The following is a 60,948-nucleotide window of genomic DNA, read 5'->3' as shown; positions in this document are numbered from 1 at the left end:
ACTTACTCTCATAGATTGCATGCATGTGTTTGTGTGCGTGTTTGTGTGTGTGTCATATTGTTTACTTAGGCAGTCACATACCAAAAATAGGAGTACAAATATGTACCCCTAGTGGTACATATGCTTGTCCCTATACAAGGAACCCTAGAAGTACTCATCTGTACCCCATACAGGGGTACTTATATGTACCCCATACAGAGGAACATATAAGTACCACCTAAGGGAACATATAAGTACCTATGATGATACAAATGAGTACCCTTAAACGTACAAATAAGTACTCCATAGGGTACATATCTGTACCCCAGGTAGTGGTACTTATATGTACCCCTGTATAGGGTACATATAAGTGCCGCTAGGGTTCCTTGTATAGGGACAAGCATCTGTACCTCTAGGGGTACATATTTGCTCTCCTATTTTTTAGTGTGTTGCATTGACATGAAATGGAGGTACAAACAACATTGAAATGTGGCGTTCAGAGAACATTTTTTTTTTAGGTATGTCAGCACGGCATGTGCATTTATAACAGTAATAGATTTTTTACAAATTACTTTCAATAATTTCTGCGGCGTGTAGGATTTGAACAGGAAGCATGCTTTGCTATAATTTCGCGTGTGGTTTATTTACCAAAGCTCGTAGAGAATACAAAGTTGTATGACAAAATTAACGCAGTTCAGTTGACATTGTGCTTAAAACGTATGCAGAGTTGCACTGTCGTGGTTTAGGGATTACCTATCACATAGACAACATTATGTTGTACATAATAGTAGAGGCTACTATGTAATCCCGTGAGATTTTTGTGCCAAAATTGATTTTTTTTTTCAGCTAACTTTGTCAATTTGGGGGTGCTGAATCCAAAAATCTTTAGTTCCATTTTTTTCGACCACATTTTCAGCCGCCATTTTGAATTTCAAAATGGCCGCCATAGTAAACTGTTTTTTTATCCATATCTCATTAAAGTGCGTCTGCACTGGCAAGAAAATGTCTAGCGCCATCATAAGGCTCATTTTTCTCTGTGGTGCCCAGCATTTCCCCCATAATGCCAAGCGGCGTGCAGCAATTAACCCCTTCCACACTGAATTCTGAAATCCCCATAGACTTAACACACAGACCACCAGGTTCCCGTAGGGGATGGCCTCTCAGCGCAGCGGCTTGCTTCGATCCCGCATTATGCGCAGTCCAGTGCATAGTATGTATACCATGATCGATGGTACATCCCATGGTTATGCGTACGTTGTCACGTAAATCACTTCGCGATCTGTTCGGTGCTTTCAAACACTGTCTTCAACACTCAGATCGTTTATTCTGATCTTTGTGTCGAACTTCAATCTGCGTGCCATTATGTCGCGGATACGACTTGGTAAATGCTGGATCCAGTGGGAGGAGGTGCGAGCTGTTTATCGGCAAGAAATGAACAAGATAAACGTTGCCCTTCACGGCCCATCAAGCCATTCAACACAGGATGACTTTGCTGGTCATCTGCTGGATGTCCACCACTCGCACTGGGCATCAGCACTGTGTGCCAGGATTGCGGGATCAACCCGTTGTGAAAGTTTCTACATGCACTCAGACTGAGTCAGAAGCTTCTGATAAGCCAAGGTGGGTGAAACTCAACTTGTATGATATATAATTGTACCTATTTTTTATTCAGTTGCAAATGACATTCACTGAACGCTGAATTTATAACCTTCCAAATCCATGTAACGATAACGTTACCGTTACTTGAATTACCGGTACAGTTGTACCGCAGCGTTGATCATGCAACTAATGAACTATCGCGATGAACGATGACACAATTTAAAACAGCCTTATTCACATTTTTTTTAAATGATTATCACAATAAATACTGACGTCCAACTTACGACAAAAAGTAGTATGATGACTCAATGACTAGACCTAGGCCTGATTAAGTCAATTAGTGAACGTGTACGGTCACAGTAGTAGACCCAGCCATACATGTAAATTATCACTAGCCGTACATATATATGAACGTTTTCATTTTTAGCTTATTGTTCCTCACTAACCCAGCCTCAACAAATTGTCAAAATTTCTAGGAAGGGAAATCATGATCAATTCAAGATATGTTATCTGTTTTCCAATTGCAATCTCGAGATTGGTGTCATTTCTCACATGTGTGGTAATATTCAGGGGGACAGCACATCAGCTGTACATATACTTGTAGGCCTAGATCTACAGTAGGACTAGGATTTAGTAGGAACCGCGTGTACATTTGCTCTGGTACTACTAGTCACTACTAGACTACTAGTGCTGACTGTAGTACTAACGTTAGATCTGTAACTCTTACCGTCTAGTTATCTTAGTACTAGCAAAGATTTATGTGCGAGAGATAACGCATCTGGAGCTTTCATCACTCATTGTGTTGGACTTCATGAAAACTCAATAAAGAGCATGAAATTTGAAGGAATATTTTTCTGCACATCGTGTAGTATATCTAAATCAGCTATTGAAAATAATTTTTGGTCGTACAAAACCTTATGGTAATAAAATGCTTGACTACATGTACAGTTGTAGCGACAGTCTTATACAGGGCAGCTTGCATGCAACGTTGCAGACAACTGGGTGCAATTGAACTCACATGGTGACCGGCAATAGATTGCGCAGACCTGCAGCCTGTGCCTCCATGGGATATGGGTTACCACTTATCGCACAATCCTGCAGGCAACACCTCCACTGGTTACAAAAATAAGATTTGGTATTCAAACCCTTGGACTGAGTGGAGGCCCTGGCTGCAGGATTGCACAATCTATCGTTGGTCAGATTTTGTGAGCTCACTTGCACCTAGTTGCCAGCGCCGTTGCATTGCGAGCTGGACTGTATGAAAGACGTAGACATAATTCATTATGCCTTTCATACATGTACGTACCTGTACTGTACTTTTTCGAGTATGGTTACAGTTGTAGTTCCCTGTTTCGGTAGGTTGTATAATATAACAACTAAGGACAGTTGGGGCTCAGTAACTGGACACCAATTTTACTAAGATTTAAAATGAGAAAATTTGGGTGTTTTTTACGTCAAATGGCCAAGGTCAAAGAGAGCATATCAGAATAAATTGATTTGATTTGTGGGCATTATTGGAAATACAAGGCCAGAACAAAAGGAAGGTACTGGCACATTTGTACAATGTATAATTGTCACACATGCAAAACTGCTATTTCATACAGACCCTACACGCCAATGTACACTCCCATCAAATTCAGCACCTTTTCTTTGCCATCATACAATGTAATATCAATATACAGTGTAGAAGAAATACTGATTTCTTGATGTCAAGATAGCTTTGTAGCGGAGTAATTGGCTGTCCTTGAGTGGTATACCTGATCAATTATGTGAAGCCAGATGAATATTGCACGATGGACGAGTGTAATATTCGTCAAGCTGAATGCAAATTGTCTGGTATACCATGAAAGGGTAGCCAATATTATGATTATTATGTAGATCTGCCCCCAAAGATGCGTGAACAGTGGTTTGGAATTCATGGAAATCGCTTAAATTGAAATTGCATTTTACACTAGTTTATGAAATGAAAGAATTCCATGTCTCATCCACCTTTACTGGTACGAAAGCACAGTCGCACGCTACTCTAGCGCACTGTCATACCATCTCAGTAGGCTACCGGGCCATGCAGTATGGTGTATTGTTTCACAGAAATCTTTTACAGTAACCTATTGGGATTTTCATCTTTCTTCAACATGGTCATTGCTGCATGATTGGTAATAAAGGGGACAGACTACATGTTTTTAGTGTGCTGCTGAAACCTCTCATATAATATTCACTAATGTGATATGAAAAGTCTGGGGTACAGTACATTTGTATGCATGGTATCCAACTAACATTATGTTTTATGCTGTACTGCTCTTACCTTGATTTACCTTGATGTTGGGCATAAAGTATACACGATGTATAAACTTATTTGCCCCTGTGCATCTTCTTTGTGTTAGTTCTCGGTCATCAGAATAATCTGACTTACTTGTAGCCTCTGCAGCTGATAGCACAACATCACAGACAGAAACCATCTCCACCTCTGCAGTTGCTGACAAACATTGTACAGCATTGTCTTCTTTGAGGTTGTGCTCCTCTGAAATATGTAGTGCATTGTCAATCACCTCAGAATCCATAATGTCCACTAGACGATTTTGATTGCATGGAAACCTTACTCTTTGCATGCTCTGCAGGTTGATTAAAAAGGTATTTTACACACAGAGGTCAGCTACAGTGTCTAACAGAGCCCTAAGGCGATGTCAATGTTTCAAGGCACTCTTGGAATTTTGTGCCAATGGAAATACATTGTGTGGAATAACAATGAGATTTAATTTTTCTTCAAAGTTAGATGTCTTTGGTTATATTGTGTAGTACAAGCTGTCAGTTCATATGTTTTTCAGAGCAACTACTGCTGAAGATCTACCTGCAGGAAGCTCTGTCCAGATACGTCTCGAACTCCCAAGGACTCAAGAATTGGGCCAGCCGGTAGATACTTCAAGTGAGATTTCTTGAAGCGTACATTGTAGTATTGATAGGGTCCGAAATTTATTTTGTGATCATTGTTTGTTCTTACAGCATAATCCTGTCGGGATGGATAACAAAAATATCCTATAAACCAGAGATGCCGACTATTCTGGAATATTCATTAAGCCTGTCAATAGCCCTCCCCCATACCGTTTGTTTTTCCTGAGTGGCTAATAGTAGATGGTTGCCTCTGAAGACACAGTACATGAATAGCGTAATCATACACAAACCTCCTTATCATCTGTTCGGTGATACGAAAAAAAAAAAAAAAAAAGGTGACTTACAGTTACTAAGTAAGTTCAAACTCAAGACCTTTATTGGTCAACTAAAGCAGTCATGACATTGGGATGAGTTATTTTGATTTGGATAGATATGCTGATATCTAACACCAAACATGGAAAATAGCTCATGATTGGCCAATTTCTGGATACCTTGTAATGAACAGTGCTGGGAATTCATCTGACTTCTTGAGTCTTTTGCTGATTTTACCCATAAAATAGCATGCAGTATTTAGGATGTATCCTGCTGGAAACATCAAGTTATATACCGGTACTCATTGTTCCTGTTATTTCTTTCCAGAAATGTTCTGCTGAAGTGGAAGTTTACCATCAGCAAAATTAGTGTTATTTTAAGTTCTGCAGCCCAAGATATCTTCGGCCTCGTATCTCAGAGGAAAAATGCCAGCTGAAATAACTTGTGCATTGGAAGCAATGTTCTGAATAAGGAATGAAAGAATGCAAATGGCCATCCAACTGATCCAAATGTTCCTCTCAGAGAAAACATAAAAAAAAATGTTTTCTTTGGTCAGAATACTGCCTTTAGTATACCAGACGATGTTTAGTTTGTGAGTTATTCAGAAAAAATGTTTTTATTTCGTATACCGGTATACAAATCAATTGATTTTATTAAAACTCTTAAAACCATTGCTTTGATAAGAGTGTGATCCCTCAGCTACATTGTAAAGGAACAATACATGTGTACTCTATACTCTACACAGTGTGTCCTACAGTGTATACCCATTGACCAATTACCATTCAATTTTAGGAGTTTGTTGTGAAAGAATGTTTGTAACCTTTACTTTTTGAGAAGTACACTGTATAATACTCAAGATCATTGCTGCTGTTTGCCACACATCATACTTTTCATGGTAAATGCACTGTACAACGAGATATGAAACTCGTCAGACTGACGAGTTAGGTGATACGCTTGGGGTTATCAGATGTCGGTCATCTGTGATCGACAAAGAAAAGAATGTGATATAGACACCTTGAAGTTATAATTGAGTTTGCATGCAAAACCGTTTCCCTAACCTCTCGGCCACGGGACATCCACGGAAATGGTAAGGCAAAAAAGAAATGTATAGATATTACAGGGAGAAAAGTCAATGCCCACTCAACCAACGTGGCCGCGTGAACATGTATTGCATTGCTAGACGGAAATGCGGCCTTGTAACTACTGATGTCGCTATGCCATTTCTGGCAACTTGGGAAAAATACGTGCCGTAAACATAAAACCTATAATCGGCTGGTTTTGATACCTTGCCTTTAATCACAATTTTCAGTGTGATGACGTCATCAAAGTACAAAACAATGATGTGGTCTTGAAAGACAATTGTTCAAAGTACAACACCTTCGTCGTCGTCATTACATATTATGATCAGTTTGACAAAGTCAGCCTGCAAAATTTTGCAGCAGTCGAAGCAATATGGTCTCCAACACAAAAAAGAAGGATATGGTGTGTGTGTGTGTCTGTGTGTGTGTATAGGTGCGTTTATATACGAATGTGATTTCTACATGGACGATATATGTAATACAAAATTGAAGAAAAAAAAAGTAAAATAGCTAAGTAATTTGTTTCGTGATCTTGTGGGGTTCGAACCCGCACGTGTGCAACCTCACGTCTCTGAGACGTCGCCTTTAACCACTCGGCCATACGTCTCGGCGAGAAAAAAAAGAGGAACGTAAACTTATGTATGTGAAAGATGAATCAGGAATCGTTTTGTCCACATTCCATTCTCATTTTCAGTTTTAAACTGCAAAATTGTCAAACTAATAAGTAGATTTCAAAGAATAACATGCATGATTACTGCAGCTTATTGTCTCAGTTACCACACACTTAAGTTACAGAGGAAATGGAGCAAAATCATCTGAGATAAAGGTGCTTAAACGTTGTCAAGTTAATGCACATAAAAAAAAAAAATCACCTCCCATAGAGATAACACGTAAACTTGTCTGATTTTGAGTCTTTACCTTTAATAACAATTTGAAGTATGATGGTAAGTCTTCTTGAACCAAGAGTGTGGAACGCAAGCTTCTACGTGAAAGATGAATCATGACGATCACCCGTGACCGACACATCTTCAAAGGGATCAGTTATTAGAAGTGGAAGCCCTCGTGCCAAGCATATTGTCTCAGCAATTCCAAAGCAATGATACCCTTACATTTATGCATACCATAATTTCCCTCTGAAATCAATGGTAGGTATATTCATGTACAATTGCTTGCCTTGTCCATAAACTTTGCTTTACAAACTTTCAGTGAAACGTGTCATAACATAATTCTGTAACTCCATTAGCAGGGATTGACTTCATAAAGAAAGATATATCAAATTGAACGCTTAGCGCGTATAACTAAGGGGGATTTTAGCCTGATGCTCTGTTCTTCACTGCTCAGATACCAACAACACTGATTACCTACGGCTACGTATAGAGAAACAGCCATGACGAAAATAAGGTATTCCTTTTCTTTGTCAGATAGACACACAACCCCTTTAAACCACACTATAATTGACATGGAGGGACATGAAAAAGTTCATTACTACTACTGAACAGTGATGCCTTCTACTCATGTGGCACAAGATACCTCTATAGCAACATAAAACCTGTCTACAACTCCGTTATTGCGTCAAACAATAACATCCTGGAATTTCAAAGAGATGAGCGAGACGCCATACACCTGGCCTAGAGTTAATTCATTCAGTTGCCATTCCTGCTCCAGTTGAGTTATGCAAATTATTTTCCGACCTGTCTTGTGACAATATAACAGGAACAAACGTAGAGAAAAGGAAAGGGAAAAGGAAAGGTGGCAAGCGGGGCACTGTACCAAGGGCAATTTAAACAATACGTATGATAAATGAAGCAAATCCAACCTAGAGCCTCCGACAAAAAAAAAAAGAGGAACTTGAGCGACTGTGTGTCGTGGGGTAGTATAATTGATAAGATAATACGATAAATGACATCGATCGGAATAAAGCTGAACTGCCAAAAGAAACACAAAGAAAGAGAGAGAAAAAAATGATAGCGTCCTGCGGGTCTCGAACATCTCGTCCTAAGGTAGTGCATAATGACCATGCAGCGCGCTAAGTGACTATAAAGCCACACGGCTGTACCGAAGATTGGATGTGAAATTTATCTTTAATCTTTTTTTATTATATATATATATATATATATATATATATATATATATATCCTTTCTCATATCTCACATATATATATATATATATATTTATCTTAAATATTTATACCATATACAACATGAAAAAGTTCATTACTACTACTAAACAGTGATGCTTTCCATTCATGTGGCACAAGATACCTCTATAACAACATATAACCTGTCTACAACTTCGTTATTGGGTCAAACAATAACAACCTGGAATTTCAAAGAGATGAGCGAGACGCCATACACCTGGACTAGAGTTAATCAATTCAGCTCCCATTCCTGCAAGTTATTTAAACATACATGTTCCTACCTATCCTGTTACAGTATAACAATAACCAATGAAGAGAAAAGGAAAGAGCAAACGAAAGGTGGCAAGCGGGACACTGTAACAAGGGGCAATTTACAACATTAAGTGTGACAAAATTAATGAAGCAAACCCAATCTCCAAACTCCAATACAAAACAAGGGAAATAGAGCAGCCGTGTTCACGGGTTACGTACACTTGATAAAGTAATACGATAAATGACATCGGAGTAAAGCTGAACTGCCGAAAAAAAAAGAGAAAAAAAAAAAGAAAGAACGGATAAAAGTCCTGCGGGAGTCGAACCTCTCGCCTTCCGGTATGGCGTTATGAACAACCAGCGCGCTAACCGATTATGCCACATGGCTGTCCTGAAGATCGAGTGCGAAACTTAAATCTAAATACTATCGTGACAGTGTTGACTTGTGATGGCGCTATTCAACTTCCCACAAGTGGCAGCGTGGATTCGATCAATATACAGTTGCAAAGAAAAATTGGGAATCGTTCCGTACAGATTGCATTCTCATTTTCAGTTTTAAATTGCAAAATTGTCAACCTGATGAGGAGATTTGAAAACATAAAATGCATGATTACTAAAGCTTGTTGTCTCAGCTACAACATATTTATGTTTCAGAGGAAATGGAGTAAAATCAGATGAGGTAAAGGTGCTTAAACGTTGTCAAGTCAATGCATGGTTTAAAAAAAAATCACCTCCCATAGACATAACACGTAAACTTGTCTGATTTTGAGTCTTTACCTTTAATCACAATTTCTAGTATGATGACGTCATCATATTTCAAAACCATCACATGGCCTTGAAAGGCAAATGTTCAAAGTGCAACATATCTGAATTTGGGGTAATATTGAGCTTAAACAACAGAGATACGAGCAAATGAATGTCAGAAACAGTACCTCAAAAAAATCAATTCCACTTTTTTGATTTAAAATGACGATATGATGACGTCATCGCGTATTCCTGGCAATACTGATACTTGGAATGTTACTTACAATTCATATACTTTTGTAATATGCAATAGAAATATAGGGTCAACGGACGATTTAAAGAGCTATGGCGAAATAAAGACATGTTTTTTCACTATATTTGCAGAAAGACGCGCACGCGGAATTTCAACTTTGACGCCAGTGCATTCCTTTGTTATAGGTCGTAATCGATCGGAAATCAATGGATATTATTACTCAAAGTATCAGGAATCCAAATCAGTCAAAAAAATTGCATTTTCATGTTGCTTACGGGCTCTGCGCGCGAAATTGCGCGGACGGACGCGCACGCGAGAAAATGTTTGAAACGCTTAAAATTGTCTGAAACTTCGAGATTTCCCATTGGGAAGTCGTTTTGAGCCTTTTAAAATTTTGACGCGCGCTTACGCGCGCGTAATGATGACCTGTGTAACTAGCGTTAAAAAGTAAGATAGAGCGTGACCTGAACTTCATGTCCACCGAAAATGATACAGAAATGACATCTAGTTATGAAGTTATGATCGATCATGTGACAAGGTCCGAAAATCACAAAATGGCGCCTAGATGACGTCATAGATATGTAACTGTCATGAAAACCTTATTGTGGCTAGATTTTGTCATGAGACATGTTGACTGAAAATGTCATGTTATTTCGTAATGTCATTCTTGAGATATTGACGACACAAAATTGTCCAGAAAGAAAGAAGAATAAAAAACGAGATATGAAACTCGTCAGGCTGACGAGTTAGGTGATACGCTTGGGGTCATCAGATGTCGGTCATCTGTGATCGACAAAGAAAAGAATGTGATATAGGCACATTGAAGTTATATTGAGCGTGCATGCAAAACCGTTTCTCTAACCTCTCGGCCACGGGACATCCACGGAAATGGTAAGGCAAAAAAGAAATGTATAGATATTACAGGGAGAAAATCAATGCCCACTCAACCAACGTGGCCGCGTGAACATTGCATTGCATTGCTAGACGGAAATGCGGCCTTGTAACTACTGATGTCGCTATGCCATTTCTGGCAACTTGGGAAAAATACGTGCCGTAAACATAAAACCTATAATCGGCTGGTTTTGATACCTTGCCTTTAATCACAATTTTCAGTGTGATGACGTCATCAAAGTACAAAACAATGACATGGTCTTGAAAGACAATTGTTCAAAGTACAACACCTCCGTCGTCGTCATTACATACTATGATCGGTTTGACAAAGTCAGCCTGCAAAATTTTGCAGCGGTCGAAGCAATTTGGTCTCCAACACAAAGAGGGATATGGTGTGTGTGTGTGTGTGTGTGTGTGTGTTTGTCTGTGTGTGTGTATAGGTGCGTTTATATACGAATGTGATTTCTACATGGACGAATATGTAATACAAAATTGAAGAAAAAAAAAGTAAAATAGCTAAGTATTTTGTTTCGTGATCTTGTGGGGTTCGAGCCCGCACGTGTGCAACCTCACGTCTCTGAGACGTCGCCTTTAACCACTCGGCCATACGTCTCGACGAGAAAATATGAGGAACGTAAACTTATGTATGTGAAAAATGAATCAGGAATCGTTTTGTCCACATTCCATTCTCATTTTCAGTTTTAAACTGCAAAATTGTCAAACTGATGAGGAGATTTCAAAAAAATAAAATGCATGATTACTGCAGCTTATTGTCTCAGTTACCACATACTTAAGTTACAGAGGAAATGGAGCAAAATCAGCTGAGATAAAGGTGCTTAAACGTTGTCAAGTCAATGCACATAAAAAAAAAAAAATCACCTCCCATAGACATAACACGTAAACTTGTCTGATTTTGAGTCTTTACCATTAATAACAATTTGAAGTAAGATGGTAAGTCTTCTCGAACCAAGATTGTGGAACGTAAGCTTCTACGTGAAAGATGAATCATGACGATCACCCGTGACCGACACATCTTCAAAGGGATCAGTTATTAGAAGTGGAAGCCCTCGTGCCAAGCATATTGTCTCAGCAATTCCAAAGCAATGATACCCTTACATTTAGGCATACCATAATTTCCCTCTGAAATCAATGGTAGGTATTATTCATGTACAATTGCTTGCCTTGTCCATAAACTTTGCTTTACAAACTTCTTACAGTGAAACGTGTCATAACATAATTCTGTAACTCCATTAGCAGGAATTGACTACATAAAGAAAGATATATCAAATTGAACGCTTAGCGCGTATAACTAAGGGGAATTTTAGCCTGATGCTCTGTTCTTCACTGCTCAGATACCAACAACACTCATTACCTACGGCTACGTATAGAGAAACAGCCATGACGAAAATAAGTTATTTCTTTTCTTTGGCAGATAGACACACAACCCCTTTAAACCACACTATAATTGACATGGAGGGACATGAAAAAGTTCATTACTACTACTAAACAGTGATGCCTTCTACTCATGTGGCACAAGATACCTCTATAGCAACATAAAACCTGTCTACAACTCCGTTATTGCGTCAAACAATAACATCCTGGAATTTCAAAGAGATGAGCGAGACGCCATACACCTGGCCTAGAGTTAATTCATTCAGTTGCCATTCCTGCTCCAGTTGAGTTATGCAAATTATTTTCCGACCTGTCTTGTGACAATATAACAGGAACAAACGTAGAGAAAAGGAAAGGGAAAAGGAAAGGTGGCAAGCGGGGCACTGTACCAAGGGCAATTTAAACAATACGTATGATAAATGAAGCAAATCCAACCTCCAGCCTCCGACAAAAAAAAAAGGAATTTGAGCGACTGTGTGTCGTGGGGTAGTATAATTGATAAGATAATACGATAAATGACATCGATCGGAATAAAGCTGAACTGCCAAAAGAAACACAAAGAAAGAGAGAGAAGAAAAAAATGATAGCGTCCTGCGGGTCTCGAACATCTCGTCCTAAGGTAGTGCATAATGACCATGCAGCGCGCTAAGTGACTATAAAGCCACACGGCTGTACCGAAGATCGGATGTGAAATTTATCTTTAATCTTTATATATATATATATATATATATATGTATATTTATCTTAAATATTTATACCATATACAACATGAAAAAGTTCATTACTACTACTAAACAGTGATGCTTTCCATTCATGTGGCACAAGATACCTCTATAGCAACATATAACCTGTCTACAACTCCGTTATTGGGTCAAACAATAACAACCTGGAATTTCAAAGAGATGAGCGAGACGCCATACACCTGGACTAGAGTTAATCAATTCAGCTCCCATTCCTGCAAGTTATTTAAACGTACATGTTCCTACCTATCCTGTTACAGTATAACAATAACCAATGAAGAGAAAAGGAAAGAGCAAACGAAAGGTGGCAAGCGGGACACTGTAACAAGGGGCAATTTACAACATTAAGTGTGACAAAATTAATGAAGCAAACCCAATCTCCAAACTCCAATACAAAACAAGGGAAATAGAGCAGCCGTGTTCACGGGTTACGTACACTTGATAAAATAATACGATGAATGACATCGGAGTAAAGCTGAACTGCCGAAAAAAAAAGAGAAAAAAAGAAAGAACGGATAAAAGTCCTGCGGGAGTCGAACCTCTCGCCTTCCGGTATGGCGTTATGAACAACCAGCGCGCTAACCGATTATGCCACATGGCTGTCCTGAAGATCGAGTGCGACACTTAAATCTAAATACTATCGTGACAGTGTTGACTTGTGATGGCGCTATTCAACTTTCCACAAGTGGCAGCGTGGATTCGATCAATATACAGTTGCAAAGAAAAATTGGGAATCGTTCCGTACAGATTGCATTCTCATTTTCAGTTTTAAATTGCAAAATTGTCAACCTGATGAGGAGATTTGAAAACATAAAATGCATGATTACTAAAGCTTATTGTCTCAGCTACAACATATTTATGTTTCAGAGGAAATGGAGTAAAATCAGATGAGGTAAAGGTGCTTAAACGTTGTCAAGTCAATGCATGGTTTTAAAAAAAATCACCTCCCATAGACATAACACGTAAACTTGTCTGATTTTGAGTCTTTACCTTTAATCACAATTTCTAGTATGATGACGTCATCATATTTCAAAACCATTACATGGACTTGAAAGGCAAATGTTCAAAGTGCAACATATCTGAATTTGGGGTAATATTGAGCTTAAACAACAGAGATACGAGCAAATGAATGTCAGAAACAGTACCTCAAAAAAATCAATTCCACTTTTTTGATTTAAAATGACGATATGATGACGTCATCGCGTTTGCCTGGCAATACTGATACTTGGAATGTTATTTACAATTCATATACTTTTGTAATATGCAATATAAATATAGGGTCAACGGACGATTGAAAGAGCTATGGCGAAATAAACAAAGACATGTTTTTTCACTATATTTGCAGAAAGACGCGCACGCGGAATTTCAACTTTGACGCCAGTGCATTCCTTTGTTATAGGTCGAAATCGATCGGAAATCAATGGATATTATTACTCAAAGTATCAGGAATCCAAATCAGTCAAAAAAATTGCATTTTCATGTTGCTTACGGGCTCTGCGCGCGAAATTGCGCGGACGGACGCGCACGCGAGAAAATGTTTGAAACGCTTAAAATTGTCTGAAACTTCGAGATTTCCCATTGGGAAGTCGTTTTGAGCCTTTTAAAATTTTGACGCGCGCTTACGCGCGCGTAATGATGACCTGTGTAACTAGCGTTAAAAAGTAAGATAGAGCGTGACCTGAACTTCATGTCCACCGAAAATGATACAGAAATGACATCTAGTTATGAAGTTATGATCGATCATGTGACAAGGTCCGAAAATCACAAAATGGCGCCTAGATGACGTCATAGATATGTTACTGTCATGAAAACCTTATTGTGGCTAGATTTTGTCATGAGACATGTCGACTGAAAATGTCATGTTATTTCGTAATGTCATTCTTGAGATATTGACGACACAAAATTGTCCAGAAAGAAAGAAGAATAAAAAAAAACGAGACATGAAACTCGTCACTTTAAAGACGAGTTAGGTGATACGCTTGGGGTCATCAGATATCGGTCACCAGTGATTGACAACGAAACAATGAAATATAGCGACTTTAAGTTATATTTCTGCAATAATATTTTAGCAAAGTCGATTTTTTTTTGGACCTTTATTATTCAGATCATATTGTTAGTAACAATGCAAACCACATGGAAAGTCCTGTACGTGTGTCTGCGTGTGCAAGTAGGCCCAAGTAGATTAACAGGTTTTCTTAGTACAGTGTATCTCTACGATGACGAACAAATATAAACACGAACAAATTGAAACACGTCAATACAGTGTTTTAAAGATCGTCTTGACTTCAATAGTGGTCTTTTAAAAATATGAACTCTAGCCCTTATTTCCATAACCAAAACTGCTATATCGAATCTTGTCATTAATATGATCAGTTTGGAGAGCTCTTAAAGCTACAAGCCTGTAAAATTTTCCAGCAATTAAGCAATGAATCATCCAATCCAAAACAAAGGAAAATATAGCGAGTGCGTGTCTTTACAGAATGGGATTTATACCCGGACGAAATATGGTGCTATATTGTACTAGTAACTACTTGCTGACTTATTTTAAGGGCTCTGCTGGTTGAGTATCCATGTTTAGCTAAATGAATTGTAATTTGGCGATAAACAAAAATTCCCACGAGCAACAGAAACACTCTAACCTCCGATATAAAATAAGGGAAATTGCGTGTTTGTGTTCGTGGGGATGTGTATACTTGAGGAAATAGTGAAACAAATGACATAGGAGTGAAGCTGAACTGCCTAAGAAAAAAAGGAAAAATAAAGAAAGCCCTTGCAGCTACAAGCCTGTGAAATTTTCCGGCAGTAAAAGCAGTGAAACGTCCAAAAACAAAACAGAGGCAAATAGAGAGAGTGTGTGTTTGTTTACATGACAATATGATTTGTACCTAGACGAAAGCGGCATTACCTCAACTAAAATAAAGAAAGAGACATAGCTTCTAACCACGTAACTAAATGGTAAGTCTTTTCGAACCAAGAGTGTGGAACGTAAGATGAATCATGACGATCACCCGTGACCGACACATCTTCAAAGGGAACAGTTAGAAGTGGAAGGAGTGTCAAGCATATTGTCTCAACAAAGCAATGAGACAATGACATTTAGGCATTCCATAATTTCGCTCTAAAATCAATGGTATTAATCATGTAGGCCTACCATTGCTTGCATAGTCCATAAACTTTGCTTTACAAACTTTCAGTGAAACGTGTCATAACATAACTATGTAACTCCATTAGCAGTGACTACTAGATAAGCAAAGATATATCAAAATGAACGCTTAGCACATATAACTCAGGGGATTATAACCTCATACTCCGCTCTTCACTGCTCAGATGGCAACAACACTCATCACCTACGGCTGCGTATAGAGAAACAGCCATTACTTAAATAACAGTTTTGCCTTTTATTTGGCAGATCGACACACAACCCCCTTTAAACACACTGTAATTGGCACGGAGGGACATGAAAGAACTCTTCACTAATACTAAACAGCATATGCATTCCACTCATGTGGCGCAAGATACCTCTAAAGCAACATAAAGCCTGTCTACAACTCCGTTATTGGGTCAAACAATACTTTACAGTATGAAATATCACAGAGATGAGCGAGACGGTATACACCTGGCTTAGAGTAAATCAATTCAGTTCTTTTTCCCACTCAAGTTGAAGTATTTATATAAATGCATAAATCCCCACCTTCAGTATAACAAAACAAACGTAGCGAAAAGGGAAGAGAAGACGAGACCTGGCAAAAATATACTGCACCACTGCAATTTATAACCTTTTGTGTGACAAGTGAAGCAAAATGTATTAGATGTTATAGCAGTTGTTTTTTTTTTAGCATAAACAGACAAATAGAGGACATGAGACACATTCGTGAAGTCCTATTCTTTATACAGTCCCACATAATTCAGATGAAATTGTTTCTGTCATGCAACCATGTGAACATTTCATGCGTGTGTCGGCGTGGGCAAGTAAGTCGATCAGACAGGATATGTAAGTGAATATTTACCAATAGGTCTTTATACTGTTAAAAAAACAGAAATCAAACCTGGCGATAAGGTCTTTTAAGGGTCACCTTCACATTTACATTTGTATTTTCAGGTCGAAATTTCCAGTCGAAGCGCTTTGGTTTCCAACACAAAACAAAGGGATATTGTGTGTGTGTGCGTATAGGTGCGGTTACATGCAAACGTGATTTCTGTATAGGTGAAGGTGTAGTACTCCATTGAAGAAAAAAAGTAAAAAAAAAAAATATGTATTTTGTGTCGTGCTCTTGTGGGGTTCGAACCCGCAACCTCACGTCTCTGAGACGTCGCCTTTAACCACTCGGCCATACGTCTCGACGAGAAAATATGAGGAACGTAAAGTTATGTATGTGAAAGATGATTCAGTAATCGTCTGGTCCACATTCCATTCTCATTTTCAGTTTTAAACTGCAAAATTATCAACCTGATGAGATTTGCAAAAATAAAATGCATGATTTTCTGCAGCTTATTGTCTCAGCTACAACATACTATAGATTCCGAGGAAATAAAGCAAAATCAGCTGAGATAGAGGTGCTTAAACGTTGTCAAGGCAATGCATGGTTAAAAAAAAAAAATCACCTCCCATTGACATAACACGTAAACTTGTCCGATTTTGCGTCTTTACCTTTAATCACAATTTGAAGTGTGATGGTAAGTCTTCTCGAACTAAGAGTGTGCAACGGAAGCTTCTACGTGAAAGATGAATCATGACGATCACCCGTGACCGACAAATCTTCAAAGGGATCAGCTATTAGAAGTGGAAGCCCTCGTGCCAAGCATATTGTCTCACCAATTCCAAAGCAGTGATACTCTTACATTTAGGTATAACATAATTTCCCTCTGAAATCAATGGTATTATTCATGTACAATTGCTTGCCTTGTCCATAAACTTTGCTTTACAAACTTTCAGTGAAACGTGTCATAACATAATTCTGTAACTCCATTAGCAGTGATTGACTACATAAATAAAGATATATCACATTGAACGCTTAGCGCGTATAACTAAGGGGGATTTTAGCCTGATGCTCTGTTCTTCACTGCTCAGATACCAACAACACTCACCACCTACGGCTACGTATAGAGAAACAGCCATGGCGAAAATAAGGTGTTCCTTTTCTTTGGCAGATAGACGTACAACCCCTTTAAACACACTATAATTGACATGGAGGGACATGAAAAAGTTCATTACTACTACTGAGCAGTGATGCCTTCTACTCATGTGGCACAAGATACCTCTATAGCAACATAAAACCTGTCTACAATTCCGTTATTGGGTCAAACAATAACAACCTGGAATTTCAAAGAGATGAGCGAGACGCCGTTATACACCTGGCCTAGAGTTAATTCATTCAGTTGCCATTCCTGCTACAGTTGAGTTATGTAAATTATTTTCTGACCTGTCTTGTGCAGTGTAACAGGAACAAACGTAGAGAAAAGGAAAGAGAAACGAAAGGTGGCAAGCGGGGCACTGTATACCAAGGGCAATTTACAACATTACGTATGATAAATGAGGCAAATACAACCTCCAGCCTCCGACAAAAAAAAAAAATGGAACTTGAGTGACTGTGTCTCGTGGGGTAGTATACTTGATAAGATAATACGATAAATGACATCGGAATAAAGCAGAACTGCCAAAAGAAAAACAAAGAAAGAGAGAGAGAAAAAAAAATAATAGCGTCCTGCGGGTCTCGAACATCTCGTCCTAAGGTAGTGCATAATGACAATGCAGCGGGCTAAGCGACTATAAAGCCACACGGCTGTCCCGAAGATTGGATGTGAAATTCATAACTTAATATCATTTACAAGATGAAAAAGTTCATTACTACTACTACTAAACAGTGATGCCTTCCACTCATGTGGCACAAGATACCTCTATAGAAACATAAAACCTGTCTACAACTCCGTTATTGGGTCAAACAATAACAACCTGGAATTTCAAAGAGATGAGCGAGGCGCCATACACCTGGACTAGAGTTAATCAATTCAGCTCCCATTCCTGCCAGTTATCTAAGCGTACATGTTCCTACCTATCCTGTTACAATATAACAAGAACCAATGAAGAGAAAAGGAAAGAGCAAACGAAAGGTGGCAAGCGGGACACTGTAACAAGGGGCAATTTACAACATTAAGTGTGACAAAATTAATGAAGCAAACCCAATCTCCAAACTCCGATACAAAACAATTAAGGGAAATAGAGCAGCCGTGTTCACGGCTTACGTATACTTGATAAAATAATACGATAAATGACATCGAGTATAGCTGAACAGCCGAAAAAAAAAGAAAGAAAAAAAGGTAAAAGTCCTGCGGGAGTCGAACTTCTCGCCTTCCTGTATGGCGTTATGAACACCCAGCGCGCTAAGCGATTACACCACACGGCTGTCCTGAAGATCGTTTGCGAAACTTAAATTTTTAATTATACAATCGTGACTGTTGACGGAGATGGCGCTATTCAACTTCCCACAAGTGGCCGCGTGGATTCGACCAATATACAGTTGCAAACAACAATCGCCAATCGTTCCGTACAGATTGCATTCTCATTTTCAGTTTTTAACTACAAAATTGTCGACCTCATGAGGAGATTTTAAAATATAAAATGCATGATGACTGCAGTTTATTGTCTGAGCTACAACATACTTAAGTTTCAGAGGAAATGGAGTAAAATCAGCTGAGATAAAGGTGCTTAAACGTTGTCAAGTCAATGCATGGTCTAAAAAAAAAATCACCTCCCATAGACAATACACGTAAACTTGTCCGATTTTGCGTCTTTACCTTTAATCACAATTTAAGGTATGATGATGTCATCAAATTTCAAAACCATGACATGGACTTGAAAGGCAAATGTTCAAAGTAAAACATATCTGAATTTGGGATAATATTGAGCTTAAACAAAAGAGATACGAGCAAATGAATGTCAGAAACAGTACCTCAAAAAAATTAATTCCACTTTTTTGATTTCAGATAATGATATGATGACGTCAAAATGTATTTCGGGAAATGTTGATGCTTGAAATGTTATTTCCAATTCATATGCTTTTGTAATATGCAATAAAAACATAGGGTCACCTCGCGTTTTAAAGAGCTATGGCGAAATAAACAAAGACATGTTTTTCGCTATATTTCCACATAGACGCGCACACGAAATTTCAAGTTTGACCCCAGCGCATTCCTTTGTTATAAGTCAAAATTGATCGGAAATCATTGCATATTGTTACTTAATTTATCAGGAATCCAAATCTGTCAAAACAATTGCATTTTCATGTTGCTTACGCGCACTGCGCGCGAAAATGCGCAGACGGACGCCTACGCGCGAAACGCTTAAAATTGTCTGAAACTTCGAGATTTCCCATTGGAAAGTTGTTTTGAGCCTTTTAAAAGTTTGACGCGCGCGTACGCGCGCGTAATGATGTCCTAGGTAATTAGCATTAAAAAGTAAGATAGAGCGTGACCTGAACTTAATGTCCACCGAAAATGATACAGAAATGACCTTTAGTTATGAAGTTATGATCGATCATGTAACATGGTCCGAAAATCACAAAATGGCGCCTAGATGACGTCATAGATATGTTACTGTCATGAAAACCTTATTGTGGCTAGATTTTGTCATGAGACATGTTCCCTGAAAATGTCATGTTATTCCGTAATGTCATTCTTGAGATATTGATGACACAAAATTGTCCAGAAAGAAAGAAGAATAAAAAGAAACGAGATATGAAACTCGTCACACTAAGGACGAGTTAGGTGATACGCTTGGGGTCATCAGATGTCGGTCATCCGTGATCGACAAAGAAAAGAATGTGATATAGGCACCTTGAAATTATTCAGCGTGCATGCAAATCCGTTTCTCTAACCACTCGGCCACGGGACATCCACGGAAATGGTTAGGCAAAAAAAAAAAAAATGTATAGATATTACAGGGGGAAAAAGTCAATGCCCACTCAACAAACGGGGCCGCGTGAACATGTATTGCATTGCTAGACGGAAATGCGGCCTTGTAACGACTGATGTCGCTATGCCATTTCTGGCGACTTGGGAAAAATACGTGCCGTAGACATAAAACCTATAATCGGCTGGTTTTGATACCTTGCCTTTAATCACAATTTTCAGTGTGATAACGTCATCAAAGTACGAAACAATAAGCCAGTTCGGGGTTCCACTTTGAGCATGAGCAGAAAAAGGTCATCTGTACCAGCAGAGCATGGTGGTTTTTAAATTCACTGAGATAAGCATCTGTAATGTAATGAATGAAAATCTGAAATGTAATGTTCTCTCCTGTCTTTGTAAAAAAAAAAAAAAAAAAAAAGTTGAATGTATTCACAAGAATCCTTTTGAGTGGTTCACAATTTACAAGCATGCTTTTCAGTGAACCCCTCAGTTCTTTCTTTTTTTTTTATCCTCCAAACATAACTTTGTATTTTGCCGGTATGCATGTATAATTTCGTATTTGTTAACCATTATCTACCATGTAAAGTCGAATACATGCCTATGTTATATCTTCTGATACATTTCGTGTTATGTTTGACGAAAAAGAAAGAAGGAATGAAATAAATGAAATGAAAATGAAAATGAATGAATGAATGAATGTGTGCAACCTCACGTCTCTGAGACGTCGCCTTTAACCACTCGGCCATACGTCTCGACGAGAAAATATGAGGAACGTAAACTTATGTATGTGAAAGATGAATCAGGAATCGTTTCGTCCACCTTCCATTCTCATTTTCAGTTTTAAGCTGCAAAATTGTCAACCTGATGAGAAGATTTGAAAAAAAATAAAATGTATGATTACTGCAGCTTATTGTCTCAGCTACAACATACTTAAGTTTCAGAGGAAATGAAGCAAAATCAAGTGAGGTAAAAGTGCTTGAGCGTTATCGTCTATGCATGGTTAAAAAAAAAAAATCCCCCCATAGACATAACACATAATCTTCGCTGATTTTGATATCTTGCCTTTAATCACAACTTCTAGTATGATGACGTCATCAAATTAGAAAACATCGACATGGACTTGATAGACAATTGTTCAAAGTATAACATATTCAACGTATGTCGTCAGTTTGGTATTGACTGGACGATCAAACACAGGAACATGAGGCAGCGATTAGTAATCTTCGCTGATTTTGATATCTTGCCTTTAATCACAACTTCTAGTATGATGACGTCATCAAATTAGAAAACATCGACATGAACTTGATAGACAATTGAAGGGGTCGATGCAATATAGTGCTAACCCACACAATGTTCATTTTGAGATAATCGCTGTTGAATGTTTGGAAAGTCCATACATTGTATATTGATAAAACATGAATGCATGCATTTTTTACCATCTTATTGGTTGAATTCAAATATGATATTTTCACGGAGGTTAGAGTGAAGGATAAGGATTATGAAAATGCTTAATCGTGTCATTAATTCCCAATCAATGACATCCCTACTATAGGCATATCATAATTTCTCATCTAAAATCAATGGTCTATAGGATTCATGCACCATTACTTGTATAGTGCATAAACTTTGCTTTTTAAGCTTTGAGTGAAACGTGTCATAGCATAATTCTGTAATTCCATCAGCAGTGATTGACATAATGAAGAAGAAATATATATCACATTGAACGCTTAGAACCTAACGGGGGGGGGGGGGTATTATAGCATGATACTCGGTTTTTTACTGCCCAGCTAGATGCCAACAACATCTATCACTCACGGCTACGCATAGAGAAACAGCCATGGCGAAAATAAAACTTTGCTTTCTCATAGGCACAATGACACAGAACCCCGTCAAACACACTTTTCTTGGCAGGGATGGACATGAAAAAGTTCATTACTAAAACTAAACACCGTATGCATTCCATTCATGTGGAGCTAGATACCTCTATAGCAACATAAAGCCTGTCTTCAACTCCGTTGATAGAACAATGACAACCTGAAATTTCAAAGAGATGAGCGAGACGCTATATACACCTGGCCTAGAGTTAATTTATTCAGTTCTCATTCCTACTTCAAGTTGGGTTATGTTATTGTAATCATTCCCATCTGCAGTATAACAAAACCAAAGTGAGGGAAAAGGGGAGAGAAAAACGAGAGGTGGCAAAAGGAAAACTGCATGCACAACTGCAATCCACAGCATTGCGTGTGACAAGTGAAACAAATGTTTTAGTTGTTATAGCAGTGTTTTATGAGCATAAACAGACAAATAGACAGACAATGTCAAATTTAAAAACCATCAATTTAATGTCAGAGAAGATGGTAAACAAGATGCATTGAAACCGTAACTAAATCGAACATATTCAGATATAACATTCTTGAATTAAAAACAAGATAAAGAAAAATAATGTCCACGTCAGGATTAAAAAAAAAAAACGCCGCACGAACATGCATTATATTCTTGATGCAAAGTTCCAAGGATTGTCTCATTAATTTAAAAGCAATGATTCCCTTACCACCACCAGCACCACACCACAATGACGTCTCTAAAATCAATGGTAGCACATATCATTGTATCTTGCATTGAATTAGCTCCCTTTTCCTAAACTACCAGTGAAACGTGCCATATTATATGGTGTAATTCGATCAGTAGTGATTGACTTTAAAGAAGAAAGATAATGCAACAAATTGAATGCTTACCACATTGCTTATAGGGCTATTCCAGTTTGGTACTGATCTGTTCTATTCTCCCAGATGCCAACAACACATATCACCTATTGCTAAACTAGTGAAACAGCCATGACGAAAATAAACGACAGAGAACCCTGTCAAAATCACTACACTAATTGGAAAGGTATTGCCCGAAATTCCTCATATAATATGAAGCAATATCAAGTCACTTCCTTCCCTGCCTGTCTTTAACTCCGTTTTTGTCAAACAATAACAACCTGGAATTCTAAACAGATAAGCGAGACGCCATACACCTGGACTAGAGTTAATTAATTCAGTTCCCATTCCTGTTAGTTATGTAAACGTACACGTTCCTAAATATCCTGCTACAGTATAACAAGAACAAAATCTAAATGAAGAGAAAAGGAAAGAGAAAAAGAATGGTAGCAAGCGTGGCACTGTTTCAAGGGGCAATTTACAACATTACGCGTGACAAAATTAATGAAGCAAACCCAACCTCCAAACTCCAATACAAAACAAGGGAAATAGAGTAGCTGTGTTCATGACATCAGAGTGAAGCTGAACTGCTGAAAAAAAGAAAAGAAAAAAGAAATAAAAGGAAAAAGTCCTGCGGGACTCGATTAACTTCTCTCCTTCCGGTCGGGCATTATAAACACGCAGCGTGCTAAGCGATTCTGCCACACGGAAGATCCGAAGATCCTGTGCGAAACTTAAATCTATCTATGTATGCTATACACAACACAAATTTACATTGATATTCAGTTTTTTGGCGATATACGTCAAGTGACTGATAGCGCTGTTCAACTTCCCACGAGTGGCCGCGTGGATTCGATCAATATACAGTTACAAAGATAAATCGGGAATCGTTTCGACCAGATTCCATTCTCATTTTCAGTGATCGACAACGAAAATAATGTTAAGTAGCGACTTGAAGTATAATATAATATTGAGAAATATTCGTGAAGTCCAATTCTTTATGCAGTCCTACATAATTCAGATGAAATTGTTTCTGTCATGCAACCAATTGAAAATTTCGTGTGGTGTCGGCGTGTCCAAGTAAGTTGATTGGAAAGGATATGTGAATGAATATTTACCAATAGGTCTTTATATTGTAAAAAAAAAAATCAAACATGGCCATGCGGTCTTTTAAGAGCCATCTTCACTTTAACATTTGTAATTTCAAGTCCAAGTTGCCAGTCAAAGCAATGTGGTCTCCAACACAAAACAAAGGGATATTGTGTGTGTGTGTGTGTGTGTGTGTGTGTGTGTGTGTACGTTTACATGAAAACGTGATTTCTACATGGACGAAGGTGAATACTCCATAAAAGAAAAAAAGCAAAAGATGTAAGTATTTTGTTTCGTGTTCTTATGGGGTTCGAACCCGAACGTGTGCAACCTCACGTATCTTGTGACGTCGCCTTTATCCTCTCGGCCATACGTCTCGACGAGAAAATATGAGGAATGTAAACTTATGTATGTGAAAGATGAATCAGGAATCGTTTCGTCCACATTCCATTCGCATTTTCAGTTTTTAGCTGCAAAATTATCAACCTGATGAGGAGATTTGAAAAAATAAAATGCATGATTACTGCAGCTTATTGTCTGAGCTACCACATACTTAAGTTTCAGATTAAATGGAGCAAAATCAGCTGAAATAAAGGTGGTGAAACGTTGTCAAGTCAATGCATGGTTTAAAAAAAAAATCACCTCCCTTAGACATAACACGTCAACTTGTCTGATTTTGAGTCTTTACCTTTAATCACAATTTGAAGTATGATGGTAAGTCTTCTCGAACTAAGAGTGTGGAACGGAAGCTTCTACGTGAAAGATGAATCATGACGATCACCCGTGACCGACACATCTTTAAAGGGATCAGTTATTAGAGGTGGAAGACCTCGTGCCAAGATATTGTTTCAGCAATTCCAAAGCAATGATACCCTTACATTTAGGTATACCATAATTTCCCTCTGAAATCATTGGTATTATTCATGTACAATTGCTTGCCTTGTCCATAAACTTTGCTTTATAAACTTTCAGTGAAAGGTGTTATAACATAATTCTGTAACGCCATTAGCAGTGATTGACTACATAAATAAAGATATATCAAATTGAACGCTTAGCGCGTATAAAAGGGGGATTTTAGCCTGATGTTGTGTTATTCACTGCTCAGATACCAACAACACTCATCACCTACGGTTACGTATAGAGAAATAGCCATGGCGAAAATAAGGTTTTCCTTTTCTTTGGCAGATAGACACACAACCCCTTTGAACACACTATAATTGACATGGAGGGACATGAAAAAGTTCATTACTACTACTAAACAGTGATGCCTTCTACTCATGTGGCACAAGATACCTCTATAGCAGCATAAAACCTGTCTACAATTCCGTTATTGGGTCAAACAATAGCAACCTGGAATTTCAAAGAGACGAGCGAGACGCCATACACCTGTGCTAGAGTTAATTTATTCAGTTGCCATTCCTGCTCCAGTTGAGTTATGTAAATTATTTTCCGACCTGTCTTGTGCAGTGTAACAGGAACAAACGTAGAGAAAAGGAAAGAGAAAACGAAAGGTGGCAAGCGGGGCACTGTATATCAAGGGCAATTTACAACATTACGTATGATAAATGAAGCAAATCCAACCTCCAGCCTCCGACAAAAAAAAAAAGGGAACTTGAGTGACTGTGTGTCGTGGGGTAATGACATCGGAATGAGGCTGAACTGCCAAAAGAAAAACAAAGAAAGAGAGAGAGAAAAAAAAAAATAATAGCGTCCTGCGGGTCCCGAACATCTCGTCCTAAGGTAGTGCATAATGACCATGCAGCGCGCTAAGCGACTATAAAGCCACACGGCTGTCCCGAAGATTGGATGTGAAATTCATATCTTTATATCATTTACAACATGAAAAAGTTCATTACTACTACTAAACAGTGATGCCTTCCATTCATGTGGCACAAGATACCTCTATAGCAACATAAAACCTGTCTACAACTCCGTTATTGGGTCAAACAATAACAACCTGGAATTTCAAAGAGATGAGCGAGACGCCATACAACTGGACTAGAGTTAATCAATTCAGCTCCCATTCCTGCCAGTTATCTAAACGTACATGTTCCTACCTATCCTGTTACAATATTACAAGAACCAATGAAGAGAAAAGGAAAGAGCAAACGAAAGGTGGCAAGCGGGACACTGTAACAAGGGGCAATTTACAACATTAAGTGTGACAAAATTAATGAAGCAAACCCAATCTCCAAACTCCAATACAAAACGAGGGAAATAGAGCAGCCGTGTTCACGGGTTACGTATACTTGGTAAAATAATACGATAAATGACATCGGAGTAAAGCTGAATTGCCGGAAAAAAAAAAAAGAAAGAGAAAACTTCCGCGGGAGTCGAACTTCTCGCCTTCCGGTATGGCGTTATGAACACCCAGCGCGCTAAGCGATTACGCCATATGGCTGTCCTGGAGATTCTATGCGAAACTTAAATGTATGATTATACTGTCGTGACAGTGCTGACTGAGATGGCGCTATTCAACTTCCCACAAGTGGCCGCGTGGATTCGACCAATATACAGTTGCAAAGAACAATCGGGAATCATTCCGTACAGATTGCATTCTCATTTTCAGTTTTTAACTACAAAATTGTCGACCTGATGATGAGATTTGAAAATATAAAATGCATGATGACTGCAGCTTATTGTCTCAGCTACAACATATTTATGTTTCAGAGGAAATGGAGCAAAATCAGATGAGGTAAAGGTGCTTAAACGTTGTCAAGTCAATGCATGGTTTGAAAAAAAATCACCTCCCATAGACATAACACGTAAACTTGTCTGATTTTGAGTCTTTACCTTTAATCACAATTTCTAGTATGATGACGTCATCATATATCAAAACCATCACATGGACTTGAGAGGCAAATGTTCAAAGTACAACATATCTGAATTTGGGATAATATTGAGCTTAAACAACAGAGATACGAGCAAATGAATGTCAGAAACAGTACCTCAAAAAAATCAATTCCACTTTTTTTATATAAAATGACGATTTGATGACGTCATCGCGTTTCTCTGGCAATATTGATACTTGGAATGTTATTTACAATTCATATGCTTTTGTAATATGCAATAGAAATATAGGGTCAACGGACGATTTAAAGAGCTATGACGAAATAAACAAAGACATGTTTTTTCACTATATTTGCAGAAAGACGCGCGTGCGGAATTTCAACTTTGACGCCTGTGCATTCCTTTGTTATGGGTCGAAATCGATCGGAAATCAATGGATACTGTTACTCAAAGTATCAGGAATCCAAATCAGTCAAAAAAATTGCATTTCCATGTTTCTTAAGCGCTCTGCGCGCGAAATTGCGCGGACGGACGCGCACGCGAGAAAATGTTTGAAACGCTTATAATTGTCTGAAACTTCGAGATTTCCCATTGGGAAGTCGTTTTGAGCCTTTTAAAATTTTGACGCGCGCTTACGCGCGCCTAATGATGACCTGGGTAACTAGCGTTAGAAAGTAAGATAGAGCGTGACCTGAACTTTATGTCCAGCGAAAATGATACAGAAATGACATCTAGTTATGAAGTTATGATTGATCATGTGACAAGGTCCGAAAATCACAAAATGGCGCCTAGATGACGTCATAGATATGTTACTGTCATGAAAACCTTATTGTGGCTAGATATTGTTATGAGACATGTTGACTGAAAATGTCATGTCATTCCGTGATGTCATTGTTGAGATATTGACGACACAAAATGTGGCAGAAAGAAAGAAGAATAAAAAACGAGATATGAAACTCGTCACACTGAAGACGAGTTAGGTGATACGCTTGGGGTCATCAGATGTCGGTCATCCGTGATCGACAAAGAAAAGAATGTAATATAGCACCTTGAAGTTATAATGAGATACTTAGTTGAACTTTTTTGGGGGCCTACATTTATTATTCAGATCACATTTGTTTTTCTGTCACACAAACTATGTGGAAATTCTGTGCGTGTACGACTAAGTCGATTTACGGACTTTTTGAGCCTCAATTGCGCGGCCGAGCCCCGCAATTTAGTCCATTTACACTGCCGGGCTCGGCCGCGCTTTTGATTCAAACCTTTCAATATTTTGTCGTAGTGGCGCTCTACTTGTAAACAAACGCAATTTGGTATTGTCTGGTTTTCAGATCCTTTGGCAACTGAATTCCGTGGCGACGAAGTCGCCGTTCGGGCAAAGGCCTTTGCCGAAGGAGAAAATCCTTTGCAGGACAAAACCACCTTAAACTATACTAGTTTTCGACGTTGAAGTGGTTAATATCCTGAATAGCGAAATAGTACAGGCGAGTGTTTGGAAGCCACAATAAAATTGGCCGCGCATTTAGCCCAGTTTGCGTTTACACTGAGAAAAAGGCCGGGCGCGACCGCGGCGGGCTGAGCCGCGACCACATTAGCGTGGCCTAATGCGAGGCCATTTTGGCCCCGCATTTGGCCTTTTGCGCGTTTACACCGAAATGAAGGCGGTCTCGGCGCGGCCGAGCCGCGGCCGAACCTCGCACTGTAAACGGGATCCAAGTGATCCTCGGCACGTACAAATAAAACATGACAATTAAGTGTTTATAACCATCCTGGCTTTAACAGTGGCCTTTTAAAATATGACCTTTGACCATTATTTACATAACCAATATGACTCCCTCTCATCTTGCTATCATAGTGATCAGTTCAAAGAGCTCTTACAGCTATATACAAGCCTGTGAGATTTACAAGCAGTAAATCCAATGAAGCCTCCGATACAAAACAAGGGATATAGAGCAAGTGAGCCTGTTTACATGAGAATGTGATTTATACCTGGACGAAAGTGATATCTCAATTAAAGAGAAAAGGGCAAAAGAAAAACGGGCCAAACGTACGGCTCCAGCGAAAGAGACATCGCCTTTAACCATGTAACTATAGGTCTCCTCCAACTAAGAGTACACTTCGAACGTAAGCTTATACGTGAATGATAATTTATGACGATCTCACATGATCGACACACATTCATAGGGGACAGTTAGAAGTGGAAGGTGTGCTTAATCGTTTCATTAATTCCTAATCAATGACAATCCTACTATAGGCATGTCATAATTTCTCATCTAAAATCAATGGCCTATAGGACTCATGCACCATTACTTGTATCGTGCATATACTTTGTTTTTTAAGCTTTGAGTGAAACGTGTCATAACATAATTCTGTAATTCCATCAGCAGTGATTGACATAATAAAGAAGAAAGATATATCACCGTATTGAACGCTTAGAACCTAACCGGGGGAGGGGGGTATTATAGCATAATACTCGGTTCTTTACTGGCCAGATGCCAACAACACCCATCACCCACGGCTACGCATAGAGAAACAGCCATGGCGAAAATAAAACTTTGCTTTCTCATAGGCACAATGACACAAAACCCCATCAAACACACTTTTATTGGCAGGGATGGACATGAAAAAGTTCATTACTAATACTAAACAGCGTATGCATTCCATTCATGTGGAGCGAGATACCTCTATAGCAACATAAAGCCTGTCTTCAACTCCGTTGATCGAACAATGACAACCTGAAATTTCAAAGAGATGAGCGAGACGCTTTATACACCTGGCCTAGAGTTAATTTATTCAGTTCTCATTCCTACTTCAAGTTGGGTTATGTCATTGTAATCATTCCCATCTGCAGTATAACAAAACCAAAATGAGGGAAAAGGGGAGAGAAAAACGAGAGGTGGCAAAAGAAAAAATGCATGCACAACTGCAATCCACATCATTGCGTGTGACAAGTGAAGCAAATGTATTAGTTGTTATAGCAGTGTTTTATGAGCATAAACAGGCAAATTGCTTTATAGACAGACAATGTCAAATTTAAAAACAATCAATTTAATGTCAGAGAAGATGGTAAACAAGATGCATTGAAACTGTAACTAAATCGCTGCTCTTTTACTCGGTCACGGAACGTCCAACTTTATATCCAACAAAAAAAAAAAATGTTAGGGGAAAGAAACAAATTTAGATATAACATTCTTAAATTAAAAACAAGGAAAAGAAAATGTCCACGTCAGGATTAAAAAAAAAAAAAACTCCGCACGAACATGCATTATATTCTAGATGGGAATACGGTCTTGATGCAAAGGTCCAATGATTGTCTCATTACTTTAAAAGCAATCTATGGTTCCCTTACCATCACCAGTACCACACCACAACGACGTCTCTAAAATCAATGGTAGCACATTTATCATTGCATCGTGCATTAACTCCCTTTTCCTAAACTACCAATGGAACGTGTCATATTATTGTGTATTTCGATCAGTAGTGACTGACTTTGAAGAAGAAAGATAATGCAAAAAATTGAACGCTTACCACATTACTTATAGGGCTATTCCAGTTTGGTACTGATCTGTTCTATTCTCCCAAATGCCAACAACATATGTCACCTATGGCTAAACTAGTGAAACAGCCATGACGAAAATAAACGACAGAGAACCCCGTCATAATCACTACGCTTGGAAAGGTGTTGCCCAAAATTCCTCATTATGAAGCAATATCAAGTCACTTCCTTCCCTGCCTGTCTTTAACTCCGTTATTTGGTCAAACAATAACAACCTGGAATTCCAAAGAGATCAGCGAGACGCCATGCACCTGGACTAGAGTTAATTAATTCAGTTCCCATTCCTGTTAGTTATGTAAATGTACACGTTCCTAAATATCCTGCTACAGTATAACAAGAACAAATGAAGAGAAAAGGAAAGAGAAAACGAATGGTGGCAAGCGGGGCACTGTTTCAAGGGGCAATTTACAACATTACGTGTGACAAAATTAATGAAGCAAACCCAACCTCCAAACTCCAATACAAAACAAGGGAAATAGAGTAGCTGTGTTCATGACATCAGTGTGAAGCTGAACTGCTGAAAAAAAAAGAAAAAAGAAATAAAAGGAAAAAGTCTTGCGGGACTCGATTAACTTCTCTCCTTCCGGTCGGGCATTATAAACACGCAGCGTGCTAAGCGATTCTGCCACACGGAAGATCCGAAGATCCTGTGCGAAACTTAAATCTATCTATGTATGCTATACACAACACAAAGTTACATTGATATTCAGTTTTTTGGCGATATACGTAAAGTGACTGATAGCGCTATTCAACTTCCCACGAGTGGCCGCGAGGATTCGATCAATATACAGTTGCAAAGATAAATCGGGAATCGTTTCGACCAGATTCCATTCTCATTTTCAGTGATCGACAGCGAAAATAATGTTAAGTTGCGACTTGAAGTAATATTGAGAAATATTCGTGAAGTCCAATTCTTTATACAGTCCTACATAATTCAGATGAAATTGTTTCTGTCATGCAACCAATTGAAAATTTCGTGTGGTGTCACCGTGTCCAAGTAAGTTGATTGGAAATGATATGTGAATGAATATTTACCAATAGGTCTTCATATTGTTAAAAAAAATCAAGCATGGCCATGCTGTCTTTTAAGAGTCATCTTCACTTTGTAATTTCAAGTCCAAGTTGCCAGTCAAAGCAATGTGGTCTCCAACACAAAACAAAGGGATATTGTGTGTGTGTGTGTGCCTGTGTGTGTGTACGTTTACATGAAAACGTGCTTTCTACATGGACGAAGGTGAATACTCCATAAAAAAAAAAGATATACGTATTTTGTTTCGTGCTCTTATGGGGTTCGAACCCGTACGTGTGCAACCTCACGTCTCTTGTGACGTCGCCTTTATCCTCTCGGCCATGTACGTCTTGACGAGAAAATATGAGGAACGTAAGCTTATATGTGAAAGATGATTCAGGAATCGTTTGGTCCACATTCCATTCTCATTTTCAGTTTTTAGCTGCAAAATTATCAACCTGACGAGGATATTTGAAAAAAATAAAATGCATGATCACTGCAGCTTATTGTCTCAGCTACCACATACATAAGTTTCAGAGGAAATGGAGCAAAATCAGCTGAGATAAAGGTGCTTAAACGTTGTCAAGTCAATGCATGGTTAAAAAAAAAAATCACCTCCCATAGACATAACACGTCAACTTGTCTGATTTTGAGTCTTTACCTTTAATCACAATTTGAAGTATGATGGTAAGTCTTCTCGAACGGAGAGTGTGGAACGGAAGCTTCTACGTGAAAGATGAATCATGACGATCACCCGTGACCGACACATCTTCAAAGGGATCAGTTATTAGAAGTGGAAGCCCTCGTGCCAAGATATTGTCTCAGCAATTCCAAAGCAATGATACCCTTACATTTAGGTATACCATAATTTCCCTCTGAAATCAATGGTATTATTCATGTACAATTGCTTGCCTTGTCCATAAACTTTGCTTTACAAACTTTCAGTGCAATGTGTCATAACATAATTCTGTAACTTCATTAGCAGTGATTGACTACATAAATAAAGATAATATCAAATTGAACGCTTAGCGCGTATAACTAAGGGGGATTTTAGCCTGATGCTCTGTTGTTCACTGCTCAGATACCAACAACACTCCTCACCTACGGCTACGTATAGAGAAACAGCCATGACGAAAATAAGTTTTTCCTTCTCTTTAGCAGATAGACACACAACCCCTTTAAACACACTATAATTGACATGGAGGGACAAGAAAAGGTTCATTACTACTACTAAACAGTGATGCCTTCTACTCATGTGGCACAAGATACCTCTATAGCAACATAAAACCTGTCTACAATTCCGTTCTTGGGTCAAACAATAACAACCTGGAATTTCAAAGAGATGAGCGAGACGCCATACACCTGGCCTAGAGTTAATCTATTCAGTTGCCATTCGTGCTCCAGTTGAGTTAGAGAGAGAAAAAAAATAATAGCGTCCTGCGGGTCTCGAAGGTAGTGCACAATGACCATGGAGCGCGCTAAGCGACTATAAAGCCACACGGCTGTCCCGAAGATTGGATGTGAAATTCATATCTTTATATCATTTACAACATGAAAAGGTTCATTACTACTACTAAACAGTGATGCCTTCCATTTATGACAACCTGAAATTTCAAAGAGATGAGCGAGACGCCATACACCTGGACTAGAGTTAATCAATTCAGCTCCCATTCCTGCCAGTTATCTAGACGTACATGTTCCTACCTATCCTGTTACAATATAACAAGAGCCAATGAAGAGAAAAGGAAAGAGCAAACGAAAGGTGGCAAGCGGGACACTGTAACAAGGGGCAATTTACAACATTAAGTGTGACAAAATTAATGAAGCAAACCCAATGTCCAAACTCCAATACAAAACAAGGGAAATAGAGCAGCCGTGTTCACGGGTTACGTACACTTAATAAAATAATATGATAAATGACATCGGAGTAAAGCTGAATTGCAGAAAAAAAAAAAGAAAAAGAAAAAACGGGAAAAATCCTGCGGGAGTCGAACTTCTCTCCTTCCGGTATGGCATTATGAACACTCAGCGCGCTAAGCGATTACGCCACACGGCTGTCCTGAAGACCGAGTGCGAAACTTAAATGTATAATAATACTGTCGTGACTGGTTGACTTGTGATGGCGCTATTCAACTTCTCACAAGTGGCAGCGTGGATTCGATCAATATACAGTTGCAAAGATAAATTGGGAATCGTTCTGTACAGATTGCATTCTCATTTTCAGTTTTAAACTACAAAATTATCAACCTAATGAGGAGATTTGAAAACATAAAATGCACGATTACTAAAGCTTATTGTCTCAGCTACAACATACGTATGTTTCAGAGGAAATGGAGCAAAATCAGATGAGGTAAAGGTGCTTAAACGTTGTCAAGTCAATGCATGGTTTAAAAAAAAATCACCTCCCATAGACATAACACGTAAACTTGTCTGATTTTGAGTCTTTACCTTTAATCGCAATTTCTAGTATGATGACGTCATTATATTTCAAAACCATCACATGGACTTGAGAGGCAAATGTTCAAAGTACAACATATCTGAATTTGGGATAATATTGAGCTTAAACAACAGAGATACGAGCAAATGAATGTCTGAAAGAGTACCTGAAAAAAAATCAATTCCACTTTTTTTATTTAAAATGACGATATGATGACGTCATCGCGTATTCCTGGCAATATTGATACTTGGAATGTTATTTACAATTCATATACTTTTGTAATATGCAATAGAAATATAGGGTCAACGGACGATTTAAAGAGCTATGGCGAAATAAACAAAGACATGTTTTTTCACTATATTTGCAGAAAGACGCGCACGCGGAATTACAACTTTGACGCCAGTGCATTCCTTTGTTATAGGTCGAAATCGATCGGAAATCAATGGATATTGTTACTCCAAGTATAAGGAATCCAAATCAGTCAAAAAAATTGCATTTTCATGTTGCTTACGGGCTCTGCGCGCGAAATTGCGCGGACGGACGCGCACGCGAGAAAATGTTTGAAACGCTTAAATTTGTCTGAAACTTCGAGATTTCCCATTGGGAAGTCGTTTTGAGTCTTTTAAAATTTTGACGCGCGCTTACGCGCGCGTAATGATGACCTGTGTAACTAGCGTTAAAAAGTAAGATAGAGCGTGACCTGAACTTCATGTCCACCGAAAATGATACAGAAATAACATCTAGTTATGAAGTTATGATCGATCACGTGACAAGGTCCGAAAATCACAAAATGGCGCCTAGATGACGTCATAGATATGTTACTGTCATGAAAACCTTATTGTGGCTAGATTTTGTCATGAGACATGTTGACTGAAAATGTCATGTCATTCCGTAATGTCATTATTGAGATATTGACGACACAAAATGTGGCAGAAAGAAAGAAGAATAAAAAAAAAGAGAAATTTTGACAATCACAATAGGTGATACGCTGATAGCGTATCACCTAAAAAGAGAAATTTTGACAATTACAATAGGTGATACGCTGATAGCGTATCACCTAATAAAGAGAGATTTTGACAATCACAATAGGTGATACGCTGATAGCGTATCACCTAACGAGACATGAAAACTCGTCACATTGAGGACGAGTTAGGTGATACGCTTGTGGTCATCAGATGACGGTCATCTGTGATCGACAAAGAAAAGAATGTGATATAGGCACCTTGAACTTATATTGAGCGTGCATGCGAAACCGTTTCTGTAACCACTCGGCCACGGGTCATCCACGGAAATGGTAAGACAAAAAAAAAAAAAAAAACAATGTATAGATATAACAGGGGGAAAGTCAATGCCCACTCAACTAACGTGGCCTGGTGAACATCTATTGCATTGCTAGACGGAGAAGCGGCCCTGTAACGACTGAGGTCACTATGCCATTTCTGGCAACTTGGGAAAAATACGTCCCGCAGACATAAAACCTATAATCGGCTGGTTTTGATACCTTGCCTTTAATCACAATTTTCAGTGTAATGACGTCATCAAATTACAAAACAATGACATCGTCTTGAAAGACAATTGTTCAAAGTACAACACCTCAGTCGTCGTCATTACATACTATGATCGGTTTGACAAAGTCAACCTGCAAAATGTTGCTGCAGTCGAAGCAATGTGGTCTCCAACACACAAAAAAGAGGGATATGGCGTGTGTGTGTGTCTGTGTGTGTGTATAGGTGCGTTTATATACGAACGTGATTTCTACATGGACGAATATGAAATACAAAATTGAAGAAAAAAAGTAAAATAAAAAAAAATGTTTCGTGATCTCGTGGGGTTCGAACCCGCAATCTCACGTCTCTGAGACGGCGCCTTTAACCACTCGGCCATACGTCTCGACGAGAAAATATGGGGAACGTAAACTTATGTATGTGAAAGATACATGGGGAATCGTTTTGTCCACATTCCATTTTCATTTTCAGTTTTAAACTGCAAAATTGTCAATCTGATGAGGAGATTTCAAAGAATAAAATGCATGATTACTGCAGCTTATTGTCTCAGCTACAACATATTAAAGTTTCAGAGGAAATGAAGCAAAATCAGCTGAGATAAAGGTGCTTAAACGTTGTTAAGTCAATTGATGCTTTTAAAAAAAAATCACCTCCCATAGACAATACACGTAAACTTGTCCGATTTTGCGTCTTTACCTTTAATCACAATTTAAGGTATGATGACGTCATCAAATATCAAAAGCATGACATGGACTTAAAAGGCAAATGTTCAAAGTACAACATATCTGAATTTGGGATAATATTGAGCTTAAACAACAGAGATACGAGCAAATGAATGTCAGAAACAGTACCTTAAAAAAATTAATTCCACTTTTTTGATTTCAGATGACGATATGATGACGTCATATTTTAATTATGGAAATAATGATACTTGAAACGTTATTTTCAATTTATATGCTTTTGTAATATGCAATAAAAACATAGGGTCACCTGACGTTTTAAAGAGCTATGGCGAAATAAACAAAGACATGTTTTTTCACTATATTTGCACATAGATGCGCACGCGAAATTTCAACTTTGACGCCAGTGCATTGCTTTGTTATTTGTCAAAATCTATCAGAAATCAATGGATATTGTTACTCAAAGTATCAGGAATCCAGATTAGTCAAAAAATGTGCATTTTCATGTTACTGACGCGCTGTGCGCGCGAAAATGCGCGGACGGACGCGCACGCGCAAAATTGTTTGAAACGCTTAAAATTGTCTGAAACTTCGAGATTTCCCATTGGAAAGTTGTTTTGAGCCTTTTAAATGTTTGACGCGCGCTTACGCGTCCTAGATGACGTCCTAGGTAATTAGCATCTGAGAAAGAAAGATAGAGCGTGACCTGAACTTTATGTCCACAAAAACTGATACAGAAAGAACCTTTAGTTATGAAGTTATGATCGATCATGTAACATGGTCCGAAAATCACAAAATGGCGCCTAGATGACGTCATAGATACGTTACTGTCATGAAAACCTTATTGTGGCTAGATATTGTCATGAGACATGTTGACTGAAAATGTCATGTTACTCCGTAATGTCATTCTTGAGATATTGACGACACAAAATAGGCCAGAAAGAAAGAAGAATAAGAAACGAGATATGAAACTCGTCACACTGAAGACGAGTTAGGTGATACGCTTGGGGTCATCAGATGTCGGTCATCCGTGATCGACAAAGAAAAGAATGTAATATAGCACCTTGAAGTTATAATGAGATACTTAGTTGAACTTTTTTGGGGGCCTACATTTATTATTCAGATCACATTTGTTTTTCTGTCACACAAACTATGTGGAAATTCTGTGCGTGTACGACTAAGTCGATTTACGGACTTTTTGAGCCTCAATTGCGCGGCCGAGCCCCGCAATTTAGTCCATTTACACTGCCGGGCTCGGCCGCGCTTTTGATTCAAACCTTTCAATATTTTGTCGTAGTGGCGAAGTCGCCGTTCGGGCAAAGGCCTTTGCCGAAGGAGAAAATCCTTTGCAGGACAAAACCACCTTAAACTATACTAGTTTTCGACGTTGAAGTGGTTAATATCCTGAATAGCGAAATAGTACAGGCGAGTGTTTGGAAGCCACAATAAAATTGGCCGCGCATTTAGCCCAGTTTGCGTTTACACTGAGAAAAAGGCCGGGCGCGACCGCGGCGGGCTGAGCCGCGACCACATTAGCGTGGCCTAATGCGAGGCCATTTTGGCCCCGCATTTGGCCTTTTGCGCGTTTACACCGAAATGAAGGCGGTCTCGGCGCGGCCGAGCCGCGGCCGAACCTCGCACTGTAAACGGGATCCAAGTGATCCTCGGCACGTACAAATAAAACATGACAATTAAGTGTTTATAACCATCCTGGCTTTAACAGTGGCCTTTTAAAATATGACCTTTGACCATTATTTACATAACCAATATGACTCCCTCTCATCTTGCTATCATAGTGATCAGTTCAAAGAGCTCTTACAGCTATATACAAGCCTGTGAGATTTACAAGCAGTAAATCCAATGAAGCCTCCGATACAAAACAAGGGATATAGAGCAAGTGAGTCTGTTTACATGAGAATGTGATTTATACCTGGACGAAAGTGATATCTCAATTAAAGAGAAAAGGGCAAAAGAAAAACGGGCCAAACGTACGGCTCCAGCGAAAGAGACATCGCCTTTAACCATGTAACTATAGGTCTCCTCCAACTAAGAGTACACTTCGAACGTAAGCTTATACGTGAATGATAATTTATGACGATCTCACATGATCGACACACATTCATAGGGGACAGTTAGAAGTGGAAGGTGTGCTTAATCGTTTCATTAATTCCTAATCAATGACAATCCTACTATAGGCATGTCATAATTTCTCATCTAAAATCAATGGCCTATAGGACTCATGCACCATTACTTGTATCGTGCATATACTTTGTTTTTTAAGCTTTGAGTGAAACGTGTCATAACATAATTCTGTAATTCCATCAGCAGTGATTGACATAATAAAGAAGAAAGCTATATCACCGTATTGAACGCTTAGAACCTAACCGGGGGAGGGGGGTATTATAGCATAATACTCGGTTCTTTACTGGCCAGATGCCAACAACACCCATCACCCACGGCTACGCATAGAGAAACAGCCATGGCGAAAATAAAACTTTGCTTTCTCATAGGCACAATGACACAAAACCCCATCAAACACACTTTTATTGGCAGGGATGGACCTGAAAAAGTTCATTACTAATACTAAACAGCGTATGCATTCCATTCACGTGGAGCGAGATACCTCTATAGCAACATAAAGCCTGTCTTCAACTCCGTTGATCGAACAATGACAACCTGAAATTTCAAAGAGATGAGCGAGACGCTATATACACCTGGCCTAGAGTTAATTTATTCAGTTCTCATTCCTACTTCAAGTTGGGTTATGTCATTGTAATCATTCCCATCTGCAGTATAACAAAACCAAAATGAGGGAAAAGGGGAGAGAAAAACGAGAGGTGGCAAAAGAAAAAATGCATGCACAACTGCAATCCACATCATTGCGTGTGACAAGTGAAGCAAATGTATTAGTTGTTATAGCAGTGTTTTATGAGCATAAACAGGCAAATTGCTTTATAGACAGACAATGTCAAATTTAAAAACAATCAATTTAATGTCAGAGAAGATGGTAAACAAGATGCATTGAAACTGTAACTAAATCGCTGCTCTTTTACTCGGTCACGGAACGTCCAACTTTATATCCAACAATAAAAAAATGTTAGGGGAAAGAAACAAATTTAGATATAACATTCTTAAATTAAAAACAAGGAAAAGAAAATGTCCACGTCAGGATTAAAAAACAAAAAAAAAAAAACTCCGCACGAACATGCATTATATTCTAGATGGGAATACGGTCTTGATGCAAAGGTCCAATGATTGTCTCATTACTTTAAAAGCAATCTATGGTTCCCTTACCATCACCAGTACCACACCACAACGACGTCTCTAAAATCAATGGTAGCACATTTATCATTGCATCGTGCATTAACTCCCTTTTCCTAAACTACCAATGGAACGTGTCATATTATTGTGTATTTCGATCAGTAGTGACTGACTTTGAAGAAGAAAGATAATGCAAAAAATTGAACGCTTACCACATTACTTATAGGGCTATTCCAGTTTGGTACTGATCTGTTCTATTCTCCCAAATGCCAACAACATATGTCACCTATGGCTAAACTAGTGAAACAGCCATGATACCCCGTCATAATCACTACGCTTGGAAAGGTGTTGCCCAAAATTCCTCATTATGAAGCAATATCAAGTCACTTCCTTCCCTGCCTGTCTTTAACTCCGTTATTTGGTCAAACAATAACAACCTGGAATTCCAAAGAGATCAGCGAGACGCCATGCACCTGGACTAGAGTTAATTAATTCAGTTCCCATTCCTGTTAGTTATGTAAACGTACACGTTCCTAAATATCCTGCTACAGTATAACAAGAACAAAATCTAAATGAAGAGAAAAGGAAAGAGAAAACGAATGGTGGCAAGCGGGGCACTGTTTCAAGGGGCAATTTACAACATTACGTGTGACAAAATTAATGAAGCAAACCCAACCTCCAAACTCCAATACAAAACAAGGGAAATAGAGTAGCTGTGTTCATGACATCAGTGTGAAGCTGAACTGCTGAAAAAAAAAGAAAAAAGAAATAAAAGGAAAAAGTCCTGCGGGACTCGATTAACTTCTGTCCTTCCGGTCGGGCATTATAAACACGCAGCGTGCTAAGCGATTCTGCCGCACGGAAGATCCGAAGATCCTGTGCGAAACTTAAATCTATCTATGTATGCTATACACAACACAAATTTACATTGATATTCAGTTTTTTGGCGATATACGTAAAGTGACTGATAGCGCTATTCAACTTCCCACGAGTGGCCGCGAGGATTCGATCAATATACAGTTGCAAAGATAAATCGGGAATCGTTTCGACCAGATTCCATTCTCATTTTCAGTGATCGACAACGAAAATAATGTTAAGTTGCGACTTGAAGTAATATTGAGAAATATTCGTGAAGTCCAATTCTTTATACAGTCCTATATAATTCAGATGAAATTGTTTCTGTCATGCAACCAATTGAAAATTTCGTGTGGTGTCACCGTGTCCAAGTAAGTTGATTGGAAATGATATGTGAATGAATATTTACCAATAGGTCTTCATACTGTTAAAAAAAACCAAGCATGGCCATGCTGTCTTTTAAGAGTCATCTTCACTTTGTAATTTCAAGTCCAAGTTGCCAGTCAAAGCAATGTGGTCTCCAACACAAAACAAAGGGATATTGTGTGTGTGTGTGTGTGTGTGTGCCTGTGTGTGTGTACGTTTACATGAAAACGTGCTTTCTACATGGACGAAGGTGAATACTCCATAAAAAAAAAAGATATACGTATTTTGTTTCGTGCTCTTATGGGGTTCGAACCCGTACGTGTGCAACCTCACGTCTCTTGTGACGTCGCTTTTATCCTCTCGGCCATGTACGTCTTGACGAGAAAATATGAGGAACGTAAGCTTATATGTGAAAGATGATTCAGGAATCGTTTGGTCCACATTCCATTCTCATTTTCAGTTTTTAGCTGCAAAATTATCAACCTGACGAGGAGATTTGAAAAAAATAAAATGCATGATCACTGCAGCTTATTGTCTCAGCTACCACATACATAAGTTTCAGAGGAAATGGAGCAAAATCAGCTGAGATAAAGGTGCTTAAACGTTGTCAAGTCAATGCATGGTTAAAAAAAAAAATCACCTCCCATAGACATAACACGTCAACTTGTCTGATTTTGAGTCTTTACCTTTAATCACAATTTGAAGTATGATGGTAAGTCTTCTCGAACGAAGAGTGTGGAACGGAAGCTTCTACGTGAAAGATGAATCATGACGATCACCCGTGACCGACACATCTTCAAAGAGATCAGTTATTAGAAGTGGAAGCCCTCGTGCCAAGATATTGTCTCAGCAATTCCAAAGCAATGATACCCTTACATTTAGGTATACCATAATTTCCCTCTGAAATCAATGGTATTATTCATGTACAATTGCTTGCCTTGTCCATAAACTTTGCTTTACAAACTTTCAGTGCAATGTGTCATAACATAATTCTGTAACTCCATTAGCAGTGATTGACTACATAAATAAAGATATATCAAATTGAACGCTTAGCGCGTATAACTAAGGGGGATTTTAGCCTGATGCTCTGTTCTTCACTGCTCAGATACCAACAACACTCATCACCTACGGCTACGTATAGAGAAACAGCCATGACGAAAATAAGGTTTTCCTTTTCTTTAGCAGATAGACACACAACCCCTTTAAACACACTATAATTGACATGGAGGGACAAGAAAAGGTTCATTACTACTACTAAACAGTGATGCCTTCTACTCATGTGGCACAAGATACCTCTATAGCAACATAAAACCTGTCTACAATTCCGTTCTTGGGTCAAACAATAACAACCTGGAATTTCAAAGAGATGAGCGAGACGCCATACACCTGGCCTAGAGTTAATCTATTCAGTTGCCATTCCTGCTCCAGTTGAGTTATGTAAATTATTTTCCGACCTGTCTTGTGCAGTGTAACATGAACAAACGTAGAGAAAAGGAAAGAGAAAACAAAGGTGGCAAGCGGGGCACTGTATACCAAGGGCAATTTACAACATTACACGTATGATAAATGAAGCAAATCCAACCTCCAGTCTGCGACAAAAAAAAAGGGGGGGGGGGAATTGAGTGACTGTGTGTTGTGGGGTAATGACATCGGAATGAAGCTGAACTGCCAAACGAAAAACAAAGAAAGAGAGAGAAAAAAAAATAATAGCGTCCTGCGGGTCTCGAAGGTAGTGCATAATGACCATGGAGCGCGCTAAGCGACTATAAAGCCACACGGCTGTCCCGAAGATTGGATGTGAAATTCATATCTTTATATCATTTACAACATGAAAAGGTTCATTACTACGACTTAACAGTGATGCCTTCCATTTATGTGGCACAAAATACCTCTATAGCAACATAAAACCTGTCTACAACTTCGTTATTGGGTCAAACAATAACAACCTGGAATTTCAAAGAGATGAGCGAGACGCCATACACCTGGACTAGAGTTAATCAATTCAGCTCCCATTCCTGCCAGTTATCTAAACGTACATGTTCCTACATGTTCCTAACAAGAGCCAATGAAGAGAAAAGGAAAGAGCAAACGAAAGGTGGCAAGCGGGACACTGTAACAAGGGGCAATTTACAACATTAAGTGTGACAAAATTAATGAAGCAAACCCAATGTCCAAACTCCAATACAAAACAAGGGAAATAGAGCAGCCGTGTTCACGGGTTACGTACACTTAATAAAATAATATGATAAATGACATCGGAGTAAAGCTGAATTGCCGAAAAAAAAAAGAAAAAGAAAAAACGGGAAAAATCCTGCGGGAGTCGAACTTCTCTCTTTCCGGTATGGCATTATGAACACTCAGCGCGCTAAGCGATTACGCCACACGGCTGTCCTGAAGACCGAGTGCGAAACTTAAATGTATAATAATACTGTCGTGACTGGTTGACTTGTGATGGCGCTATTCAACTTCTCACAAGTGGCAGCGTGGATTCGATCAATATACAGTTGCAAAGATAAATTGGGAATCGTTCTGTACAGATTGCATTCTCATTTTCAGTTTTAAACTACAAAATTATCAACCTAATGAGGAGATTTGAAAACATAAAATGCACGATTACTAAAGCTTATTGTCTCAGCTACAACATACGTATGTTTCAGAGGAAATGGAGCAAAATCAGATGAGGTAAAGGTGCTTAAACGTTGTCAAGTCAATGCATGGTTTAAAAAAAAAATCACCTCCCATAGACATAACACGTAAACTTGTCTGATTTTGAGTCTTTACCTTTAATCACAATTTCTAGTATGATGACGTCATTATATTTCAAAACCATCACATGGACTTGAGAGGCAAATGTTCAAAGTACAACATATCTGAATTTGGGATAATATTGAGCTTAAACAACAGAGATACGAGCAAATGAATGTCTGAAAGAGTACCTGAAAAAAATCAATTCCACTTTTTTTATTTAAAATGACGATATGATGACGTCATCGCGTGTTCCTGGCAATATTGATACTTGGAATGTTATTTACAATTCATATACTTTTGTAATATGCAATAGAAATATAGGGTCAACGGACGATTTAAAGAGCTATGGCGAAATAAACAAAGACATGTTTTTTCACTATATTTGCAGAAAGACGCGCACGCGGAATTTCAACTTTGACGCCAGTGCATTCCTTTGTTATAGGTCGAAATCGAGCGGAAATCAATGGATATTGTTACTCCAAGTATAAGGAATCCAAATGAGTCAAAAAAATTGCATTTTCATGTTGCTTACGGGCTCTGCGCGCGAAATTGCGCGGACGGACGCGCACGCGAGAAAATGTTTGAAACGCTTAAAATTGTCTGAAACTTCGAGATTTCCCATTGGGAAGTCGTTTTGAGTCTTTTAAAATTTTGACGCGCGCTTACGCGCGCGTAATGATGACCTGTGTAACTAGCGTTAAAAAGTAAGATAGAGCGTGACCTGAACTTCATGTCCACCGAAAATGATACAGAAATGACATCTAGTTATGAAGTTATGATCGATCACGTGACAAGGTCCGAAAATCACAAAATGGCGCCTAGATGACGTCATAGATATGTTACTGTCATGAAAACCTTATTGTGGCTAGATTTTGTCATGAGACATGTTGACTGAAAATGTCATGTCATTCCGTAATGTCATTATTGAGATATTGACGACACAAAATGTGGCAGAAAGAAAGAAGAATAAAAAACGAGACATGAAAACTCGTCACATTGAGGACGAGTTAGGTGATACGCTTGTGGTCATCAGATGACAGTCATCTGTGATCGACAAAGAAAAGAATGTGATATAGGCACCTTAAAGTTATATTGAGCGTGCTTGCGAAACCGTTTTTGTAACCACTCGGCCACGGGTCATCCACGGAAATGGTAAGACAAAAAAAAAAAACAAAACCAATGTATAGATGTAACAGGGGGAAAGTCAATGCCCACTCAACTAACGTGGCCGTGTGAACATCTATTGCATTGCTAGACGGAAAAGCGGCCTTGTAACGACTGAGGTCGCTATGCCATTTCTGGCAACTTGGAAAAAATACGTCCCGCAGACATAAAACCTATAATCGGCTGGTTTTGATACCTTGCCTTTAATCATAATTTTCAGTGTAATGACGTCATCAAATTAATAAACAATGACATCGTCTTGAAAGACAATTGTTCAAAGTACAACACCTCAGTCGTCGTCATTACATACTATGATCGGTTTGACAAAGTCAACCTGCAAAAGTTTGCTGCAGTCGAAGCAATGTGGTCTCCAACACACAAAGAAGAGGGATATGGCGTGTGTGTGTGTCTGTGTGTGTGTATAGGTGCGTTTATATACGAACGTGATTTCTACATGGACGAATATGTAATACAAAGTTGAGGAAAAAAACAGTAAATAGCTAAGTATTTTGTTTCGTGATCTTGTGGGGTTCGAACCCGCAACCTCACGTCTCTGAGACGTCGCCTTTAACCACTCGGCCATACGTCTCGACAAGAAAATATGGGGAACATTATGGACTTGAAAGACAGTTGTTCAATATATAACACATTCGTCGTACGTTGTCAGTTTGCTATTGACATGACGATCTATCACACGAATATGAGGCAGGTATTATAACCTGTATGAAATTATTATAGGCATGGTTATCAAATTCCCCTAAAATTTCCTTATAATTGCCTTATTTTTACACACAGTTATGCTATCCCTTTAAACTCGTCACAGTTTAATTAGAATCATTAACATCATACATTAGTACCATATTCAGTTCCATAGCTGATCACGTTTGCTAATTAATTGGGATTAATTGTCTAGAATGTGTCATATGGCCAACCTGTATACACACGTATACACACACACACACAATGCTAAATGTATGTATCAAACATCTGTAACACAACTTTGAACTTACTGTAGGAATTATCGCTGCACTTATCATTCATACTTTTTATCACCATCTGAAACTCCACAAAAACCACTAATTGACAAATAATCATCAATACAGAAGACTGACTTAAAGGAACAATGCAAATACCTTTTTTACAATGTATAGCTTGTTACATGTGTAAATCAGCACAAAGTAACCACGACTACATTGTGTTACTGAATTGATATGAACAAATTTCTTTTTGTTACAATATACTATATCAGTTTAAAAAGCCCAGCCTGCAAAATTTTGCAGCAGTCGAAGTAATGCAGTCTCCAACGCAAAACAAAGGTATACTATGTGAGTGTGTGCGTATAGGTGTGTTTACATGCAAACGTGTTTTCTACATGGACGAAGGTGTAGTACTCCATTGAAGAAAAAAAAAAAGTTAAAAAAAATAATTATTTTCTTTCGTGTTCTTGTGAGGATCGAACCCGTACGTGTGCAACGTCATGGTTTCTGAGACGACGCCTCTAACCGCTCGGCCATTCGTCTCGACGAGAAAATTAGAGGAACGTAAACTTATGTACGTGAAAGATGAATCAGGAATCGTTTCGTTCGCATTCCATTCTCATTTTCAGTTTTAAATTGCAAAATTGTCAACCTCATGAGGATATTTCAAAGAATAAAATGCATGATTACTGCAGATTATTGTCACAGCTACAACATACTTAAGTTTCAGAGGAAATGAAGCAAAATCAGCTGAGATAAAGGTGCTTAAACGTTGTCAAGTCAATGCATGGTTTCTAAAAAAATCACCTCCCATAGACATAACACGTAAACTTGTCCGATTTTGCGTCTTTACCTTTAAACACAATTTAAAGCATGATGACGTCATCAAATTTCAAAACTATGACATGGACTTGAAAGGCAAATGTTCAAAGTACAACATATCTGAATTTGGGATAATATTGAGCTTAAACAACAGAGATACGAGCAAATGAATGTCAGAAACAGTACCTTAAAAAATTTAATTCCACTTTTTTTATTTCAGATGATGATATGATGACGTCATAATGTATTCATGGAGATATTGATGCTTGAAACGTTATTTCCAATTCATATGTTTTTGTAATATGCAATAAAAACATAGGGTAACCAGACGTTTTAAAGAGCTATGGCGAAATAAACAAAGACATGTTTTTCGCTATATTTGCACATAGACGCGCACACGAAATTTCAACTTTGCCGCCAACGCATTCCTTTGTTATAGGTCAAAATTGATCGGAAATCAATGGATATTGTTGCTTAATGTATCAGGAATCCAAATCTGTCAAAAAATGTGCATTTTCATGTTGCTTACGCGCACTACGCGCGAAAATGTGCGGACGGACGCGAACGCGCGAAACGCTTGAAATTGTCTGAAACTTCGAGATTTCCCATTGGTAAGTTGTTTTGAGCCTTTTAAAAGTTTGACGCGCGCGTACGCGCGCGTAATAATGTCCTAGGTAATTAGCATTAAAATGTAAGATAGAGCGTGACCTGAACTTAATGTCCACCGAAAATGATACAGAAATTACCTTTATTTATGAAGTTATGATCGATCATGTAATATGGTCCGAAAATCACAAAATGGCGCCTAGATGACGTCATAGACATGTTACTGTCATGAAAACCTTATTGTGGCTAGATATTGTCATGAGACATGTTCCCTGAAAATGTCATGTCATTCTGTAATGTCACTCTTGAGATATTGATGACACAAAATTGTCCAGAAAGAAAGAAGAATAAAAAGAAATAAAGAGAGATTTTGACAATCACAATAGGTGATACGCTGATAGCGTATCACCTAAAAAGAGAAATTTTGACAATCACAATAGGTGATACGCTGATAGCGTATCACCTAAAAATAGAGAGATTTTGACAATCACAATAGGTGATACGCTGATAGCGTATCACCTAATGATTGCCTTTTCAATATGTTATTCCCATCCATATTAAAAAGACAATATCGTGATCACAAATTGTGTGTAAAAGAGCATTTGCAACACCCTATATCTGCACTTTTTTTTCAGCCAATTAGCATATAAATATTTTTGGGTACATTTTTTTTTCACGTATCCCTGAGAATTTTCTTGACCATAATACATACTGATGTGTTCTTTCTAGGAGTGTTGTGCTACCTTGCTCGTTGATAACTAGGACTCTAAAAATCTAGGATCAAACTGTAAAATTTTGTACTCGACTTGACATGAAAATGTCATTTACTGACACTCATTCGGAAAATATATGTCATTAGTATAATTGAAAGTAATTATGACTTTGTTGCATTACATGTATGTGGTTAATTAAGTATGCTTTGTTTGTGTTTACAGCTCCTAGGAGAGCTCCTCTGCGCAGAGGAGTGTTGTTTTCACCGATCAACTCTAAGACCCTCCTGAACCAAGTCAGGTGAGTATCAAACTAAAAATTATCATTGTTATGCACAGGCTTATTGACAATAAAATGCCCACAAATTTGACCATGAATCCTTTTTATTCCTCTGTCCGATGGGTGCTTGAGGCATGATATTTTTGGGTTGTAGGTCTGTCTGTCTACTTTAGTATACGCGATAACTTGAGTAATACTGAGCGGAATTTGACCAAACATAGTCCGACTATGAAGTATGATTGGGCAATCACTTGATTAGAAATTGGTCGTAGGTCAAAAGTGAAGGTCATCTAAAACAGTTTATGCAATAACTCAAGACTGTATTGAGCAAATTTCAGCAAACTTGGCACAAGGGTAAAATATGATAGGGCACTAACTTGATAACATTTTGTGTAAAATTGGCAAGAGTCAAAGGTCAAGGTCAAATTCTAAAAATTCACTGTGTGATATTAAAACTCAAGACTGGATCAAGCAAATTTCACTAAACTTTGCACAAGGGTGAAGCAAGGTGGGATAATCACTTGATTAGACTTTGGGTAAAATTGGGTAAAACTTCAAAGGTGGATGTAGCAAATCTCAATAAACTAGAGCAATGTACACTACCTCAAACAAACATAATGAATGTTCGATATTCTGAAGGTTCATTATTCCGAAGGTTCGTTACTCCGAAACACACATATTCCCAATACCTAGAGGTTCGTTAATCCGAAAATGAAAAAGGTTCATCAATCTGAACATTTGTGGCGTTATTCCAAAGATTTGTTAATCCGAAATGATATTTGGAAAAACAAATCTTCGGAATAACGAATCTGCGGACTGAAGAGCCTTCGGAATGACAAACCTTTGGAATAACAAGCTGTAACCCTATTGGGTACCATGTTACCAGGTCTAATAATTGGGGTCTGTGACAAGACTATACTCTTTGCGCTGTTCCCAGGCCATGACCAGGTGCCAGTTGTAATACGATCTCACGAAAGAATGCTTGTGCGCGCCGTGTTTCTTTGTCGGTAGCCCTTCCCAGGCCCCAACCCTGTCTAGCACTTCTGTCTCTTTACTAGTAGTTGGTGTTTTTGTTTTTCTGATGGTAGTGGTCTCTGTCTTGGGTCTGTGTGTGTTTTGCATCTTTCATGTGCGAGGGGAAAAAAAGAGACAGAAAAGAACTTCAAGAATTCGAGGAAGTCTTGCGGATTTTCTTTCTCGTCATTCACGCTAGGGGAAAAAGGAGGGGGGGGGGGGGGTATTTTTTTTCTGAATTGTTCATGGCAGGGGAAAGAGGAGACAGGGAGAGAAGCGTTTGTTGCTCTTTTTTCTCTTCAATCCTGTTTACATACATTTAGTTACTCTGAAGCATTGATAAAGATTTGCTGCTGTGAAGTCAATAGGACATTAAAATAAGAAGCCTCCCATTTACTTCTGTTCATCGAATCTTCACCTAACTACAGTACCTTTAGAGTATGGTAACAGGAATAGCAGAAATAGTTCTGGTTACCTTGACATGTGTTTGCAGGGAAATCGTGGATGTACTTGAAAAATAGTAGACTTTTTGAAGCTTGAAGTTTGTTATGAAGCCACATATACAGTGTACAAGTTTTGTACATGTAGGGCTCATCATTTGTTCGATTTCGGTATGAATTTGGAAAGGTTGCAACACAGTTTAGTTAGCACAATTTCGTCAATTCCAAATCAAATTTAGGAGACAGAATCAATTTTCTAAGCCAAGTATCGGAAATCCCAATCAGAGCTGCATATGATAAATTGATATGTCGTGTTACATTGTATCTTGTAGTTTAGTAATGACCAAAGATTCAGGGTTACCTCAAGAAAATCTGATGCATTGCTAAATGAATTACCATATGGAAGATATATTGGTACAATGAAAGATTTTCTACATGATTTGACTCACAAATATTGATTAAGTTGACTGACAAAATTATGTACCTGAACCCATATACTCAACATAAAATATTTTAGAAACGTATTTGCCATAAAACCATCATACTAATTTGACGCCTAGAGCATATAAGTCCAAAGACAATGTTTTATAGTGGTAATTTAATCGCCTGTGGCTTGTGGGGTTTGATAAGACGTGGTTTGGTTTTCCCACAGACCGTATTGAATTTGGAGGAGAAACTTGCAATCTGCTCCATAAACCATTTTCGTACTGTATCCAGATTTACACAATTATACAATGTACTTGTTTCCTTCCATGCGCTCATTGACAACAATTCGAAGAACTTGTCACAGACAGTCAGAATATATAATCTTCATTGTTCACGACGCTGTTACAAACTTCACATGAGCGCGGACAAAGTTTGTTGGGTTGTCATTATTTGTTTACAAAAATACAATCTGAATACATGAGAAACCCGTTCATTAGCATTGACAACAATTCTAGAACCTGCAACAAACAATACTGGACACAAGAGACACAATATGGTTTTATGCTCCTACTTGCTCCCGAAGCTCGGACAAGCATCGCATGAGCTCGAACAAGCTTTTAGGGTCGCCATATGGGCATCCTTTATTGCAGCAACAAGTCTTAATACATGATAATATCATCTATTACCATTGAATGTTATGATGTCTAGTCAACCAACATGCAAACAAAAACAAACAATCAACAGTCAATGAATTAATGCATGCGCATTTTGTGTTACAGTACTTTTGATGTACAGCTGTAGGCAGAATTTGTTTCATTATTTTTATGCCTCCGCCACGAAGTGGTGCCGGAGGCATTATGTTTTCGGGTTGTCCGTCCGTCCGTCCGTACGTCCGTACGTCCGTACGTACGTCCGTCCGCTTTCGTTTACGCGATAACTTGAGTAATATTTACTGGAATTTTACCAAACTTGGTCCAAGTATGGAGTATGATGGGGCAATTATTTGATTAGATTTTGGGTGAAATCGGCTGAAGGTCAAAGGTCAAAGGTCAAGGTCAAAATCATGAAATTGTATCCGTTTATGCGATAACTCAAGACTGGATGGAGCAAATTTCACCAAACTTTGTTGGAGGATGATGTATGATGGGACAATTACTTGATTAGTTTTTCAGTGAAATCGGACAGAGGTCAAAGGTCAAAGATCAAGGTCAAATCCTAAAATTTATCTGTTTACGTGATAACTCAAAACTGGATGAAGCAGCTTTCACCAAACTTGGTCCAAGGATGATGTATGATGGGACAATTAGTTGAGTAGATTTTAGTGACATTGGCAAGAGGTCAAAGGTCAAAAGGTCAAGGTCAAATGCTACAAATGTTGCAATTTCCCCCATATCTATGCAATGCCCGAAGGTATTTTCTTGAAACTTGGTGTGGACATGTACTACTGCGTAAAGATTCTCCAGAGAGAGTTTCATGTCATAAGGTCAAAGGTCAAAAGGTCAAAGGTTAGGTGAAAATGTTGCAATATTACTTTTCTCTCAAATGCTTCAATGTATCTTCGTGGAACTTGGTACATATGCATGTACTGTCTGGCAGGGATTATCTAGGGAATTTAGTGGTCATGGGTCAATAGTCAGGGGTCAAAGGTCAAGGTCAACTCTTCAAAATTTTACTATTTCCCTCATATACTAGTATATGCAATGCTTGCATTATTAGTTTCAAAACTTAATACATGCATTTAACCTAATGGAGATTCTCCGGGAAATTTCCAGCCAGAAGGTCAAAGGTTAAGGGTCAAAGGCCAGGTTTCAATGCCCCCCCCCCCCCAAAAAAAAAAAAAAATCTATTTTGTACCGTCATCACACTCTTTCTTCGTACCTTGGAAATTACTCATTGCATAAGCTTTCCCAAAATTCCCCAAATATGTGTACCTGCTCTCTTAGAAAATTATAGCAAACCCAGTTCAAGACATTTCTGACAAACCTGTCATTTCAATATTTTGCCAGTTATGTGAAACTGTCATGGATCACACATTGTGAAGACATTGTACTATACGCCTATTGGGAGAATCATGCATTATGGCGGAGGCATCAGTCGCCATAGCGACATTTCTAGTTCTTATTTATTTCTGTCTTTCATGCGTAGGCCAAGGTGGAGGCGCTCACCAGGGATCAAGTCAATGAGCTGGCCATCATGAACTTGAAAAGGACAGCTGGACTATTCGAAGATTTCTTCGAGCAGTTTGTTCATCCACCGCCACAGCCGCCATGAGAGCCAGAGCCAGAAGCCGTGCCTCCATGGTGCAAATGTGGGCGGTGCAGGGAGATGGCGCATGACGTAGAGAAAAAATGCTGCAGAAAAGCTAACATGCAGTGTCACTCGCTCTCTGCACGATTCCGTCGCCTCTGTTTGGACCCAGCTGTACTCGACATCGTTCGCCACAACCTGGAGAACCAGCACGCCTGGGCCGCAGACAGGGGCAACAGATCATACCGTCACGCGTCATATCGCACATACATTGTACGTCCATTGGCAGCACGACAAATTGGGCGCTGGCAATCGAAGAGTGGTTCCCTCCTGTTCTGTCTGGGCCATTAGAACCGAGTACAGTACTCATCTGCTAACGGGCACTATGTAGGTTATCAGGAGGTCAAAGGGTACCGAGATGGTTATAGGGTCGAACTTTATACTCCTTCCACAACCATTTTCCATGTATCTTGGATCTTGCAACATACTTTCAATAGACGACACTGGTTGCTCTTAGTTTGGTTAGGTCTTACGATTATTCTATGAGATGTGTGCTCATAGTACATGTAACATAGTGAAGTATCCCTTTGTTGTAGGCCTACTATCTATTACGCATGAGTGATTCTTTATGCACTTATATGCAGGTATCAATTACTGTATGAGACATTATGTTCATTTCAAGACACTAGTGATATTGTAAAATGCTGAATAGGTGAGTAAATCTAACAGAACACGCCAGAGATGACGAACTTCCTTTGTGGCTGATACATGTATAAAACTACATGTGGAAAAAAAAATTGTACAAGACATTTTACTGATATGTGTATACAAGTATGTATTGGATGGAGATATTTCTAAACATTTTCTTTGTATTTTTATTGTCTGCAAAGGCTGCAGATATTTCTAAACATTTTCTTTGTATTTTTATTGTCTGCAAAGCTACTTATTATGCCTCCATCTTGCGGTAACTAGTTATTTAGACTTTGTTTCACCCCATCCCTATGCTAAAACGTTTGTATGCACATTCTGCCAGCAAAACATATATGAATATGATATGCACATCCTCATTGACAGAACAGGGTTTATAGTTCGTGAGGTGGGATGCTTCTCTATATCAACACATGGCGGTCTATCTCCTACCTCCATGATAAACTGTTGGTTTGATGTAGACTGTGAAGTTCGCAACTCGACATCATCATGGATTTGAAGGTTGAAAATGGCAAAGCCTCTTATCCCCAAAAATATACAAGACAGAATATGTGCAAGATTTACATGCAAACGGGATGTGCTCACCCTTGTCAAAATCCCTGTGCAGTGGATGGTGAAAGAAATGAAGAGTTTGTTTGCAAAAACCGATAAGTCCATTTTTGAAGATTTTTAAGTACGGTCTCTGTCATAAAGTGCAAAATAATACCTTTTAAATGATATATTGGTCACTACACATAAAGGTACATTTTTGAAGTTATGGTCAAAAGAAGCTAAATTTTTCTTATTATTCTCTTTATTTTTCTTGACCTTTAATCGCAAATATCTCCATTTGACAAATATGGACTTATCGGTTTTTGCAAACAAACTCTTCAAATATATAATGTAAGTTGGTGTGTTGTCATTATGCCTACACATACATTAACTGTGGTAGTGAGTGTTTGGTGTATTTCCTACAGATCTCGTTTTGATAATATATTTTTCTCTGTGGTTGGTTTTCACATTAGCACAAGCTAATCCTATCCCTTTAGCATTTGTACATGATAACCATGGTACTATACATGTGTATTGAAACAGTTTCGCAATAAACACAAAGAGCAAAGAAGGAAACAATCACTCGTTTCTTTTTCTGTCCTAGGTGACCTGAGATTTATGCAACTAACTCTGGTAAAGAAGGAAACGCGACTTCGTTTCTGAGTCCGACATCAATACTCACAAATCTTGTGTTCCACTTTGTTCCACTCACCTGCATAGCGTACTAGACCAGTTTTGTAGTGAATTTCAAGTTATATTTTCGTCCCTGCTTAGTGGCAGAAACAGCTCAGAGAACCTGTCAAAAATAGTTGGATTCAGAGTTCTGACTGAAATTCCTCCTGAATGTTGGAGAAAACACCTTATGAGCTGGAACAAGCTCTCGAATTGGTCTAGAAATCATTGGAAGTATGCATGAAATTTGAACACTAAGCCATGTCTTGCTCGACTATTTCAGTTACCACACTAAGGTCAGAATTCCTAATCACAAGTAGCCCGCATTTCATGTACAAACATTGCGAACGACATCCGACTATACAGGTCACAAAAAGATACATTTATCGATACGATATGACCACTTTATTTTTATTTTGAGGTTATTGAGAATTTGCTAATTGATCTGTAGAGGGAATTTAGGCGTTTTATTTGCCAACCCGCATGACAGCAGAGCATTTTGTAACGTACAGTTGTATTCAAACAGACCATTTCCATAATGTATTCAAATTTATGAACATTTCCTTACCTGCACCGTGACAGAGACTATTCAACCTGTGTCAAAAACATTTGGATCCAAAAGATAGAATACAGGGTTAGAATTGGTTGCTCGCAAAGGGTTGCTATGGAGATCCTTTGTTGCAGAAGTTTGCATACAATATGCAGTACACTAATAACACGGTATACATTCCGAAATTTATCCTGTCACTAGCAGTAGACAATTTTAGTTGTGTACATGTATTAAAATTTATGGAAATTTTTTCTTCCCCGAGTGATGACAGTTCATGTGACTTTTTGCTAAGACGATTACTGTCTTGAAAATCAGCGCAGATTATATTTGCTGAAAAGGGTCGGACATTTCGGTCAAAGTTTCGGACAAAGTAGAGATCCTTTGTTCAAGAATACACAAAACCTATAATATCAGGAAAGCACTGTATGTCGTATACATATTGTATTAGATTGTGTGTATCATGCATCTGTCCACATGACAAATATTCCTTGTGATGATATTCCAGCAGAATGACACCTGTTGTTTACTGAACATCATTACTGGCGTCATGTGGGGTATACATGCCTTTTGGTTATTTGTTAGTAATGACAAAACCTTAGTGACGGCTCAATAAACGTTCGTATTGAGTTCACTTCTACAATTATGGATTCCCTAGCAACCCTAAAGCTATAGACAGGGCTCATGTAATGTTTGTCTGAGCTTCGGGATAAACCAAGTTATAACCCTGCACCTGCATGTGCATGGATTCCGTCTTTTGAATCAAATTTTCTGCAACATTATCTTTGGATGGTACTATAAGTAGTCAGTGTGCAAAGGGACGAAATTATAAAGTTGAATTCATTACGAATCATTAGTGCTCACGGATGAAAAGTTTTGCAAGGTTACAAATTCAGAATTGGCAATATGCACCTGCCTACTGGCCTAACTAAGTCCTTTGTGGTCTGATCCTTCTGGAGATGCGTGTTTGGCAAAAGATAAAGAGTAATACACCTGAATCTCCTATATCTCGGTATAAAAATACCTAAAATGTTGTTCCTTGGTGCGATGCTTTCATAAGTTATTCAGCTGAAAACATTTTCTGTGTAAACCTTCAATTTCGCTGGATATACTGTAATTTCCATGGTCCCAAGGACTCCTTCATAATGAGTTTCTATGCAAGCCTTTCACTTGCTTCTTTCGGACAATTTCTATATTATTTGGTAGCCTTTGCTGCGCAAATTTCTAGAGGTTTGTTTTTAACAGGGAGATGGAATCCACCGAGGCCTGGTTTTATGTATGTTGCAGAGTTGCCATTTCTGAAATACTTGTCCATTAGATTTGTTATTCTGTGACAAGACTGATTAAGAGCATTTTGCAGATTGGATTTCAACGCTTCATGAAGTAATTTATCATTATTATTATTACTGTATCATTATTATTATTGTCACTACTATACTACTACTGCTTCTGCTGATACAATTACTTGTACTACTAATACTACTACTATTCTTATTCTTATTATCACCATTATCATCCTCATTGTTACTATCATCATTATTATAAGGACCTACTATCTTCAACCACCTACTATCGACCATCTTCAGTAACATTCATGGACACGGGTTTTAGTCGTCCTTCTCGATCTTTACTGTTTTGGTTCCTGGACTGTTTATTTTTTTTTATTTATTGACATATTCATATTTATGCATGTGATTCATGTTTACAAGCATTTGTACAGTTGTAGCCGTAGGGCCTTGACATTGATTATGATATGCAACTGTACATGTAATGAAAAAATAAACAACACAAAATCAACTATGCAAAACGTACGGGAAAGTGAGGTATAGCGAAACCGTTATCGGTATATCGCCTACACAGGGAGATAGGATACCGCGGAGATCGAGGTGGGTGATAAATTTTCGTGGAAATGTGATTGATCGTTGGTACAATACGTGTTCATGCTGTGCTACGTTTATTTACGAGCTGGAATTGACAACCAACAAACTAAATGCGATCACTAATCACATGTCATCGTAATTGACCAACCCATAATCAGGCGAATAATTATAGTTCAGAAGTTACAAATCCCAGCTCGCTGGCCCGACGAAGAAACCGACGGCCACATTACAGTACTAGTAATTCACCGCCGCGCCCAGCGATGTTTTTCTGCTCGCTACGCTGGTGAGTAGGTCATTGGGCTGAGTGAGTGGATTGTCGTGGATCTCTCTCGCGACAAGTAACCCGTTCCCTCGCGATCGGCCGAAAGATCGAGGCCGCGCCGGGCGGGCCGGGCTGGGCTCTCGGTACCCCACCATAATATGCACTGCTTGTGTGTGTTTTCTCGGCTCTGCGTATGCGCACAAGCTGCTGTGAGATCGTGCGCTGACCGGCAGGCGGCGATATATCAGCGCAGCCACAGTATAAAATAACGATGTAACCACAGAACTAGAGTTTTGACTAGAGTTCCGTGGATGTAACCCGGCCACCGGAAGTTTTGATAGATGGCGCTCTTTACAAAAAAAGTTCTGGCATCAAAATAATGACTAGTGCAGACGGGCTTTAAGTGAGCATTGTACAAGCTTCATATTTGGTGCAAAATGCATGGTTGTGATGTCAGAAACCCTGGTATATCTTTTTCTGATATGGTGGATTGTTTTGATACAATTTGTAGGCTGCCATCGTGAATTTCAAAATTGCCGCCATAGCAAACAGTATTTTGAACCATATCTCATACAGTGAGCATAGTAGAAGCTTCAAATTTGGTGCAAAATGCATGGTTGTGATGTCAGACACTCTGATATATCATTTTCTCATATTGTGAATTGTTTTGATAAAATTTATAGGCTGCCATCTTGAAATTCAAAATGGCCGCCATAGCGTTTTTACGCATATCTCATGTTGCAATTACTGTAGGAGCATCAAATTTTCAGTAATGCACATGCTTGATGTGTCCAACGTTCCAGTACAGCTGTTTCCTATTGTCGATCATTAGATAGGCCACCATCTTGAAATTCAAGATGGTGGCAATAGAAAAACATAATTATAATACTGTGGTAAGCGCCTTAAATGAATTTGCCAAAATTCGTCGTTCACACCACGAAGTGGCACTTTGGCCAAAATCGCGTAGAAAATCAATTTTCTGTTTTCTTCATTTTTGTTATGTATTTGTTATTCTCTATCATTTCACAGAATCTCAGGTCAGAATTATGCTTATTTATGCAAAAACAAGTATTTCTACAAGTGGCACAATGCACAAAAACGCAGATCAGTAATTTCACAAAGGTAGCACTAACGAATGTGCCGCTTCGTGGAATTAATTGCTCTGTGTGTTGCTTAGTACACGAAGTGGCACAGTACATAGACGCCCTGTGTTAAGACGTGCTACGCGCACCGTACGCGGACCACTTGCAGCGAAGCTACGATTTCACGTCAATATCCAGTGAAAGACCAAGAACCATGCTTTTAAGAAGGTAAGAACTCTGGGTAGATTTTAGTCATCTGTGAAAATAGTGTTTATTTTGTCGTACTTTTGGCTATCCTGGATTTTAGGGGTCTAAATTATTTTGGCATACTCTTATTTTGACTTGACATTACAACGCTATAACGTAACATTAGAGACGTTCAAGACAAGGGTCTGATGTTCATACTGTAGAACGCAACTTTCAAGTTAACCTAGGCCCACGTACTGTGATCCGTGTATGCTATGAGTTATCAACACCCACCCCCCCCCCCCCCTCAAGAAAACATAAATTAAATTCACGCTTTGCCAGCATTACCCTTTTTATTTTTCTGGAGAAACGTCTGCCTATTTAGACCTTCCGCCTTTTTATTTGCTTGTCAGTTGCGTAGAAGTCAATGTGTATGATGTTCGTGCCTGTAGAAAAGTCTAGTTTCTAGACCTAGATGTTCTGTAACAGTTAGAAGTTCAGTAGAACCTCTAATACTAGGAATAATATTAACAAGGGCTCAGACGGGTCCGTTTTATGGAGTCATCACATATTTAAATCTCTCATAGATGTGTCTTATGAGCAAAAAGTCTCTCCTAAGGCTTTCATGAAACGGATCACAGTCTAGTAATTTACATAGACATGAAACTAATTTGCGAGGGAGCGAAACATAATGTGATTATTTAGGCCTACACCCTCACTTGACCTTATCAAGATGTAGATAGACCATATAGCACGATGAAAGAAAATTCTAGACACCCATTTAAAAATGAAACAAACAAAAAAATCACAGGGCTGTTTGCCGGAAAAAAAAAGATAGATTCCTAATTTCTAGAGAATTATGCATTCAGGTTTTCAGGCAAACATCTTCACAGTCTTGTGCTACTTCATCGTTGAATATATATATATATATTTTTTTGCAATTATTCTGACAATGCATTTACCAGTTTGAAAAGTAACAGAGCTATCCAGAATAATTTTTGAAATTGCGTTTATATATTTTCTTGATAGAAAAGGCCCTGGATGTGTTAAGATTTACAAGGTCACCAAGATACATTATTCATGTAATAATTTACATGTCTGTGTTTCTGCAATCTAATTAATCCAGATACCAACAGTGCAGGGTACTTCCATCTCCAGAATCCCACCTCTACAGAAAGCGGTTCGGATTCAGAGGACAATGTTTCACCGCCAGTACTGTGTAACGAAAGTCTACTTCAGCAACTAGTGGAGAAATTATACATGCCAACCGTTGCAATGTTTTTCTTCTTTTTTTCCTCAAGACTCTCAAGCATAAACACCCCTTCCTAACATCTTTACCACCAATGGTTGACAGTGATGTCAGGCCTTACTTTAACTCATGTGTCCATGTAATTATTTCAAATGATCTTTAGGTTCAGTTATCCTATTGTCGTAAGATTGGTGATAAAAGACATGTTTAGCAAACGAAAGCACCTGCCTAGAGCAATGTGGGTTTTTTTCTTATTTAATTAAAAATATTCGAAGAACTATGAATCAAACAAAATTTGGTGATACAAATGTACTATGTTTCACCACTGTAAATGGACCGTGCATCACAAAGCAAATTAAAAGTCGCACCCCTTGATTTTACGTGAGGACTTAAAAAGTTAAAATGGGTCAACCGAGTCAGTCCTGAGTTTTTCATATTTTCTGAAAGAGCTATCCTTCTATATTATTCTTTAGTTTTGGATCATAACATGAATGAGAGAGTGTGTTTTCAGCAGTTTTTTACAACCCATTTTTGGGGGAGAACAGAATGATCAGGTATGTCTTATAGTCCTCTTTTCATTTCTTGAAATCCTTTACTCACTATTCACTTTCAAATTTAATAACTTTTGAAAGGATAATTGTACTGCTTTGAAAGTTGGCAATAATCGAGGGCAGAATGTGTTAATAGAACATGCTCAATTTCAGTTCAATCTGATAATTCCTTTATTGTTGTTACGGTGGTTGTTGTTCCGGTGTGTCTTGTCCCTTTTATTGCACAGCTAGCACGACTTGGTGAAGATTAAGTGCTTAAATAGACCCTGTTCTTCATAGCCTCTTTTCTCAGTTCAATCTTTTTCAGATTGTGTGCTTTCTAGTATTTAGATAGGTTAGGGGAGTCCATTTGAATTTAGTTATTCATCATTTTAAAGCCCAGAGTCTGCTCTATAAGAATCTGCCCTCAACTGAAAATCAATGTCTGGCGACTTTTTGTTGGTTTTGTGATGCAGGCTCAAAATGTAATATAGAATGCACAACACATTACTGTTCACTCCATAATTCAAATCAGTTTGCTTAATGATAATATCCATATGGGTACTTCGCTACATTGGCATATACACTCGAGTGGCCTTTTCAAGTTTCACTTTTGTGAGAAATGTATCATAATCACAACTGAATGGGTTTAGATGTGATACAACATTAATGTCTCATTAATCATCTATCATTATGAAAAAATTACTTGCGTGTCAATATACTAGTGCAGCATCTTGCATTTGATGTATCTTTTTTTTTTAAATGCCATGACTGATACCATTTATGGATGTATCATATCAATATCAATTTTCTGTAATTTGAAACATGTTTATTGCAATAACGTTATGATTAGCATGTTTGTTAGTTTCAAGCAGAACTTGAATATCATGACAATCAATAATGGAAAAAAGCACCTCATGTACTGTATTCTACTAGACTCAGTTAAAAAATATTCAACATCTACGAACCAAGGCAATTTATCATATTGTTTTTTATAGCAAGAATGACAGTGTACATAACCTGTAACGTTATAAGAAAATTATCCTAATACATCTTTTATACAAACACAGCATAGATGTTTGCAGGCGTTACAAGTAGAGTAAAAATGACAAATTGAGAATTTAACAACAACAAAGAACAATAAATAGATGTTCCCTTCTACTTCCAGTAGTGTATGGGAGGGTTGTAAATTACACGCTTTTGTTAATTTCAGCACGCATCTTGATTTGGCGGTACAACATATACCCCATATATTGGACATTCAGAAAAAAAGTTGATCTATTCATTTAATTATTTCACCTCCTGAGCCGTAATACACTGTGCTGAAAGTCAATGATCTAATTAAACGTAGAATGAGTGATCGCTGATGCGTTTTAAAGTGCTGATATGCAGGGTAATGGACGTTGGTGTTAATTAAGGGGACGCAGGTACGTGTTCCACAGAATTA

The 60,948-nt window shown here is 38.4% G+C and overlaps 1 protein-coding gene across 1 annotated transcript; it reads left to right on the top strand.

The window, feature by feature from the left end:
• The first annotated feature begins 1,245 nt into the window (after positions 1-1,245).
• Positions 1,246-51,821, top strand: LOC140245475 (uncharacterized). Its single transcript, XM_072325045.1, has 4 exons — positions 1,246-1,599; positions 4,401-4,498; positions 47,673-47,748; positions 51,753-51,821. Exons 1-4 carry the CDS (start codon positions 1,463-1,465, stop codon positions 51,802-51,804), a joined length of 363 nt encoding a protein of 120 aa, XP_072181146.1. The 5' UTR covers positions 1,246-1,462; the 3' UTR covers positions 51,805-51,821.
• Positions 51,822-60,948: the final 9,127 nt, after the last annotated feature.

Source organism: Diadema setosum, chromosome 22 (genome assembly GCF_964275005.1).
Source record: "Diadema setosum chromosome 22, eeDiaSeto1, whole genome shotgun sequence".
NCBI classification, from domain to species: domain Eukaryota; kingdom Metazoa; phylum Echinodermata; class Echinoidea; order Diadematoida; family Diadematidae; genus Diadema; species Diadema setosum.
The sequence above is the reverse complement of the archived record's forward strand: the minus strand, read 5'-3'. Positions and strand labels throughout refer to the sequence as shown.

Coding starts and splice junctions, on each gene's coding strand:
- LOC140245475 (XM_072325045.1), top strand. CDS start 1,463: ATGACTTTGCTGGTCATCTGCTGGATGTCCACCACTCGCACTGGGCAT. Junction 1,600..4,400: donor GAAGCTTCTGATAAGCCAAG/GTGGGTGAAACT, acceptor TATGTTTTTCAG/AGCAACTACTGCTGAAGATC. Junction 47,749..51,752: donor ACCCTCCTGAACCAAGTCAG/GTGAGTATCAAA, acceptor TTTCATGCGTAG/GCCAAGGTGGAGGCGCTCAC.